Below are 51404 nucleotides of genomic sequence, written 5' to 3' on the forward strand. Positions count from 1 at the left end.
AAATCCTCCGCCAATCATTCTTGTGGAGGGAAACTAAGAGCAATTCAGAGACTGGGGATTGATGAGAGGAGTAAGCTAACGCATTGTTATTGATACCAATCTAATTGGAGCATCCGAAGCAGTTTGTCAGGAGAATAGATGACTGCATTTCAGTGGCATGACTTCATTCTTTTAGTTAGAGCATCCTTAATAACACATTTAAAAGACACGGCGAGGAAAGTGCTGCGATTCGTAGATGGTTAGCACCTCATTTACAATTATGAGAGATCTCTTAGGACGTAAGGGGCGATTGGAGCTTTTCTATTTGGATGCATGTATGAGTATGACCTTGTGGAGCCTTCAAAGACATTACTATGGGTAAGGCACTTAGGCACAGGCATAGCTTGGCCCGGGTTCTTGGTATTCAGGTTCACTTCTACTAGAATGATTTGGCAAGTCTTAATCAACCAATCCTTGAATTTGGTACCAATTTCCCCATGCCATGCGGCATGAAAAAGCTTCCTTTCATAGCATTACTCATCATCTTTTGAAGATGTGGTATCTTTCTAAAAGCTATAGCTGGATATTTGTTGGAATAATCATCTCAAACGAACTTAAATAATCCACAAGTAATTTAATTTAACTGAAACAACCGGTTCCAATGCATAGCTCTTCGACGTCATTTTCTTTCGATCCACAATAAAATAAATAGTACCTATAGGTCGGTCGAAGATGTGTTGTCACTGTTTTTAAAAGAGTTCGCCTTCTTACGTGCACCGAATTTTGGCGATCTCTTTTCAAGATACAATGGACTGTTAAATTTGTAGACGTGCATGGTATTACAAATTTTCTTAAACTCGCCAGGGTTTTTTTTTCGTATACTCGTACACGATAGTCTAGCGAGCGATGAAGAGATGATAGAAAAAGAAAGAAAGCAAGGCTTGAAAGGCTCTTTCTTCGCGTGAAACCGTGAAGAAACAAAGAAGATCTGAAGAATAATAAATGAGAAATAAGAGGAACCTGTTTTCTCTCCTTCTCAATATGACTTTCTATAGGCCTCACCTAGTTGGTCTCTAACATTTTCCTATTCAAGACGGTTTTAAATGAGGCGTCCGTTGAGTTCTTCAACAGACAAATTTTCAAAGGAATTAGCTTAAATGAAAGACAGTTTTATAACCGTTCTTTTCAAATTTCATAACCTCATAGATATTTATGAATATAGGTATAGTCCAACTTGTAATTCTATGATTTTGCTAATTATATTAGCCCAACCCACGAATCGGGCCGGCTCACTCCAAAGCAATTCATAGATATTTATGAATATAGGCCTCAGCTTATTCTGTAACCCAATAATTTTAATAGCCCAACCACTGATTCCATAGGTTTTTATGGGTGCAATCATGGTGCAATCATCCAAACAAGCTTGTAAAGAAAAGATTTTCATCATAGGCTCTCTAAAATTCATGAGAGATCAACCACATCCAAGCCTTATGTAAATAGATACTTAAATTTTAATAAAATTCCGCTTAATTATATAATGGAATTTTGAAAAGAGTGCTGCTACCAAGTAACAAATCAGATTGCCCCTCTCATTGGCTCATGTGGCTGTTAAGGATTGATACAATTCAAGGGCGAATAGCATCCAGACCGATCGATTTCTTGGAGCAATCACCGATTTTTCGCATCGAACCGGTGTATCGAGCGATGTCCTGGACCGGATTTAGCGTTTGCCTTTAGAAAAAGGAAACGGGCACGTGATAAGGGGTATAATTGTGAATATACCTTGAAATCCCCACATCCCGCCCGCCCCCGCACAATCTACCTTGAAATCCTCCAACGCCGCCGTTTCTCTCCGTACTCTCTCCCTTCTCCTTCTATACGAAGAAATTTATGGAAGGAAACAAAAAAAGCTAAAGAGGCAAGGAAGAATTCGTTCGATCGATTCGAGCAAATCGGCAACGTTTTCGCGATCATTGGGAAGCTTTTTTTTTTTTCTTGAATTCTTAAAAGCTTGGAATTCAAAAAAAGCGAGGGATTCGGAGAATGAGCTAACGGTAACTTTCTTGCTCTGAGTGGTTAATGAGAGAATAAATGGGATTCCGAATCCGTTTGCCTTTTATTGATTCCCAAAAAACTCCTCGGTTTTAAGTTTGTTTTCGTTTCCGGGGGGCTTTGGTTTGAGTCCATGGGCGGTAAGCCGAAGAGAGAAAGCTTCGAGGTCCTTTTCTTTTCTTGATTTCTGAGTCGTTTCTGGAGTTTATTCAAGTTCTAATTCGTATTCTTTTGAATTTTCTTGGGGGTTTTGTATATTGGATGTTTTTTCTTCACACGTTTTGTTTGGTTTTTTTCCCGAGATGTTAGATTAAGGAATTCGTGGATTTTATTTCGATGATATTTTAATCGAATGATTTCGGTTGGAGTATCGTACCGTAGCTCGTTCTTGATTTTATTTTTTTGGTAATTCTGAATATTAGTTTTTTATGGTTCACGAGAGCATAGTGAAAGGGAGTTTTTTTAAAAAATAATTGGGAGAACAAGATTTGATTTATTTGTAATCTGATTATGTGAAGAACATGTTATGTGGATTAACCAAAGTTTCTTTTAAAAAAATATTTTAGAAGCTCTATTTTTCTTCTTTTTCTTTCTTAGTATTTCTTCTGTGCCCTTGAATTAAAAAAAAAAAAGGTTGTTGAACTCTATATTAGGACCATTGTTTGAAACTTTTTTTACTTTTGTATCACTCTTTTATAATATTATTCCCTTTGGATGTTCCAAAGGGTGGGGATGTTCGTCTTTGTCTCATCTGGGTTTGTCCTGTTTCTATCATTGCTGCATCTAGTAAATTCTTATTAAGTCTTTGCTTAAGATTCTTCTTAAGTTTTATACATGTATTTAGTTTCTGCTTCTGGTTTTGAACATATTTTACATCACAAACTATGTTTTTATAGATTTTACTGACTCGGGTTTCTTCATATCCTCAGATGGGATTCTTTCACATCTTGACTGCTTCTTTTGTCTCTCTTGCTGATTTTTCTCCTGATTGCTTACAAAAGGACTTTTGTTTGACATCTGACAATTCTAGCAATCTTCTATGTCCTTATATCTCATCCAGGATAAGTGATTCTTACACGGCCTCCATCTTTTTACTTGAGCTTGGTGGGGTTTAAAAGAGGTTCTTCAACTCTTGTAAGACCTGTATTTCAACATTTATATATGGGTTCTAAGCTAATTTTTTGGTTTTTTGGGTTTCACATGGTTTTTCTACTCTTATTTTGCATATATTTCTTGATCAAGGATTCCACTAGTCTCCTGATCGAAACTGTTGAAAGATACTTCCTGTGCCTCACATGGAGCATAAATATACAGGGTTTCAGAAATGAGGAAGTTCTTTTCCTTTAGATCTTCATCATCCAGCAATGCAAACAGAAACCCAACACCTACAGCTCCTGTATCTTCCAGAAAGGTCAACAGCTATCAGGAGACACCATGTCAGAATGGTGCAAAAATTCCAGTGGTTGAAAAGATTCAGGATGGCTCTCAAATGCTCAAGTACTCTGCTTTTAAGCCAGTGAATCAACACCAGGAAAGTGATATTTCATCTTGTTCGCTTCATAGAAGGAGCCTTTCGTTTTCCTCTGCAATTCAAAGTGGCACAGGAGAAGGAAATATGTGTTATTTAAGCAATTTAAGCAGATCACCATCTAGCTGTGGAAGTTCACCCTGTCATGTCACCGAATGCCATGCACGGTAAGTGTATTATACCTATTAGTTACTGAATCATATGTTTTCTGTTCCTAGAGGTTTTCTCTTCATTCTGTTTGATCATTTTTTTCACGCTGAATTGTGATTATTAGGATGTTTTCTTAGTTTCAGATGAGGCCAACTTATAGACTGCAATTTGTATGCATGCATGAAACAGCACTTGCATCTTGTAGGCACTCTTAGATTTCTAGTTTTAATTAACTAAACAGGTAATTTGATTATTTATTTTTATGGTTAAGGGTTCTTATATCTAGATCAGCTCCCACAAAGATACTTTTATGTGTTTATTTTAGTGTCGCATCATTTGTTGAATAAGATATGTACTGCATAACTACATTATCGAGCTTTACATGCTTTCTCTCTCCCCAGTGAATTGACTAGGGACCACTGATACATTTACATCACTATGATGATGTTCTTGGGTAGAAGTGCTTTTAAGGCATTTCTGTCCGTTTGCTCCACCTACATTCATTAGGAGAAAAATGGACTTATAAGTTGTGATTGTCAAGCAGCTAGGATATCATGATCTATAAATTTATCAAGCCAACTCCCCAAACATGAAGTCTGGTGATGCCAATGCATCTGCACTTGTGATCATGCTTAGACTGGCATAACCCCATATTAAGCTTAATTTACTTTAGATTGCTGCTTAGTCACTTGCATGGTACTCTAATTGTTTTGATAATCAAGGATAACTCATAACGAATAAATAGTTTTAATTGATATATGTGTATATGCTATATGGTTGTTATATTTTTGCTTGCTATGCCTTTTTTATTAAATCCTTATGTTTTCTAATTCTTCTACGTCCTCTTCTGCAAGAATAAAGAACATTTCCTTTCTTTGTTGCTCTAAGTTTTCGGATGCATGTGCCTCTACAGAACTTCATAGTTCATAGTATGTTGAAATTGGAAAGAATTGGCTTTCACTGCAGTTGCATGCTGTCACTTCCTACTCGTAATTTTTTCCCTTAATTTTAACCTAAGATGTGGAAGTAGCGATTTTATTGGATATTTTATTTATTTTCACCTTCCTTGTCATAATAGCTGATGCATGTTGCTTCATCAACAGGTTAAAAGTTATAAAATATAATGCTTTGATTTGCTGAAAATGGCATTTGTATCACCTTTAGTTCTTTGATTGCCTTCATACTTTCCCTTATATAAGAATCAGATAAAATTGAAACATATAAAATTCAATTAGTAACATATGTTGCATGATAATGATGACCCAACAATACAGGGCAGCTTGGTTGCCTTTTATATTTCTGAAAAGAAATTATGATAACATTTTCTTTTTGCTGTAAAATGGAAGATGGGTGGATGAGAATTCTGATTTTTGCAGAAGTCATTTTTCAGATTTATTAACTTTTTATTGCTTTTAATAAAACAGTTTTTAGGAAAAATGACATACTTATTTCTAAAATCACCTTGTCTCTGATGTAAAACAGACGTTATGTGGACAGGCATTAGCCTCTTATTATAGAACTTGGGGAACCAGCATTTTAGAATTTTTAAAATATGTTCCTCAGCAAGATTTGTGATGTTGCAGATTGTGCTGTCTTGACTTTCATCATTCTTAGATATTATGCTGGGGAAGCTCAAGTAAACTTTAATTTAAAATTACTTAAACTGTCATGTTTACCTTGTTAGCAATTTTTTGGATATGGGCTTCTCATTGATAGCAAATTTTTCGAAAAAAGTACATTCCTGCTGTAATTCACTATTATGTGGGATCCCTATTATCCAACTCAAAAAAGATTAACTCTATAAGAGTTACACCATTTGTAAATTGAACCTGAACCTGTATATATACACATATATAAATATATACATATATACATATATATCTATATCTATCTATATATATATATATATATATATATATATATTATATATATATATATATATATATATATATAATATATATATATATATATATATATATATGTACACACATATATATATATATATGTATGTATGTATGTATGTATGTGTGTGTGTGTGTGTGTGTGTGTGTGTGTGTGTATATATATCTACACACACACACACACATACATACATATATATATGTGTACATATATGTATCTGTATGAATATATGTAAATAAATATGTATATATATGTAAATATATATATACATATACATATATATGAATATATATATGTATATGTATATATGATGTGTGTATGTATGTATTTATATATGCATATAAATACTATCTCCTTCTCAGACATGTACATGTGCTTGTGCACTAGGACTCACAAATGTGATCGTCTTTAGACATGAAGTACACTTGCTTATGATGGATTCTACTTTGCCCTCCCAAATTAAAAATGTTTCTTAGTCATATAACTAAACATCTGGAGATGCTCCTTATTTGGTGTCTCCAATGTTAAATTTCTTATCTTGTTTCAAACTGTTTGATCTGACTGTATCCCCTTTTTACCTTAGCTGCAATCCTCAGAATGCAGAAGGTTGTACAACACCTAAAAGAGGTGGTCGATCTGCAGTTCGTCATTTACATGCTGTTGAGAAACTAGATTCTCCTTGTTCATCCAAAGGTTGTCAGTGTTTATCAGGAAATTCACCTTACAAGTCTCCAATTCCACTAAGATGCAGGGCTGCTTGCCTAACTCAGGTTTTAGATAAAAACAAAATTCTAGACCACTATGTTGATGGAGAGCATCAGGATGTCAAATCCCAGAAGGATTCTCAGAACCATTTTCCTGATACTGAAAATGATTGTTGTCCAGCAAAGAATAAAGCATTTCCCTGCTCAGGAAGACCACCACGCGCTCAATGTACGGCGCCATCTTCACCATCATATAGCAAAGAGAACCTTAGAACCTACTCATTTAGAGAAGTAAAAGATATCCGACGCCACCTTTCTGCAAGAGATTGGAAAAGAGATGATCTCGTGCCAGCATCCCCACAGAGGCATACAAAAAAGACTCCAGAGAATCCATTGCATGCATGGCATGAGAGATCTATGATGAAATCACAAGATTATGACTCTGAAACTATTACAACAATTGAAGATATATATGAGGATTCATCAGAACATTCAAATGACATTGACCACCATTGTTCTACTGATTGCTCTCGGCCTTATGAGAATTTTAACGACTATTGTAATGAGGAGTCATTGGGTTTTCAAAGTCCAAATTGTTTTCTCAAAAATGTTTCAATGGACAATAAAAATGATAAATTCACAAGTCCTGTGCTATTGGAATGGGATATAGGCCAAGAGTTACTTAAAAAGGTGAAGGAGGTAGAACAAATTGTCATGCTTCTATCTGAGGAAGATTTGGAGCTGGAAGAACTTCAGAACTGCAGTTTAAATGCACCAGCATTGCTGCAGACAATTAGGAATATTAGTGAAAACAGGAAAAGCTTGGCAGTTGAGCTCTTATCACAGATAAAGTTCCGACTTGCAGAGAGGTCCGATGCAAAAGAGGGATTGAAACAGGCTAAGTTAGAACAAGACATTCGAACTAGGAGGCTAGAAAAGGAGAAGATTGAACTGCAATCAAGCTTAGAAAAGGAATTGGACAGAAGGTCCAGTGACTGGTCCTTGAAGCTTGAAAAGTTTCTATCTGATGAGCAGAGGCTTCGGGAACGGGTAAGGGAACTGGCAGAGCAAAATGTATCTCTTCAGAGGGAAATATCTTCACTTAAAGGGTTTGAGGTGGATACAAGAAATCAGATTTTGAATTCTGAAATGCAAGTAAATGATCTGACAGCTAGTTTGGAGCAAGCAAGGACAGAGAACCACGACCTCCATCAAGCCTTATCACAGTTGCAGGAACGCTTAAATGGTGCAGAAGAGGATCAGGAGTTTATCAGAAGAAGCTACAAGGAGAAAGAGAGGGAGAACAAGGAATTGCAGAAAGTGGTTGTACAGTTGCAAAGGGTGTGCACTGAACAAGATAAGACAATTAATGGTTTGAGACAGGGCTTTACTGATGAAATTGCAAAGCAATCAATAGAGAGAGGCGATCATGAAAGAATGTTGCAGATGGAGATATTAAGATTGACAGGTGTGGAACAAAACCTAAGGAAGGAGGTAGAGACTTTGAGGCATGAACTGGAATCCCTGAGGCATGAGAACATGGGCCTCTTGAATCGCCTGCATGCTACTGGAAATGGCTATGGGTTCTCCGCAGTTAAGCTTGACCAGGAGCTTTGTGCCCAAGTAGATTTCTTGCAGCATAAGGGCTTGTCCTTGCTCCATGATTTTGATCAACTTACTGGTGAGTTATTGAGCTTTATAAATTGCCAGAAGAAGTGTGAACATGACCAAGAAGCTAACAATGATTTTGATGGATATCCATTTGCTGACTACACTATGAAATATCAGAGTTTAAGGAGAGGACGTGAAAATTTTAGAAGAAGTATGCAAACAATAGCAGCAATTTTAGTCGATAAGTCCAGTTCACGAGCATTGGATTGTCAGTTAGAAACTACAGAACATGTCGGGTCACAGCATTCAAAGGTATAATCCACTTTTTATGTTTTTATACTTTTACAGCCAAAATCGAAATTTTGATATTCTAAATCCATCCCCAGTTTTAATATTACATCAGGAACTGTATAAGTATCTTTGTAATCTGGACAGTTGATATTTGAAATGCCTGTCCAGTGTAGCCTTGTGATTACTGCATGAAATACTAGACAGATTATTCTAGTACATATTGGTGGCATATGTGTGGACATGTGATCCATTGTCTGCTTCTTTCTTCATGCCATCACTGGGGCGGAAGCTATGATATGAGGAGAAAGTATACAGATGGATGGCACCTGCCCACGTATGTGTCTAGGAAGAACTTAAATTTTCAGTGTTGGAGCTGGAATATAATATAAATAGTGATAGTAACAAAAGTTCTACTAATTTGTGGATTAAAATCAGTGTGCAGTTTCGTGATAATAGGCCTCTGTGAAGATCCTTCCCTACTGATGGTATCTAGGATTTTTCTCTTGAAATCCTTTTTTGCCTGATGTTTTCATTCTCCTTGTATAGGATCAACTAGAACATGAATTGATGGCAGAAACTATGCTAACGAGAGTACTGCGAGAGAAGCTATGCTCTAAAGAACTGGAAATTGATCAACTAAAGGCAGACTTGGCTTCTTCAATAATGGTTCATGATGTCTTGCAAACTGAGATTCAGAGGCTGCAGGACGAACTATCCGGTCTCACCCACAAGATGAAGGATACAGAGCTTCAGGTGTGGCATCATCTGCTAAACATATCTTCCATTAGTATTATCTTGTTAACGATATGGATGTGTTGTATATTTGTACATTATAATAACCATATGCTGACAGTTTCCTAAACATATCAAGAATTAAAGGTATAAGTAAGGGACGTCTACATATTAATGGCATCGCAAAAAGCTATACAGCTTGAATTGTGTTTCTAGAATTGACAGCCGTATTCTTCCATGTTCACAATATATTTGATGTGTATGTCTATTAATGGCATCGCAAAAAGCTGTACAGCTTGAATTGTGTTTCTAGAATTGACATTCATAGTCTTCCATGTTCGCAATATGTTTGATTTGTATGTGCCTTTATTTTATGATATGTATGTCGGTGTGTCTAATTCTGCTGCTCGCAATCTCGGTCAAGCATTTTATAAATTATTATTTTTAAAGCTGATTGGATGTGGCAACCTGATTTTACATGTTGAATAATTAACCAGTAGCTGGCATAATAATAAAGCATATGGATGTACATATGTTTCATACACAACTATACATAAATGTACTTGTAACTTTTTTCAATTTCTTTTTAAATTTTTCATCTGTTGTAAAATTACATCTTTTGCTTTCTCACGGACTTCTTTTTATAGACCAAGAAAATGTTTTCCCATCTTTTGTCTTTTTGAGTGTCTTGATCTAAAAATTACATCATACAAACTTACCAGCAAAGCATTTATAAATTATATCAATAGACCAGCAGATGCATCCTATTTGCTTTGAAGATGATAGCATTGTTCAGTGTCAGTCTATGTCTTAATGAAAAAATCTACATGGTCCATTGTTAGCAGCAAAAATTATTTAAGTACATGGGCAGATGCCTGTCACCATTCTGCGCTTGGCTTTTTGTCTTCTATTTAAAACAGAATTGAGCAAGGTTATAGTGGTATGTGTTAGCTACTAATTAGCCATTTAAACTATGGTATTTTCTCTGATTTATTTGTTTTATCTCGAATAATTGTAAGTGATAATAATAAACAGATGCTGAAGAAAGATGAAAGCATCAAGCAGCTCCAGCATGATCTACAAGAGTGCACAAAGGAACTGACTGCAACTCACAATATACTTAGAAAAGTTTCTGAGGAGAGGGACCATATGTGGGAGGAGGTGAAGCGTTCGAGAGAGGCAGTTATGCTTCTGAATCATGAGGTCCTTTCTCTTAAAAAGAAAATTGAAAAACTTGAAGAAGATGTTCTCACCAAAGAGGGCCAGATTGCTATCTTGAAAGACAGCCTTGGTGACAGGCCATTTGATATCATCTGTAGTCCTAGATCGGTGAAAGAATTTTCACTGGAATGAGTACAAATTAGATGAAGGCTGATGAATGTAAGTTCGTTCTTAATTTTTTTGGTGTTGGTTTCCTTTTCCTTCTATTTTAACATGCCTTTCTTGTTTCTTTATTGGGTAAGGTGAGAGTGCCTATTGCTGTTAAAGTTTTTCTTGTCATAAACTACATGTTCTTTCATAGTATTTTTTGGAAGGGCTTATTGCTTAGATTTAAAAGAAGCAACTGTTCAAGGAGAGCTTGTTTCTCTCTGCTCTTAATTTACAATATTTTTATTTTTCTATGGACCATATATTTCCTAATTGTGTATGTACTCGTTTCTTTGTACAAGGCAGTTGTATAAATAAAAAACTTGGGAATGTACATGATGTTTAGATGCATCTGATGGGCTAGGCCAATTATATGAACATTCTAAGAAGTTGATCATGAACCTCAAATGGTTGTTAGTTATGTGTTTTGGTAATGGTGTTGACTATAACCTAGGCTGTTGATGATTGTTTGGTTTGCAGGCATGCTGTTTTGGTTTAGGTCCAGGAAAGCAAGAAGATGGTGAAGGTTATACAGTTAGGGTAAATGCTTTCTTAGGGTTTTTTTTTTGTCTTTATTAGATTGCACTAGACCTATGGATGCTTTTATGGATCTGTTGATCTAAATTAAGGTCGGTTAGTGATGGGTGTGGATGCTGAATACGATTTTCAGTGGTCATATTATGGTGAAGAGAGGGAACTTGCTTAGAACTGTGTACATTGCAGGACTTAAGAGACAAGTTTTGAATAATGTCAATGAGTATACTAACGGAGTTATCATCTTTGGCTTTCTAAGAATTTGCCCCGTACAGGTAGAATAGGGCCTCATAGCTTCTACAGTTTTATTGCCGCATGTATAATTTATAAAAGAGTTGTATTCATCAAATAAAACTAAAGCTATGATAAGAATTTTGGCTTGCCCCTTATACTATTAACAAAAAAAAGGTATGCGTTGCTATACTTGAAACCTTTGAATTCACTTCTCCAGTCCAAAAAGGAATCCTAATCCTCTCAATCTATGGACCTATTTTCCAAAAGACTAAATGACTAATTAAATGGAAAGCTTACTTGGAGCTGATAATTAAATAAAATAATGAGAAATGTGCATAGTTGTTCTATGTATTGCTTTTGTGCACATTCCTTAGAGACTCTACCGACAATTTTATAAATTAACAATGAGACCCTAAATGTTGTATGAGTTAGAAGGTTGAGCAAAAAAAATGTTCTAAGTAAAGAAGTTGAATGCGATGGAAATAAGAACATTGATATGAATGTGGTAATGCTATGAAGGATAGAGTTAGGTTATGCTAAACTAGGATGTTATAAGCAATGCTTTGGAAATCAGAGGAGGTCTCAGTGAAAGAGAGGTACTTAAAATGTTTTGAAGGATCTAGAAAGTGGGCTGAAAGGCCTAAGCTGGCATGAGTGGAAGTTGTGAGAAGGACTGTGGAAAACTTTTTGCTAATAATAAAGATAACAATTAAGACAAGTTACTGGAAGAAACGATTCATAAAGCTAACCTCAAAATGACGGTTTTGGATATAGATTTGAACATATTGACCTTTTTGCTTTGAGTGTATAGATATCTTGCCTGATATAAAGTTGTAGACTTGTATGTGCATATTCTATGTGAGTACCTGCACTTATCTTTTGTAAATTTAAAAGTGGGTATGTGTCGTGCATTTACTCCAATACATGCTTCTCGAGCTTTCCACACACATCTATGAAACTTGTGTAAATAACCAGCATGAATACCGAAAAATTGGTAGTGATACATAGGAGACCCAATTTCTCACCAGGACAAAAAAAAGACCTTAGCACCAGCAGCAACGTGCACATCTGTCATACAATAATACATTATTCAACAGCAATTCTGTACTAATCACTATGTGAGAAATACCTGATTGGCTTTTTAATTTAAATTGCAAATCTTGCATTTGATCATCCTATATAGAGTAAGTTTTAGCAATTTAACACATCAAAACGATATTGATGTTCGCAATCAACTGATTCTGCTTTGAGCATAATTCAGGCTTTGATTTTACAGGTTCCTTTTATTGGGATGTTGTTCTAGGCTTCTCGAGCTTATATCAAATTTATCAGAAGAAATCTTTCAATGTTTGACAGTGTCTGGGTAAACAACCGCTGTTGATAGAAACAAATTGTACTTTTCATATATTTTGTTTGTCATTCTTGTGTTTTTCATTGATTGAACACTTACAGGTAAGTTTGTTGGTGTCGTTTTTTTTCTTTAGTTTCTTTTATAGCTATCCAAATGTTTAACGGAGAAAGATTACTGATACAGAAAAATGGGGGTTGTTTGATATTTTTTGTGTACATAAATGAGTCCGATGGCAAACTTTATGCAATAAATATTGTGTTACTGGATTTCTAATTTTTTTTAAAAAATATATTATTGTTCCTCTCTTGGGGGATTGGCTACTTAGGCCTGAAAATACTGTTATTTAAAATGACCAAGAAGCAAATGGCCGTCCTAATGATAGGCCTCTTTTGTATCAATGTTTCCCTCTTCTCGTTTTGGTATACAAGATCACTTATACCGTAAATTGTGAAGCCAAGATCAACATTGGTCATATGGAATGTCACAAGAATTTTTGTTGAGAAGTATAACAGCCTATCATGGCAGATATATTACCATTCGTTTGTTCGTTCATGGCACAATTTATATGTAGTTAACCTTCATATGTACTTCAAAATAATTATGGATTATACTTTTGTGAATTGCCAATAAAATATCATATGATCAATAATGCTGCATTCTTGTAAGATCCTATTCATGCAGGACGAGGCAGTCTTTAATATAATGTGCTGTGAACAAAGGAAGAATATAGACAGATGTGGAAAATGTTCAGTTCATAAAATTGTCCCGATTTTCTCTTTTGATGCTTTTTAGAGACAAAAACTCTTATGTTTTTCAAATCTCTCCTGAAGACTGGAGAAATACAGAGATGTTGTTGTGTTTGTACTCCTTTTGATTGCCCTCCTATCATGTATTCAAGGAATACTATAATATCTGAAAGTAGGTTAAAAATACAAGCATCCTTATAATAGTAAAAATCAGCAGAGATAACCTCACTAGTGATGCAATGATAGAAAGGAAGATGCTGCATAACAGAAAGAAAGCTACTATTTTGAGGAAGTATCATTACATATTTGTCCTTTGGGATGGATGCTGGTTTTAGGCATGTGAGTTCTACTAAGAAGCTTGAAAATTTCTGAAACCATGTTCCATATGCTATCCACCTCTGTGGATCTTGAGAGAAAAACAAAGAAGAAATCCTTGGGGAAATATCGAAGTTGAGGCCTAAATGATTGAGTCCAGCAGAGAGGGTATGGTTAGAACTTGGCAGTCAAACTTAGCGTAGGCGAAATGACCTAATTTTTAAGTCTGACACTCTCTTCCATTTTGCATGTGAAAGTCTATATACTGGTTTCTTCCCTCCAGTGCCATGGCATTTTCATTTGGAATCTACAGGCCAAGGGAATCCAGAACATGGTACTTCTATGTCTTAACCTGATTGGTGTTCTGATATGTACCCTGGAAAGCTGGCTAACCCAGCTAACCTAAGCTAAGCCAGCTCATCTAAATCTAGAGCTGCTTGCAATATAAATATCAGGGGCTACTGTTTGATATCAGTGGCATGGTCACATGACTCCTATAAACTATTGTGATGAGGATTGTGAGGGGATCAGAGATATGAATAGTCAATTGAGCATCACATGATCAGCCACTTCCAAGTCCCAAGCTATATTAGAAAACAAAGAATGGATTATTGTTTATGATCACTGCAGAGGGAAATTTATTTGTAGATTCATATTAACCTGTAATAACCTCTATGTGTTGCTCAGTTGAAAAGTCTAATAATGCAGCACCGAATTCAGAGGTTTGGTGGAAATGATAGGAACGGATTAACAATACAGCTGAATCTTGTTTTTTTGTTGTTGTTACTATCCATAATCATGAAGGGGATTTCACTGAATTGATATACCTTAGTTTAAAATAATGAGGAGTGCCTTGGTTATGCTTATGACTATTGTTTCAAAAAGATGAGCGTAAGTGAGGCTTGTTTGTTATGGTAGTCACGTACCGTGTGATGTAGAATGGACTGAAATGGCATGCTTCAATATTGGGAGTTATTTTAAATTTTCCCTGCTTCAATGCTAACATCCATGTGATGCCTAAATTTCACATGACACAAAGCAGGCTATGATCCAAATTAAATTGGGTAGCTCACAATTGAAGGATAAATACAATTTTGTTAACCATGCTTTTGTGTAATCCTCTTGTCACATGGTATCTCCTGCCTCTCAAATACTCCGCTCTTTGTTCAGTGAGCTGAAGTGTAATTTTTCTTTTATCTATTGCCTTTATTAAACTTGTCTTTGTAAGGTGTAATAGTGGGCTCAGAGATCTTATATAAATGGACTCCACCATCATCTTTTAACCATCCCAACCAACCATGAAAGCCATCTTCAGAGCTTGCTATGTCCTTTCTGTTTTAATCCTCCTGCATTTCTATCTTAGCTTTCCATCACCTTCCTCCTTCCAGAGCAAATCTCTAGGAGAAAAGGTCCACTTCAGGAGGCTGTTAGACCCTGTGGCTGCCAACTCTGTTAGTCTGAAAGGCTTCCATGCAGCGGTAGACAAGCAACCTGAGATAGAGGTCAGTGCAAGCTTGAGGAGGCTGCCACCAAGCAAGTCAAATCCAACGCAGAATTAGAAGAAAGATTAACAGGAAAGAGAAACATTCTCTTCCAATATTTTTGCACTGAGCTTTAATTCCTTCTTTGTATTTTATGACTTTGTAGGGGAGTTTGCTCCTTGATCTTCTGCTTTAGCTTTGATGACTTTAAAGAGTTTTCTTTGTAGGCCATGCTAGGGTAGATGACATTGGAGGTAAACTTGTAATGTTTATGCAAGAGATCGAAATATTGATTCTCTTATCGGATGACAAGACCATCAGCAATCTACTACACAGTTACTAGGAAAGTAAATAGAAAATGACATTTTACTAAATAGAAAATGCAACTTGCAAGATTAGTTCATATCTAAATTTTGTGTTCGAAAGTAATGACATTTTACTCATTTGAACGGCAATCTTGTTCATTCCCCATTAAAATATACCAACTTTTTTTCTTGTAAGACCCTTCTAGGGAAAAGATAGTAAATGGTGCCACTAACTTTTTAAGTGATTATGATTTTTTAATTCATTTTTCAAAGGTATTCTACTGAATAAATGTAAAACTTAGGCTAGTTGAAAGGATAAAAGATACATATATGATTATTTTTTTTCTTGTATAGGAAATGGTATCATGATACAATTATGATTTTTACCAATAAAATGATAGAATTGATATTATTTGGTGATATAATCAAATACCATAAGAGACACCCCTTCTATTACACAAAAATTAAAGAATAAAAGACTCAAATTTCGTATGGAAGAACCACAGAATGAGGACCATGGTGGCAACCACAGAATGAGGACCATGGTGGCCGTCCTCATCTGCAGAAATTATCATTTTAGATAATTCTATAGATATCCCTGGTTTCACCAATTATTCACCACCTAATAACATAGTAACTGCTCAGGTAAACTAATTCGGGAAACAAGAGCAATATGGAAGTGAAAATGGAAAACAATTGTTAAGAAAAGATCCTGGTATAGGAAATAGAAAATGTAATTAGTAAATAGATAACTAAATTGCTGGAAGGATTCAAACTCATGACCTCCAGCCAATTTAAGCTTCGATATCGTGTTAACTAACTAATTGAACCCAAAAACTTGATCTCATAGGAAAGGATCAACAATGTATGTCAGGATTAACGCTTGTCCCATCCCTTTTTCAGTGATACATTGTAAGCATTTTTTCCTAGAAATTTCTTTTCCATGTTCAGATTTTGGAGCAAGTTTCTCAAAAGAATCATTTTAATTTCCCTGAAAAATCCAATGTAGGTATGAAACTGTATTCTTGGTAAGTCTAGTACCAGAAAGGATATTATAGTAAAAAAAAAAAAACTCAGCGATTTTCTTCCCTGATTTGAGAACAAGGCCATGAGATGAAGCTTGGTAAGCTTCGGAAACCACCCGGTCTTACTAGTTATTCTTCAGACAAAATTACTTAACTTCCTTTCAATCGCCAATTTATTGTAAATCTTGGTTGGTAAAAATTAAAAGCATAATTTTTCTTGTTGTTTCACATTTTTTGTTGTGTTTCTCGCGAGGGCATCTCTTTCTAAGATCTAATATTCCGAATGAAGGAGGTGAGTTTTTTAATTCATATCCCACGAACTCACTCCGGGACGCACTGGATGAACTGGAAAAGTATAAGGGAACAACAAATCCAGTCTATAAAGGCGGATAAAAGGCATCTCTTTCTAAGATCTAATATTAAGGCAACATGCCCGCCTCCCTATTTTTTTCGTACAAGTGATGCACATGTCATCTGTCTTTCTTGCTGGAAGCTTGTGGCTTGAGCTCCCAGTCCGTAACCACCACGCGTTTCCCAAATTAGCTACTTGCGACCAAAAAGATTTATTAAAAAGGTATTATTTGAATTTTGTAGTCCTGTGGTAGGCTAGTTTTGTATAAACACCAAAGTTCTTCTCTTAATGCAACTAAAGCACATGACTCCTCTCTCTCTCTCTCTCTCTCTCTCTCACACACACACACACACACACACACACACACACACACACACACACACACATATATATACACACACACACACACACACACACACACACACACACACACACACACACATATATATATATATATATATATATATATATATATATATATATATATATATATATATATATATATATATATATAAGTTACGGAGTTCAAATCCAATTATAAATATTACAAGAATCTAACTACATGCGCATGTGTAGTCCCAATCCCTTATGTGCTATAAAAATTTCAAATAGGCCAAGAAATCCTAACAATATTTTCTGGCTCAGTTATTTTCAGTAAAATTGTACTATTACAAATGGCATCAATGCAGATTTGGACTATAGCTCACACATGACTAAGATATGCTACAAACTTAGAGAGCATGTCTACATAGATATGTATGTAATCCTATGTCGGTTATACGTTGAAAAGATCTTTGGGACCAAAAAATTTTAATAATATTTTTTAGTTATTTTTTTTAGATAAAATTTTTGGTCACGCATCCTCAAGCATTAGAATCTAAGTACTGTAGTGTATAGGTGGGTCGCCTTTCCCTTCCCGTGAAAAAGAACAAAAAAGCAAAGGAAGCTTTAGGCTTTTAACATGGCGAGAAGTACTCGCCAGTCACTTCAATGTCTTTTCTTAAGCAACGTTAAACTGAGGGGGAACTTATCCAATACGGTTGAAAGAAATTGAAGCCAAGACTCCGGTGCATTATTTGCTAAATGCGTTGAAATTTCTTGGCGCGATTTGAATCAAATAGATGGTCTCTTTCTTAGTTAGGGGTGGCAATAGGTCCAGTTGGGCTGGGTTCAAATCAGGTCGAGCCAGGTTCGGGTTCTCTCAAAATACAGCTTTTTTGTAACCATGTTGAAAAATTGTAAACCTGCCCAATCCATTTGTTTCATATAAATCCATATCCATCTACCTCAGTTACATTTTTGTTTCCCAGTTATCTTCCAAAGTTTTTCATTTTTATTTGTATCCGAATTTTGGGGATAAATTTGTGTGCTAGAGAAGTCGAGACCTTATAATTGTGAACCCAAACAAAAGAGACACCATCATCGTCTTGTCCTGCTGGTACCTTGTGGATAGATCAACCAGCAACACGACTCCACTTATTTTCGTTCCAGCTTCTGGATCTTTTATTAATTCCTCGCCTTGAGCGCCAAACAAAGCATTTCTTGGTGCAAGCTGTTCTGGTATCAAAGCGACAGCAAATAAACCATAATTATGACATCCAGGCCCAGACATCCTTTGGACATTAACAACCGTGTCAGGGACAAACCAAGAGCCATTCAAAACCACAACCATGTCAAGGGTTCACAAGCATCTAAGCAGATTTTCTTTAAACCTCTATGATGGTCTAGTCCATGACAACTAATCTTGAAGGCTATGCTTGCATTGGTTCAAAAAACAACATTATCAGTGAGAAGTGAGAAGACGAGGGTTGTAGCAATAAGTACACCTCTTCTCTTAATTCCATCAACAGAAAGTGGGTCATCCTCCAGTGAGAACCAAAAAAAAAAAACCTAGACTGTTGAGCTTACAAAGAATGGAGACATGCATGTCCCCACAGACTTCTCAGGAGATCTCAGATTGTCATCTGTGACCACTTTAACAGATAATAAACCCATACTTCTGTCAACAGACATTTCCATCAGTGCCGATCCTACTCTGCCTTGACTATATCTACCTATTCCACTAAATATGTCACCCAAAAAAGGGCTACTAATATACATATTAAGACAGATTGGGTCATGTGGAAGAACCGAAGCCATTATACACTTTTCATTGCCGTTGGACAGGCGGAGTTGTCTGCACTTGCCCATACAAACCAATTCCCGAAGACTGGTAAAACCCTGCTGTAGCTGATTGCAGCTGCTGCTGCTGCTGCTGCTGTAGCGGTGGCGGAGGTGGAGCACCAGGTCTTGTCAACCCCATTGATACATGGGTTGGCAGAGGTGGCGGCGGGGGAAGAGGGTTACCCACATAACCAAAAGGTACCATACCTACCATCATTCCACTAGTCTGTGCATACTGCTGCTGCATGGGTGGTGGTGGCACTGGTGGCAAAGGTGGCGGAGGTGGTGAAAATGGTTGAGTTGCATGGGACATTGGCTGCATACTTGTGGCCGAGCCTTGGGGCAGTGCAAGAGGAACAGATGTCATTTGCTGCGGTGACTGATGCTGAACCTGTCCGAAATAGGAGCCATTACTCATATCAGAGACAGTCATGGGCTTCTCGAGTCTGGGTCTTTTATCCACTGAGAAAATGGGTGGGCTGCTCGTAAAGACTCCAGTACTTAGACCACTATTTTTGGAAGCGGCTTCTTCAGCAGCCAAAGATGATAAAATAGAGGTCAGCACCTGTGCTGAGGAAGATGAAGCAGTGAGCTTTGCTGCGACAGCTGCTGCTGCTTTCTTTTGCTCCTCTTCTGCACTGCTTAAGGTACTTGCAAAAGTTGTCACAGGTTGTGGTGGTTGAACTTGCAGGGTGATGGGTTTTGTGGCGGATGGGTTGGGTTCTGTTGCAGTTGTTGTTTCTGGTGGAAGAGTTATGATTGGCTGGGTCATGTTCGGAGGGGTGAGGCTAGGGCCGGGACCATTGCTGGTGGTGGCTGAACCAAGTCTCTGCCTCATGTTGCTGGCATGTTCGATCTCAGCTTGAGCAACCTGTAAATGAAGTAGGAACATTCAGACAGGTGTGAATGCAAGCAACAGTGGTTTCACAAAAGATATAGGTCCAAGTCTCAGCATGCAGAATGTGGATGATACTTAAAACTAGATTTAGTCCGCTCCCCTTTGCTAAGAAAGATGGAAAGGAGCAAAAGCCAACGACTAATCATGATAGGGGATGAAAAAAAGTCCTAATATTCCCCCCCCAAAAAAACATGGGCATGGATCAACTCATCCATTCTAATAGTGTGAGCAAACATGATCATCCAATCATCATGGTTTATTTGCTAAGTGTGAAAAGAAATAATTCAAAACTGAGTTGAGAAGTTTCAGCCAATATTAAAGCAGCCAATATGATTTCATTCTAAGAACCGATACAACTGTTGCAAATCTCACAAACTGATATACATACATGATCCTTCAAAATCCCTATATATGATCGTTTCAAACTGCACATAAGGACTAACCCCAGTAAACAGCCTTCACCCAAGGGTGGGGCCTTACCTTTATATGCTGCTCTTGGTTTCCGGAGCTTTCATTTTTTGATGGCCAAGGGCTCTACAGTCCATCATTTTCCCCTCGATAAATCCATCATCAACGTCTCTGAAAAGCCATGGTTCCCACCAATGAGAAGCAAACACCATCCATGGAGCGTGAGTGTAAACCTCAGTGAGAGCTAGAGTCCCAAGTTCCTCTTGTCCTTGGAATCATCTTCGTCTCCTTCCCATCGTAAGAGGTAGTAGCACCAGCCCGAACCTGACAATACGGGGCATACCATACCATACTGATTTGGTACCGGTATAGGATATGGAAGGCGTACCGATACTCAGTACGCCGAAAAAAATCCATACCATACTATACCAACACAGTGCTAATGTGGTACTGGTAAGAGGTCCCAGTCCTAGTACTGAGTCAGGGAACCTTGGGTAGTAGCTTTTAGTTCTTTCAAAAACTCAGCAGTGCTACTGACCTTCTCACACACTAATGCCTTATAACCCCTTCATGTGGGCAAAAGTTAGCATGGAAGGCTAGACCTCTAAATTTTGTGCCCCTTAACAAGGCCGGACAAGGCCACAAGTCAAGCAACTCTTCTTGTATCAATTATATATGAACAATACATTTGTTTGATGTAATTTGCTAAAAAAACATGTACACCAACCTCCGATTTTCTGATTCTTTGGAAGAAAGATCACGTTAATTAATAAATAGCTGTTGTACATATAATTTGAAGATGACATCATTGATGACAACCTTAGGGGGAATGCCAAACAAAATGTTTTCCTAGACTGGTGATACCACATTGGAAGATTCTTTCAACAGATCTGGCATCTTTGGTGAGAGACGAGTCCACAGCCAAAATGAATTCAGATCATTGGTGATGATTTCACAGGGAATGTTGAAGCACATGCTTTTCTAGATTTGATCACAGTATTAAAGAATTATTTCAACTGATATGTCATGTCCAATGAGCGATCAGCCCGCATAGCTAATATGAATTTTAAAAGGCCAAGCTTACAGAGTGAAGCAAGATCAACTGGCTCACTAAAAGCACTTGTTTTAGTTCACGTGATGAAATAGCTCTTCAGCAAGAAATTTTACCACTAAATTCTAAGGAAAAGCCACTTGCCAACATACCTTTCTCAGAGTGGTGAATCATCAGTGAACTACCCTATTTCTACTGCTCTCACATATGCAGAGAAGGAAATTATGATTGACTTTGAAAGTTGAATCAATTTTAAAGGAAAACTTGCAAAAAAGAAAGAAATTCATAAAACCAGAATCTGGTTATATTTCTGGCTCAGACCTCCTGCAGGCACTTGTCTATATGAAACGTCCTATGATAGGTTAAAATGAATTTTGTATCTGACAGGGTGATCAACAAGTTGAACTTGCTGGTTGAGATGTACCCACATACCTACACCATAGAATTGGATAATTGCATGATCATCCTTATCAAAAAGTTATGTCAAGCTTCCTTTATGCTTGAAAAGAATTGAAGACTCTATAATGTGATGCAATATTTATGCAGGTCATGCACTGTCATCTTGACTGTTAATCTGTGACTAAGAGATGCAACAAGATAAGAATACAAACACCTTCACCTTCATGTCGAAGAGTCGTAATATGTGCAATCCAACAGGGTGGAAGGAGTTGCCCAGACAAAATTGAGTAAGAATAGTAGCTAGAGCCTCGAAAGAACTTATGTGAAGATAGGACGGGAAGAACAACAAGAAGGCATTGCATAGAAACAGAGAGCAAGAAACCAAAGTGATCTAATTGAAGAAAATGAGGCCACCAATATCAAATATCGCGCAACTGTGCCATATGAAGAATAAGAGACATCTATCTCTCTTCCATCATATGATATGATCTCTAACTAGGTTAACATGCATGACAAGGTTCCTTTAAAAACCAATATGAGCATCAAGGCATCAAGAATAACAGAGTACTATCATATAGATTGAAATAGAGATGAAGGCCATAAAATGAAAGCCACATGAAGATCAACTATGTTACCAATTCGCATCCGAACTCAAGATCAAAACTTCCTCCAAAAGAAATATAAGGAGCAGTATATTGCCCCATGATCACATCCAACATTGAACATAATGCTATGCAGCAAAATCCTATCTCTTGTCTAATCGGCTTTCATTTTGAGGATCATGAAAGATGAAAAAACATACTTTATTAACCTTCTTAAGGACATTAGAATTCAATTTTTGAAAGATAAAGGCATTATCATCTATGGAAATCCATGGGAATCTGAAATTTGCAGGTTCTCTCATTCTTTCTAGCTATTTTCTGTTTGCATGTAAGAGTCTCTTAGCAAAGGGATTACATAACCTTCTTTTAAGTCACAACATGAGCCCTTGATTCTCTTTCTAGCAGAAGAGGTGATTTCCTAATTATATTTTGCATTTCTTGAACAAAAATGAACCCATGACAACTTACATAAAAGCTACCATCCCGACCCATAAATATAAAAGCTTCATTTTATTCAATAAAATAAATGGTTTCTCTTCTTTCATAATGTGACATCATGACCAGAAGGCATGCCCCTTTTGACTCGAGGTGCAAAATCTAGTTTATTTAGAGGTGTCACTCGACCTATCTCTCCATTCTATCTTTTCTTTTTTATTTTCTTTTAAGCCGCACCCTTTCTACACAAATCACTGAAAAACAAAGAATCCATCCGCTTGCCCTCTTCTTCATTTCCAAGGATGCTACTTTAACTTAAACAGGGCCACTAAACTTAAGTTCTACCAAAACTTGAAAAGGTTTAAATCTCTAATAAAACCTCTCATATCCCTAGGTTGCCTCCAGATTATTTTCCTTATGTCAAACTTATTACATTAATTTCTCTCAAAGGTTGGGACTTCTATGGTTCAACTTAAGCAATCTCATTAGTCTAAGATAGAACCTAAAAACTTTAGTTTTAGTTTTGAATCTCTATTTATCTTCTATTATCAAAACTCATAAGTTCCTCCAATCAGCTCATTTCTAATTTTAAGCCTCCTAGTTTTGTACCACAGATCCACATGATCATTCTTATAATTACACACTCTCACGCCCTATCTACTGCCTCCTAGATATATATTGTACAGTTTGGTTCATGACTGTCAAAGATTTAATGGTACTTAATGATTCAAGCTCTCTAGAGAAAGGTATGTCCTACCAATACCATACTATGCTGGTACATTGTTGATAAGGTGCAATATGCAATGCTCGATATGGTATGGTACAACTCCCTATCGATATAGGGTTGGGGGACCCTTTTCTAATACCCAGCCATGTTACAACCCAAAATCCAGTAGTACAGGTTGGTACAATACAAAACTGTGCGGAACCAGTCGGCTCCACTCAATGCAGGCCGATTCGGCTCCTGCACTATATCAAATCCTGATACCATACTAGTATGGTATGCTTGATAAGCAAAATAGGTCGATACGGAGAATCATGCTTTGGAGTGTGTATCAGTACATCTCTACTTAGTCCACCCTATTTTGCTTTTTTTAATATATCACATTCTATTTAACCATCCTATTGTCATTTCTTTTGGAGATATCATATTCTATTTAACCCCCTTATTATTGGAAGTAGGGTATGCCCTAAAAGCCATTTAGCATATTAACTTTGAAATATCATGGCTATCTCTTCTCCACATGGTCATAAATAATTAGAGAGTTGGATAACACATGGGCCTTTGCGCTAGAAAAAAGTTTGCAAGTTTCACTATTTATGTATTCTATGGGAAGAGTTAGGTCATTCTGGATACTCGAAAATTATTCATAGTTATGGGTGAGGTCAAATATCGCACTAATATGGCTGCCATTTATACAATGACCAATAAAAGATTGGAATGACTATTTTGTCGTAGTCATCAGAGTAGTGAAAATTAAAAATAGTGATGAAGATGAAGTAAAAATTAAGAATCACGAAATTTCTAAGAGCGATCATGTTAGGTATTGAGGATCAATTACTCATAAGAAAGGAGATATTGAAGAGGATGATATCCATAGAACTAAAGCAGAGTGGATAAAATGGAGAGGTGCAACTAGGATATTATGTGATCACAACATACATGTCAAGTTGAGGCGAAAATTTTATAGGGCCGCTATACTACCAACTATGTTTTATGCTACAGAATTTGGACAGTTAGAAAATAACATGTGTGCAAGATGAGTGTAGCCAAAATAAGAATGTTAAGATGAATGTATGGTAGTAAAAAAAAAAAGATAGAATAAGAAATAGTCATTTGTGAGGTAGCACATCTAAGGATAAATTGAGAGAATGACAACTTCGATGGTTTGGACATGTACAACATAGGCTGAGGGATGTACCAGTATGAAGAAGTGATTTGATCCAAATAAAAGGAAGGAGGAATAGAGGTAGACCAAAAATCATGTGGATGAAATAGTGAGGAAAGACTTTACATCACTACATCTTTCAGTAAGAGTGGCGCTAAACGGAGTGGAATGGAGGAAAATGATCGATATAGCCAACCCCAACTAGTTTGGGATTAAGGCTTAGTTGAATTGAGTTGAGATGTAACGAACAACCTCAATAGTCCTATCTGATGACCCTCTTAAAGGCCTAGCTAGGAAGGAGCCTAAAGATCAAACTACTTAATATTTTTTACGGATATAAACATTAAGAATTTAGCTTTCCATAAGCACTCCATAGTTTTCTCACAATAAAACAAAAAATTTCTACAATTCAAATCTATGGGAATGAAAAAACAAATCTGTAATATCTTTTAAAAAAATAGATTAACTCGTGACAAGGTGTTCATAACATTCCAATAATCCATCAAACATTCTAACTCGAAAATGGTTATCTGATTGATTGTAGATATGCATGATTGATTCAAGGGTGAGGGATTATGTACGTGTCATTATCATAACTAGTAAAGTATTCACATTCTTCATTCATGTACGTGTCATGCTTATCTATCTAAAATATTACTTGGAGAGTCTTTTCCAAGTAACAAAGGGTGTATTTACTAAAGAAGAGAATATCTTTACATAATTGACAAATATTCTCTCAAGTTCTATTTTTAACTCCTCTTCCATTCATACCAATTTGACTAGTTAATTAACCTACTAGGAATAATGAACTTTGCCCACTAGACAAGACCTACTTGGACATATTATACTTGTTTTGGGAAATACATGGCAACATAGATGAGCAAGCGATGGTCATGTTTTGTCTATTATGCAATGACCAGCATCACATGACCCATAGTTGTGCACTTTATTTTCTGAACTTAAGTGATATGCTGGTATACTATATTTCTATTATAATTACTGTACATCTTGGTATTACAGCCAACAATCAAATATCCCTTCCCCTGTTGGTTTCACAAAGCAAAGGCGCTTCATTGTTTTTGCTATAAAAGATCCAACTCAAGCAACACAAATATCTATGCTCTAGCTTGAGAGGTATGGTGTTGATACAATTACAATGTCATCGCAGTCCTCACATGGCCAATTATATGCACTTCTTTGACAGCAGGGTCAATGGAACCATCCCGAGCTGGGCAGTTTCGAGCCGTCCTAGCAGCTGATCGGCACGGTTCCGGCAACGGAAACAAAATCCATTGTTGGAGGGGGGAAGGAGAAGGAAAGAGAAAAAAAGAGAGGAGGCAGGGGAGGGAGGGAGAGGGAAAGAAAGAGAGAGGGAGGTGTAGGCCGATCGACGAAGGGCCGACAGAGGCCGGCAAGCTGCACGGAGGATGCTCCTCCAGGCTCCGCAGCCAGAAAACAGGGCAAGTCCCCTGTTTCGTTTGAAACAAGGGTCTGACCCTATTTTTATTTTGCGATTTTTAAGTAAAGTAGGCAAGCGATTTGCCGACTTCACTTAAAATCGCAAAATAAAAAAAGGGTTGGACCTTTGTTTCGAACGAAAAGGGAACCCGCCCTGTTTTTCGACCGCAAAGGTTTCCTCCGCCTCCTACCTGGGTCGCCGGCCTTCAACGGCCCTTCGCCGGCCTCCGCCGACCTCCCTCTCCCCCTTCTCTCTCTTTTCCTCTCCCCCACCTCCTCTTTATGTCGGTACGGGCCCGCCACAGCACAGCGCGAGTCCGTACTGACTCATCCTGCCGAGCAACCGATACGATGCCCAGTACCACTTCTGCCGACATTGTTTGACAGCTTTATTTATGATGCGAGTTTGATCACTAAACCTATTCTTGATGAATATAGGTGAAAAGTAAATTGTATAGTGATGTAGTACAACCTAGGGAAAATCAACTAGGGGTTTAGAATGATATGACAAGGTGAAGGCTTATTTAATGGTTTATTGGTTTTTCTTTATTGGAAAAAAAACAAAGAGAGTAGTCTCTCACCACTATGAATCTAGGTCTCACAATAGGGTTGTAGATCTCGCATGTTTGAAGGCATCAAAAAATTGAAAAAAAAAGACAGTTATCACAACCAAACCGGATATTCACCCCATTAAAGACTAAATCAAAAATAACATGACATAGTTATACAATAAAATTGTGTAAGCAACAAATGCAAAAATTATGGTACATTTATTTTTCTTTGAATACTAAATCTGAAATGATTTCTCGCATTAAAATACTTGAAAATAGGGCAGAATAATGATTGATGTCAGTTCTTACTGACTAAAAAATCAACTAAAATACTATGAATGTTACAGATTAATTCGACAAACAACCAATAAAATGAATTGAACTAAGGCTTTACTAAGTTATTCTTTCAAAAGAAAAAATTAAAAAAGATACTAAATGACCATATAGAACCATTGCTTTGAGATTTCTTTTTGCCAATAGGACCATGGAGGCTTGAAGCCATAGAGAAAAATAGGTAACCTCAAGCTGGGGAAGGGGATGGTCAATGGCACCAGAGAGCGGGTAGGAGTGCCATCAATCAGGGTCTTGGTACCACACAACATGGGTATATTAGGAGGTTTGGTTCTAAATGTTGTCTTGGTACCACTCGACACGGGTATATTCGGAGGTTTGGTTCTAAATGTTGACCCAGACCTTACACATCCATCAATCATGTCAGGTTTTAGTTGATGTAAAATTATAAGACCCATTGGGTTTATGGGTTGAGCATGGATAGAATATGGATAGAGTCCAGGTCCAGTTGGGTCCATAGGTAAAGGGAATAATGGATAAAAAAAAGTCAGAGATGCTAATAGACTGATAACTGAAGGTGGGATGATACTACTGATGGACCCTTAAGGTGGGAGATGACATTTTGGGGGGGGGGGGGGGGGGGGGTGCGGGGGCGGGGTGGTGTGGGGGGTGCAATATGTCATGGTAAGACAAACTTAAAGTTTATTGATATATTTATATAAAAAAATAAGAGAAATTATCTATTACGTAATATGTATCAGGTCCCTGAAGGTCAAAAGTTGACATAGCAACTCATTTCTTATGCTTCTTTTCCTTTTTTTTCAAAAATTTTCATATGTTTCGAATTCTATAAGTTATTTTATTGATCTCTTTGTCTTATACACATTACTTGTATGCCAACTGTATCCAGTCTAATAACGGATTCATATTCATACCCATTTATACGGATATATAACTAATATTCAACTTGTATATGTATCTATTTTTGATAAAAATGAAATTGACTAATATCTTATTCATACCAGCATCTATTTTTTTTAAAAAAAATGAATACAAACACTTTAATATCCATTAAATATCAGGGTATTTGTATACGTATTTATTGAACAAAAATAAGCATGGATATGGAATGCTAAGACCAATCCACATCTAATTGGTTCTCAGCCTATTACCCCTAAACCTAATCTATATTAGAACATCAAAAGTCTAATTGCGTTAAAAAATACAATGTCACACTGCAACAAAATGCTCAAAAATGATCCAGAAAGATATGCTTCTTACATGATATCATTTTCGGAAAAAAAACATAAAAAGAAGTGATTTTTAACTGGTAGTATGATTTAGATATCCCCCATTGGAGTGGGATTCCATGGAAACAGTACAGCCTCAAAATAGCTCTCGTGGGAGAACACTAATACTTACTTGTATTTGAGTGCGGACAAGCTCCAGCTTTGATTCCTGAAATAAGTCCAATAAGAATGTATAAAAATCACAAAATCTCAGTGTTCAAATATAGATACTGCTTGTTTAACAGTTAACACGGAATCAAGACCTGTTCTTTAAGTGCTTCCTTTAGCAGAGCAATCAAGGATGATCTAGCCAATTTGACACTTTCAAGTTGCTCAGTGCATTGCTTTAGAATGGTTTCCTGCTCCTGAAGGTCATTTATCAATGGTGATCCTTGTTGATTACCTGAACAAGAAAAGCACTTAAATAAGGAAAAACCAGAATCAAGAGGATGAAAAATGGAAACAATTCCTTACGATGTTAAAAGCGGATGTATAAATGGAGAACCAGTAAAACAATTGGACATAGTCAAATGTCAGTATGTATTTTCGACCATGGGTTCATATCTCACCATCCCAGCAATGTGTATACAAAGTTTATTTTGACAGAAGAAAAAAATTCGTCCTCTCAACTTTAGGAAAACTTAGAAATTAAAACTTAATAAATTAAAAAAAATACTAGAACATCTTGATGAGGTAGAATACAACAACCTATTAAGAAACTTTTAGAAAATTTTTCAAATGTAATTCTTCAACAATAATATATCTTATCATAAACTAAATAAACAATTATTTGATCGACACTATAAAATGGGGGAAAAGGCTTTCACAAAAAGTTTACAATAAACCAAGTATCTTTAATAATTTAAAGATCTTTACAACTAGGCTTGGATGAGTACTCAACAAAATCCAACAAAGATATTTAAATGCACATCCCAATAGAATTCAACAAATAGTGCTGTACCGATGATATTCCACATCCCAAAAAGTCTTTCTGTAAAGGACATCACTTCATGACAAAGTTATAGGTTTCATTCAACAATAGCATTCAAAAGAAAATTGCTTAAAACTCATCAAGGAATAGGACTATGCTATACATACATGCATGCATACACACATACATGCATACATGCATGCACATAAATAAAATATACATACATATAAATAAAATATATATACACATATATAAATACGCACATATGTATTTGTATTTGTATATGTATATAAACCATGGATTCAAGCAAGGTCCGCCGTACCGGTACCGGTCGGTGTACCGGTGGCCGGCCGGACCAGTACGGTACCAGTCCAGTCCGGTACGTACCGGCCGGTACCGGTACTGTACCGGCCGGTACGCGGTGGTTTCAAAAACCACAGCGCGCGGCGCTGTAGTTCAAAAAAAAAAAAAATCGTACCGGTGCGAACCGGCCGACCCGTACCGGCCGGTTCGAATAAAAAACCGGAAAATACCGTTTTTTTGTCGTTCCGGTACCGGTCTAGGACCGGACCGGTACGTACCGACCGGTACGGGACGGTACGACATTCCATGGATTCAAGTATCCTGCCATGCTGATCTATGTTGTCAAATGTACCGTGCTGACCAAGATGGGCATAATGCATGGGATATGTACCTGTGTATTCTGCATGTTGGCTTGTGCTGGTCCATATTGGTTAGGTTCATGAGTAGGGGAGACGGAAGCAGATCCTAATTAGCTCGAAGAGGGAGCAGGTTCCAGTATGGGAGAGAAAGTAATAGGTTTCAAAAAACTTGGCAATGATGTTTTGCACCATAAAGCTTCATAGTAAATTTGACTAGAAGATTTTCCAGCATAAGTACTAAAAGAGAGATAAGTTCCTTATGCTCGACAAGAAATAAATCAGAAAAGCATAATATTTCACTATGTTCTCTTTTAACTTGCATATTAAGTCATGTAATTCGAAAGAAAAGCATGGTTCTAAACTGTCTGTAAGATAGAAAATGAATGGAAGTGGGGTTTTCACTGGCTAGAGTTGCATAGAAAATTTTCTCAATCATTACCAGCAGCAGAGGTTGACTGGTTCCAACCTTCCAGGAAAAGGCAAAAGAACCGAAGAATGTATTAAATCTTAGTAGATAGGTGCTTCCTTTTGTGTATGTGTGCAAGTGTACATGAACATACATATAATATATCTTACTGATATACATATAAGTTTGTTTATGAAATGACGGCATAAGAGGCCATTAGATAATTAAGCATATGATGATCGTAATTCGATGAAAAAACTCAAAAGGATCAATGTCAATGTATCATATACAGTGCACAGTGCTAACGTCCATGTTTTCACCAGATTCACAACATTTATAAGATTTTGAAAGTGATTCTAAAGAATTGTTTATACCTTGAGCACAGGCATCATTAACATCCTTCTCCATCGTCTCAACAAGATAAGCAGCAGCTTTGCATTTATTTAAGGCAGTATCTTCATTGAAATGTTCATCGAGTATAGCTTGATATGCAGTTACTACCTTCTCAGGCATTCCTCCAACAGCCAATTTCTAAATGTTGAGCAAGCATCCATGATAAATTATGCATTTAAAACCTTATTTGAATGGAAGTCCATGAAAAGGAACAGAAAAAGGACCCATGTAGAAGGAAAATTTTAATAACTCACAATTCTTATTGAACTTGTATCTTTCTTTACTACTTTTATGGGATTCGAACTCTTTCCATTGTTATCCAACAAAGGAGAAGTGTTACCAAGAACATCATCTTTAAGGATTCGTCCACGAGAACCAAAGACTTTCCTTTCATCCCATATTTCTACCTGAATATCAAGGAAAGAAAAGATGATGATCAAAGTTTCAACATATAATTTCGTTAATAATTAGCAGAAAGATCGGGCTGCCTAGGAGGGATGATGGTCTCTTTCCTCATTCTTCTACAAAGAAGCAACATTGTTTATTGAAATCCATAAAAGAAAAACAAATAAAACACCATTACTTTGCAGATATTAAATGATGAGGTAGCAGTCAATACACTAGGGGAAACCCTCAATTAGTCAAGAATGGCTTTTAGCTGCAACAAGGATTATACGTGAGAATTCAGATAGGAAATGTTCTGGCATAAAGATCAATTAAACTAAAATTTGTGAATATTTTGAAATTTAAAGAACTGAAAAAAAAATCCAGGGACTGCTTTCTTTTGTCACAATCATTCCAGTGGTTCGGCATAAAACCTTCAGTCAATCCATTCCCTTAAAAGGTTTTGTCTATAAAGATCTTGGAGTAAATTGTGCATAGAAACAACGTATCCATATCTATTACGAAAGAGTTTATTATGCAAGATAGTACAGCATATCAGAATTATACACAAGGGAGCAAAAAGAAAATTAAATCTAACCAAATAAACGGCTATCTTATTCATAAACTACATCAAGTGTGCTATTATATCAAGATAACTACTTCATATTACATACATATTACAAAATAAGAACTATAACTGTCTGATAAACCTAAAATGTCATGGCAATTACAGAAGATTGCAGATTATTCTCTAAAGATAAGTGCCCAGCTTAAGGCAGAAGCTGTTATATATCATGTACCTAAATCAACATCTGAGTGTTCAGGGGAAAAAAAGGCATGAGTTCAAGGATAAGTGAGCAATTTCATGCAAAATTTCTAACTTTATTATATCTCAGCTATCTTTACACCAAATTGCCAACATTGTCAAGGAAATCAAATATTTGTGTAGTCCAATCTTCAGAAAAAGAACACTTGAAGTTTAAGGGAAGTAACCTTTATAGGCAAGAAAAGTGAAGATGTCAACCAAAAAATATTTGCTAAACATCATTAAAGAAAGAAAAATGGCATAAAATAAAACAACGTAAAACTGGAAAAAGGAAAAAGCAAATTTGCATAGGAAAGGCTGCAAGCAAAATGATTGCTTTAACAAAAGAAAAATACAATCTACAGCTATATATGCAATCAATAGAGAACATCATGCCAAGGTCTTAAAGGAAAAGAAAGTAGAGAACTTACTAATCTCATGACCACTTTCTTTCCATTGTCTTCTCCATTCTCATATACAGTTTTCAAACATCCAGGTAGGACCTTCCAAAACTCACTTACGAACTCACTCCCCTTGCGCCTGCTGTTCTGCAGAATATCATTTGCCAGATACAGAAAAGAGACTTTTTGTTCTTTCGGTGAGCTATTAAACAGTTTCTCCCATGTCTCAACAACTTCTTTGGCTTTCTTCCGGTGAAAAATACACCAATGTGACAATGCTGTTCCAGAGTTAAGAAACACTCACAAACACAAGCAGAACTAACCAAAACAATTTTGCTGCATTGACAAAAGAGAAATGGCTGAAAGGTACAAGAAAACTATTAAGCCCAGCCAAACAAGGACCATAGTTGTTATTGCATGATAAGTAAATCTTGAAACTTAAATCAATGTTTGAAACCGCTAATCCGTCCTGACCCAATGTCATGGAAGAGTCATAGTTGACCAGTCCAAACATGGGTCAACTGGAGTTGGACGGCCAACCACTCTCACCCAAATCCCATCAATCAAGGAAGTGGATCAACATTTTCCCTAATCTGTTGAGGCGTTCCTATTACCCTTTCAGGATTTCCTCATAAGGCCTTCTTTCTGAAGCCTCGACCAACTTATCTTCCTCCTAGATCTCTCTCCCCTTCAATCCATCCACCCTACCTTACCTTCCTAAAATCTTAATTAATCAAACGAGATCCATCCCCCTTCATGGTCGCTCACATGATACATCCATAAGAGAAAGAATCCAAGAAGAGCTCACATCCTCTCTCATGGTGATGGTCTCCCTCCTTCAATGGCATCTTTCTCTCCCACCACCGCGGCTTCTCAACCATGGCAACGGCTTCCTCTTCAAATAAGTAATGGTGCTCCCCTTGGGACCAATTAGGGGTGCAAATGAGCCAAGCAGCTCACAACCTACCCAAGCTTGACTCGGCTCGACTATGACCGAGCTCGAGTAGCTCGAATAGCTTTTCGAGTCGAGCTCAAGTAGCAAAATACTAGGCTCGAAGGCTCACGAGCCTCGTCGAGTATATATATTTTTAAATATCATATTTTATTTATTATATATTATTAATTTAATATTTTAGAATATAATATTTTGTTATATTTTGTTTTAAACATATTTTTTTAATTATGACCAAGGCTCGAATTCAAGCTCGTATGGCTCGCTTGATATTCGAGTCGAGACGAGTCAATCTCAAATATTGCTTTTTTTCTATCAGTCAGGTTTAAGCTTGGATATTAAGGTTTGATCAATCTCAAGTCGAGTTTCGAGCCTGAGTATTTTAAATCAAGTCGAGCTCAAGCCTCTAGCTACTCGACTCGACTCAGCTCGATTGCACCCTAGGACCAATGGTTGTGTTCAAGTCCGGCCAAGAGAGAGTAAAGGAAGGAACAAAAAAGCATATGCAATGTAGGGACAGCATTTTCTTTTTAATCTTAATTAATGAGTCAGCAAGTCAAGCAGAACGTCCAACCTAGAGGGTGGTTTGAAAAGTCGAACCATTAGGGTCAGAGGTTTAATAATTGTTTAGACATTTTTTGAATAAATGTGGTTTTCAGGTGACCCAACCCAAAATAGCTTTCGGGTGACAGATTCATGTTTACAGAAGGAGCATGCATTAAAAGTTATTAATATTTGTATGAAGCATCCAAACAAGAGATTGCTGGAACTCTGGGCAATCTAAGTCGCTTCTAGAATATGACATGCACCACCTCATGAATGTTGAGTTATCTAAAATGTAAAACAACAATTCGTAGCTTTACAAGAGATATACAAAATATGAAAAAATTATGACAGCTGATATACACAACACATCTTAGCAAAAAACAATACAACTTTGGGCAGCATATACTAATATTCGTATAGTACTAACATTCATAATGTGATATATACAATTTTACAGGATGAAAAGATCATAGATCGTAGTTATTTCAGATGCATATGCTAGGTTTCACAAGCAATAACCCCCACAATGGCATTTTCCTAATTTCAACATGGTCATAGAAACAAGTATCTTGTTAGCTTCATACAACAGTAACACAATAAGTCATGAATATCAGTTGAAACGAGCTTGGCTTTATTTCAAAAATTAGCAAGGATAATTGCAAAGGCACTTAGGTGAAATATGTGCAGATGCAAAAGAAACAAATGTAATCATTTTTAATCTAAAATATCAATAAACATAAGCAATCATTTTTAATATAATTGTGCAGGCTTATTAATACAAAAGTATGTATGTATTCTCCTCATCTCTCAGAAGAGCAGCTACCAATATGTTTAATCAACAGTTAATATAGCCATCAAAATTAAAAGATAGTCATAACATGTACATTTATCTCAGTTGGACAACAACCATCAAGGCCAAAGCAGATCAAAGACTAACAGGTTGCCCAGGAGAAAGTGAAATTACTGTTATGTGTGGGACTGTGTCTGTCTTGTTCCAATCCGAGACTCTGTTTCTCTAGTGCCAGTCCAAGAAGACAGGGTTAATGCCAAAAAAAAGAAACAAAAAAACAAAAACTTCGCTTCAATTAGGTGCTAAGCTGCAGGTCAAAGGGTATTGTCTTGAACGGCTTTGTGATGTTTTCTTGAAGACTCTGAACCAGAGGATATTGATTCCACTAACTCTTTGGATTAGGCACGTAAAAATCGATGTCTCAGAGTTTCAGGTATCTACCCTGTTTGCACGACTTTCTTGGTTAACTGCTGGCAACTTGATCGGTGTAGCTGGTATTCTTCTTCTCTTTGCTCTGACCACCATAGAACATCAATGAAACCTATTTTAATGAAGGAAACTGAATTTTGCATTCTTGCTTCCCTAAACCCTACTTTCTGTCTACGTTTATGTTTTATCCACAATTCCACATGCATGGTGCTTCACATATAGATTCCAACCCCATATTGGGTTTTATACTTATACTTAAAATTTCTGATTATACATGGCATGATACACCACAATAAGCTTGATCTCGATTTGACAAATAGAAGCATGACATCTAGTCTGCATATTGCATGAAAGGTATGATATTATTTTGGTAACATCTGTTAAGCACAATAAATCATTATAGCATTTTCTTTTTGGCAATTTTCAGTTAGGTGCAGCAAACTCTAAATTGTGCATACACATGAAAATAATTCAAGCAAAGGATACTTTCAATGCTTTGTTGTGAATTGTTCAGCTTAGATAGCTTTTCAGCTAAAACTTGGTTGTTGAAAGTGTTGTTCATTTTGCCTTTCTTACTAGGAAGTCCACATGAAATTTCCAGATTCCTGTCCCACGAGCTGCAAATGTAAGTTAGCATGTAGCAAGTCGAAAATCAACATTTCAGTAAAAGACAGAAAGAAATGCCATCAACTTGCTAAATAAAAACCTTTGTTTAAGAAAGAAATCTGAAAGCAACTAAGCATACAGGTTATGGCCATTAATATTATAGCATTTGGTTTTTTTTCCCTTTATGTTTAGGGGGGCGGAGGGGGGGATCCCAATAACTAAATCATAATGACAATTACTCACCTAATGCAAGAAGATCACACTGAAATAGGGGGAGAGCATGATTGCCATTTTGCAGTATTGAGAAGAACAAGACAACTAATGAAATAAAAACATAGGCTACAAAAGAGACATATACTAAAAAAACTCCATCAAGAAGAAGGTCCCAAGAACTAAATCATAATGACAATTACTCACCTAATGCAAGAAGATCACACTGAAAGAGGGGGAGAGCATGATTGCTGTTTTTCAGTATTGAGAAGAAACAAGACAACTAATGAAATAAAAACAAAGGCTACAAAAGAGACATATACTAAAAAAACTCCATCAAGAAAGAAGATATAGGCCTGACTTTAAAAGTACAGATATTATTAGATTTTATCTAGTTCCTTGAAAGCCATCTGAAACATTTTCAGCATTTTTTTGAAACATACAGTGATATTTCATCGTTAACACAACCACACAAGTAGTGTTTGCCATAGGTGATATTTTTCCCTTCAAGTATCCAAGTAGTTGGGTTGCATTTATAAAAGGGAGAACTGGAATTGCTAAACACTTCTTTTATGTTCAAAGCTATAGGTGAGGTTTGGTATTACTCTAACATGGTTGCAGCATGTATCATGAGATTATGAATTATTTTGCATCAAACAAGAAAGGTGAAGAGTTGCACTACAGGTTGTTGTATTTGACATCTAACAGGTTAACAATGTGAATTCATTTCATGAAATCACTGTCGAAGATTGAGATGTAGATTCCAAGTGCACAACTTACAAGAGTTCCCCTAATTTAAAGGCATGATCAAACTACACTCACTTTTCTTCTATTATGAAAGAATAACAAAAGAGAAGGCTAGTGATTTGTTAGAGGTGGATCTTCCTCCTATTACCTCCATTCAGGATAGGAGTTTTGGGGGTGACTTTGATGGATCAACATCTATTCAGCATGCAACAATATACACTCTTAAGGATACTCACCTATTAGATATTTTGGATGACCACCCAACCATGAGTCCATTATTTCCACACTAGAACTCAAACAACTAAATTTGACTCTTTCAGGCACTACTCAGAACTTAACTGAGACCTACTACACAGTAGCAGTAACATTCACAGAACACAATACTCATAATATGTTACATGACACGTGATATCCATTAGCATCTTCATTCCTTAGTTTCACCTTGTTCTTAAGGTGAAGATGCCCAATAATGTTTGACCTCTCTCTTTTCTATCAGCTCATCACCATCATTATAGTAGGACCTATTGGCATCAAAAAGACTATTTTTACAATGGCGACCTGGCAGAAATTTTGCACCACAATAATTAAGCACCCAATTCCATGCCATTGTCGAGCTTCCATCAATGAAATATGCTTAGCCAATGGAGGTGCCGTAGTGGTAGTAAAGTTGTCAGTAGAGGCCTTCGTGGTGCCATCCACATGTTATTTCCTGTGATGAAGATTAAGCTTCTCTTGCAAGAAAGCTTTAGCATGGTTGCACGCCAAGATGTAGGATGGAGCATTTGGACATCAATTCGAATTACATCGATTAGCCCACAAGCAAAGTAGCCAATTAGGAAACTCTCAAAAAGATGATCAGCAAGATAGGCCACGAGCTCAAAGTTGGATTGATAATCTTGCAAAGTTGAAGTTTGTCAAAACTTGGATAAAGCATCAGCATACGTCGGATCCGCCTCCATGATCTTAATCTCTGCCCTCTTTATCATGTGATACAAGAAGCTCATCTGAGAGTATCTCTCGCTATCCACGGCCCGAAACACCTCATACAATGGTCTAATAGCCTTCATTATTGTAGTGGCCTGCTGTCAGAATGCCTGCCTCGTCACCAACTCCTCGACAATGCTTCCTTTAGTGTCGGCCCTCACATATCTATTTTCTACCACCGAGGCTGACAAACATCTAACGTAGGTTGCTTTCTTCTCAAGAAGGCTATCAAATGCAATGTAGTTGGTATCAAACCGTGTAACTTCTGACTTCAAGATCTCTCCTCGTGCATACCTCCTCATCAGTGAAAAGACCCATGTATGGTTATAAATATATCTGGTGAAGTGGTGATTGTTTGGGTTGTCTCCACTGTCTATTGCACCCTACGAATCTTTGTAATGTCCATCAACATGAAGTCGATACAAGGTGCAGCACGTGAAGTCCAAAAAATATGTGGTCGCCGCTCCATCAAGATCTCTCCGGTGGCCTTATATTGTGGCCCATTATCAGTGATGACCTGCACAACATTCTCTTCTCCTACCTGATCAACCACCTCCTTCATCAGTTTGAGGATATACATGGCGTCGTGCACCTGATTAGAAGCATCAACAGACTTATGAAAGAAAATCTTCGTATCACAATACATCAGAAAGTTGACAATGCTCTGCCTAGTAGGACCGGTCCAACCATCACGCATCACCATCAGTCCATATATGGGTCACTTGCTCTTGTATAAGGCAATTCATTTCTCTAACTTCTTATTACTGTCCAGAAGCTCACCATAAATGTTCTTCAGATCTGGAGGATCTATACCGAGACCGGCAGCCTGTATATCGAAAATAGCAAACCTATAGTACATATTGCCTGTCATATTTGCTAGAATGTAGTTGAAGTGGAACCAGAATTCAATAGCTCGCCACATATTCTTCTTCTTAGTCTTCTTCAGTATTAAGTCAACCCTCTGCGGATTCGAATTTTTGCTGAAAAAGGCATTGATCTAAATTACAGATTACTATTCCAGGTGAAATCTCTCTGGATGACTTCTTTTTGCTACCAAAAGTTTTCAGCATAGTTACAATACGACCACCGCCTCTGCTGACGGCCTCTCTGACTGAGGAGATCCTTTTGAACTCGAAATTTGCCCTGCTGCTAAAAAAACAGAGCTCGACTCCTAGTATGAAGGCTCAAATCGAGCCTTATGCCTAGCCACCTCATCCTGTTATCACTGGTCATCCAGGCTCGCCTGCATGGCAGCCTGGATCTGTGTCTCCTCGTCATCTAGAGCGGACGTCTCCTCTGACTCCATAGAGTGATAAGAAGATGGCTTTACCACTCGGCGTTCCACATTTGCCTTCTTGAAAATTCTCTCCTTCGCTGCTCTGAAATCGGTGAAGTGCTTTTTTATTAGTTGCCAAACCTTCTATTGGTATTTTCGGCACATAGATACATTGGAATAACCACCAGCTAAGTGTTGCTTCAACCTGGTTATCACTTCTTTCTTGAACTCTATGTTGCACCACTTGCACTTTCAATGGTGCCGACCCGATAGCATTTTCCCATGATTCCAACCAATGTCATGCTTTGGCTTCTTTTTTCTTATTAATATATATTTTTAATAATTTTTAAATTTAAAAATATGTTTAAATATCATAAACTCAAAAAAAATATGTTTACTTTAGAAATTATTTTTTCTGAATTATATAATACATACTACTAATTTTTCATAATTTTTGGTATTATTTATATTTTTAAAAATTTAGAAATAATTATTAAATATTAATATTTTAAAAAATTAATTTCAGCTCAGATTCATGTAGAACCCAATAATGAATGCTACATATATTTTTCTATGCCCTTGGATATGTATCAAAAGCTACTTATTTTTTATTTTTTTAAATTTAGGCCTAGGCCATTGTGCTCATGATTGCAACAAAACTTGAATGAATGAACACCAAATTTTGCTGAAAAGTAGCTAGCGTGCCCCTAAATATGCTTCTGATTTTACAATTATTTTTATTATTTTATTTTTTCTATTTTTTAATCCAAATATATATTTTTAATTTTTAAAAATTATATATAATCCAAAAATTAAAAAAAATTGTGTCATCATTTAGATCGTCTATAGATCTACAACATGTAATAAAATCAAGCTGAAATCAAAAAATTTGGCATGATCTTTTCTTATTTTGTAATTTTAGAGCTATTTTTTCAAGCCTCCAAAAAAATGAGTGAATGAGATAAAGAAAGATCCAAGCCTAAATAAGGTGCACTTCCTCTCTCTTATCTCATTTTCTTATTTTTTTAGGAGGGCTTGAAAAAATAGCTCAAAAATTGCAAAATAAAAAAGATCATGCCAAAATTTTCGATTTTGGCTTGATTTTATTACATGTAGATCTATGGACGATTTACACAATGATACGATTTTTTAATTTTTGAATTACATATAATTTTTAAAATTAAAAATATATTTTCAGATAAAAATTTAAAAAAAATAAAAATTAAAAAACTATAAAATTAGAAACATATTTAAGGATAAAATTTGGTGTCTATTTATTTAAGTTTTGATGCGATCATGCGCACAGTGGCCTAAGCTTAAATTTAAAAAATTGAGAAGTAGCTTTTGATGCATGCCCAAGAGCTTAGAAAAATATATGTAGCATCCATTATTGGGTTCTTCGTAGATCTGAGCTGAAATTTATTTTTTAAAATATTAATATTTAATAATTATTTTTAAATTCAAAAAATAATTAAAAACATATAAATAATACCAAAAATTATGAAAAATTAGTAGTATGTATTACATAATTTAGAAGTAATTTCTGAAGTAGAAAACATATTTTTATGAATTTACGATATTTAAACATATTTTTAAATTTAAAAAATATTAAAAATATATATAAATAAAATATAAAAAATAAGTATGATATATTAGATGAATCAGATGTATTTTCTGACATAAAAAATATTATCTTCATCATAAGTTAATTTTGCTATTTTTACAGAATTGATAAACTGACGTAGTTGATAAATCCGTAGGAATAGAGCCATCAAGAAAAAAAGAAGCAAGAGCATGATATTAGTTGGGATCGTGGACAAATACTCTCGAATCGGCACAATTAGAAGTATAAGTGGTGCAACACAAAGTTAAAGGAAGAAGGGATAACCAGGTTAAAGATTAAAGCAGCACTTAGCTTGTGGTTATCCGAATGTATCTATATATCAGAAATGCCAATAGTAGGTTTGGCAGCTAATGAAGAAGCACTTCGCCAATTTCAGAGAAGCGAAGGAAAGGGTTTCCAAGAAAAAAGCGAAGCTAGAAAGCCAAGAGGCAGAGCCACTTTCCTATCACTAGGGAGATCCAGACTGCCATACAGACGAGCTTGGATGATCAGTGGCAGCAGAATGAGGTGGCCAGGCATAGGGCTCGATTTGGGCCCTCGTACTAGGAGTCGGGCTCCAGTTCTTCGAGCGGCAGGGCAAATCCAGAGTTCAAAAGAACCTCCTCAGTCAAGGAGGCCATCAACAGAGGTGGTGGTCGTATTGTATCTATGCTGGAGACTTTTGGTAGCAAAAAAATCATCCAGAGAGATTCCACCATGAGTAGCAATCTATGATTTAGATCCACATATCTTTTTCAGTAAAGATTCGAAGCAGCAAAGGATTGACTCAATGCTAAAAAAGGATAAGAAGAAAGATATGTGGCGAGCTATTGGATCCCGGTTCCACTTCAACCACATCCCAGTGAATGTGTAGACAATACGTACTATAGGTCTGCTATTTCTGATATACAGATTGTCGATTTCAGTGTAGATCCTTCAGGCTCGAAGAGCATCAACGGTGAGCTTCTTGATAGTAATAAGGAGTTAGAGAAATGAATTGCCTCATGCAAAGCAAGTGGCCCACATATGGACTTACGATGATGTATGATGGTTGGACCGGTCCTACCAGATGGAGCATTATCAACTTTCTGACATATTGTGATACGAAGACTTTTTTTACAAGTCGATTGATGCTTCTAATCAGGTGCATAACGCCACGTACATCCTCAAACTGATGGAGGACGTGATTGATCAAATAGGAGAGAAGAATGACGTGCAGATCATCACTGATAATGGGCCACAATATAAAGCTGTCGAGGAGATCTTGATGGAACGGCGGCCACATATTTTCTGCACCCTATGTGCTGCACATTTTATCAACCTCATGTTGATGGACATTGTGAAGATCGTCGGGTGCAGCAAACAGTGGAGACAGCACAAACCTATATCTATAACCACATGAGGGTCCTTTTACTGATGAGGTATGCAAGAGGAGAAATCTTAAGGCCAGGAGTTACATAGTTTGCTACCAACTACATTGCACTTGATAGCCTTCTTGAAAAAAAAAGCAACCCTACGTCAGATGTTTGTCAGTCCCCAGTGGCAGAAAAATAGATATGCGAGGGTCAGCACTGAAAGAAGCATTGTCGAGGACTTGGTGACGAGGCAGACATTCTAACAACAGGCCGTTGTAATAGTGAAGGCTATCAAACCATTGTATAAAGTATTTCGAGATGTGGACAGCGAAAGATACTCCCAAATAGGCTTCTTGTATCACATGATAGAGAGGGCAAAAATTCAGATCATGGAGGCGGATTTGACATATGCCTATGAGTATATCGACATCCTTGAGCGGCGGTAAGACTACCAGATGTGCAAGGACTTTTATCCAGCAGATAAGCAAGAACATTAAAAATTAGACTGCTCCGGTACTTGTACAATTTTACTAAGACAATAACGAACTCTATCTGCAGCATACTACCAGAACCCTTAATTTCAATACATCGTAGACGAACTTGTGGCCACTCTACATAATATGATTTAAAAGATAGAGCCAGATTTAGAAATCACAGCCCTATGTCTAGAAGAGCATGATCCAGAAGAATGGGATCATAGATCAAAAAAGGGATCATAGATCAAAAAAAATCAAAATGCGTCAAAAAAATATCAAATTTGAAAAAGTTTAAAAAGAGTGATTACCAATTAAATCAACTTGAAATACTCCACCAAAAAAAAATTGGGCGCCCTACCGATTAGGCGGACCTTGACTCGAGGGATTGTTTCCATTGAAGTGTGGAACTTGACCTAATACCTCAAGTTTGAATAGCTCCTTCAGTTCTTGCAACCCACCCATCTTCAGCGTCAATTGGGGGCTAATGACTAATGGGATGCCTTGTTGACATCCCATCTTACTCCTTAACTAGGTTTAATCGCTTTGTGTAAAAACCTATGTTGACCATGGTACCATTTGTTGAGAGCTAATTCCATCATCCAATCTGATTACTAGTAGGAATTCCTTTGTTCAACAAAGAATCCAAGGTACATAGCTTTTAGGACAGACAATGACCAAACAAATGTTTCTTGCATCTAGGCATGGATCATCTTATGTAGTGTTGTTTTTGACAAATAGCAATATTTAGTGAATATCTAATTTATCAAACTTTTCACATTAAATAATTTTGGGTATTGCTAGTGTCTAGTGTTACCTTAGGTCTTCATAGTGAAGATTGAAAAAAATTACAAGCATGAAAGTGTCTTACTTTTGTAAGATAGTTCAAAATAAAGTAAGATAGCAGGACTGGATTGCAGAAAATAGTTGTGCAAGAAGGGAGGGCCATCTAGGTACAACTTGTTCAAACAATGGTATAACATAAAACAGCATTAAGTTTCAATTTAGTGTAGGCCCATGATAGCTAAATTGTAACTTTAGTTGGCTTATATAGGGATGAGTTTTGATAAGCATTAACAGAGATAACTTGGTTTGAGTTTCTTCTTCCTTTTCTTTCGTTCTCACTTGAGTTCAAGCTAGCTCCAAAGTCCTCTTACTTGCCTCCTTAAGGGGGGCTGCCGCCTTGCAAAGGCCAGCCCCACGTAGCATATCTCTATATATACTTAATGAGAGAGGCTTTTGGAGTTGGAATCCCTTCTCTCTAACTAGACTTTATGTATAGGTGGATTCCTTCTTATCCAGCCCATCCATCTAATGTTCTCTTATCTGAAAAAATCGCATGCATTGTACGTGCATGAATCTAGTGTTAATGTGTGCACACGTTTGTAAAATATCTAACACCCCTAGCAAGAAGGCACAAAAGAAAAGAATGGGAGGAGAATAGAAGAAAGGGAAGTACAGTGATTGGGTATGCTTAGCAATGATTTTTGGTAGAATTTTGCGATTTCCTATGCTTAGTGTGGATCTCAAGAGATTATTTCAACCAAGATTTTCTGTACCGACCAATATCACCTAGTAATAGGCATATGATACCAACTCAGCAGGGTACCAATACAATTCAAGGGATCGATACAGTGCCGCGCAGATACATAGTACAGCTGCTATCTCACATCCAATAAGATACCATGTCTTGGTGGCAGAGAGGCATACCGTACCAACCCAGCTTGTGCCAATAAGCTGCCGATTCCAATATTGAAATTGAAAACCTTGATTTCAACTCTAACTTCCATCATAACTTTAAAATGCAAGCATATGATTCTTTTTCCTCTTATACTCTTCTCGTGGTTGTGTTCTTCCAATGATTCTTCAAAAAGAAAAGGTCCTTCCATTGTGCTTGCTCCTAGTTCTCCATTTGATCTATTAACCATTGCCCTCTTCAAACTAGTCATTACAAGATAAACATGTTCTACAATATCATACCTGTAGTCCTAAGGAACTAGCTAGACTAGTTATAGCAAATCACTACCCTCCAAATCTCTGAGACATAAAGCATTCACATGAGATATGAGTTTAAATCAATATCACCACAGAAGACCCTAAGGCTCATAGAAAGTGGGAAAGCCTTGTTTTATAATTCCATATTTCCATTGCTCTACAGATTGGTAGTTTTTGTAAAAGCCTTGAGGCCCCTTAATCATATGTTTCTCAAAATTAACTTTCCTCTTCATAAAGGTAGCCAAAGAGACATAAACAAGCCATGCATCACTTAACAAATTCTAATGTAGGTTTCCAATATGCCTTGAACTTCATCTATAATCTATTTTGTTTTTTTCTTTTCAATCAATGCATGTACTTTGCTCTTCTCATTACTATCATTTAAATCTTAAGATCTCAATCCCTGGGCATCTGGATAAATGCACTAAAGGCCTCATATATCTTGAGATGAAAAAATAATTCTTTCTAAACATCTTGAAATAAAAGATAATTCATTCCACTCCATCATGACATGTGCATCGGGTATATCCTAGGTCTTATAAAAAGCTTAATAGTATCAAGATTTGAAGTGATATCTCTACCAAAAGAGATGACCGCCGATTCAATTTTGAAGAACAAAGCCTCCAACGGCCAACAATTCAGTTTGCAACATAAAGCTTCAGCTGCAGCCTATATTAGTGAAAGAAACATCAATTGAACAAGTTCCGACATTGGCAGTCTCTTCAATGAAAAGGTATCCATGCTTTCTGAAAAGATGACAAATGTAACCTCTAGAACTTTACCAGCAAGCAATTATTCCCATTTCATGAATGATGAATTAATTCACCTGACTTCTAGACATTGGACTTTATGAAGGGACCATTTTCTGCAGGCATTAACTCAATCTAGACCATTTCTTCTAGATGTTCCTCTTTGACTAGGACCGGTAACTCCTCTAAATCAATTGCTCTCATCATATTCTGAAAGGACAAGTTAACTTTTTGTTGTTTGAAAGCGACAGAGAGTATCTAATTATCTATGACTTTACAACCAATTCAAGGCACCAAAGAAACCTATAGACTACTAACGGCCATCCCACGAAAGACCCTAAAGACGGACTCATAGAAAGAAATAGGTTCCTCAGATTTGACCATTGAAGATCCTCAAGTCATCTAGAATCTCTAGCATTTGTTAAATCAACTCTCGCTATTCAATTTTACTCTAACCCATGGATCAATTTGGACCATAGTGAGTTGAAGAGGAATTTTTTCCATTCCTTCTCCTCTTTAATTTCTTTTTTTGCACTCTGTTTTCACCCAACTTCATTTTCAATGAATAGAACTATTGATATCTCATATAAATGACAACTAAGTGAGCTGCCTTGGTAAACCAAGACAATGAAAAGCCTTTTGAAACAATCCCAAGCCAATGTACTTGACCAGATACTACTCATTTACAGGATTGTAGGAAGACAAATCACTATGCCCTTAAACTAGTCTTTAGATGCAAATGTTGAAGAGTCGATAGTAATTCCAGCTTGCCACCAAAAGAAGGATAAACCTAGAGTCGGCGGAACCGGGCAGTTCTGGTCATACCAAGCCGTCCCTGCAGCAGACCGAGACGGTTCTGACAACAGAAACGAAACTCGTTGCCGGAGAGGGAGAATGAGAAAGAAAGAGAGGAAAGGAGAGAGTGAGCAGAAGAGGGAGGGAGAGAAAGAGGGAGGGAGAGAGGAGGGTGGCGGAGACTGGCGGAGGGCTGTCGGAGGCCAGCGCTCGAGCAAGAGGTGGAGGCAGAGGTCGCGGCCGAGTCTCTTGTTTTGTTCGGAGTAAGGTCCGACCGCTTTTTAATTTCGCAATTTTTAAGTGAAGTCGGCATCCTTCAAAATCGCAAAATTAAAAAGCGGTCGGACTCCTATTTCGAACGAAACAAAGGACCCGGTCGTGGCCTCCGCCTCCTGCCCGGGCGTCGGCCTCCTTCTCTCTCCCTCCCTCTCCCCCTTCTCTCTCTCTCTCTGTCTTTTCCTCACTCCCGTTCCCCCTCTCCCCCGCTTCCTTTACTGTGTTGGTACAAGCTTGGCACGGTGCGGCCCCATACCAACCCGTGCCGCCGAGCAATCGGTCTGATGCCCAATACCGGCACAACAAACCATGGATAAACCAAGCACCTAGATGCCTCGAAAACCCTCCCCTTTATGATAATAGTTTCTTCTTCAAGAAGAGAGAACACCCAGTAAAATCATCTCTCATCCATCTCTTCTAAGCATTTTATTTACATAGAAGAGTAGCATTTTCAATTTATGGTCAAGGTTCTTGACTTTTCAGAAATTTCTCCTTCGATAAAGGTATGGATATTTAAACCTATGTAGCTAAATACCATAAAGATCTTCAAGCTTCAAAAAAAACACAATGGGACCTCCAAAATGAACTTTTCACTTCAAGGGTAGTTGTGAAGAATGAAGATGATAATTTTACGGTCAAGAATATAGTAAAACCCAATATAGTCAACTTAATGCCAAGAAGCAATTAGAAGAAAGATGACCTCCGAAAAACCAAAAGCAACAAAAGAAAAGAAAGCTAAAAATCCAATTCAAGCTCAAAATTGTGCCAAAGAAAGACAAAATTAAGGCCATCAATTAGCACCCAACATGGCCACCAAGTAACTCTATCCACAATCTAACTCTAAACCTTCTAGGACCATTAGTCCCTGATAAAACATCCCACAAAATGTTAAAGTAGATAAGATCCTACTTCCCCTTCTTTGTATATAGTAATTCCGTTCTAATCAAAATAGTGCACTTACAGATGTTGAATAGGCGAATATGTCTCACTTAAGTTTCCAAAGTTGTTATGAAAACTAGTATGAGACATCATAACCTTCCTCTTGTAGCAATACTCATGTAGTCCAAGTTTGACCCACTTCGATAATTATCACATGCAATGACATGCCTAATGATCACAAGCAAGAAAGATAGACTGTTCAGAATACCAAAAGTTTCCAAATCATACACTAAAGAAGTGGAATGCCATCACTCTTTGAAAAAAAAAAAAAAATTATTCTCTAATGTCCAACAACTTCAATCACTGAATTCATGACAGGTAAGCCCAAAAAGTAACCAAGAAGTGGAGACAATTCTAGGTTGTAACTAAAATTTCACTACAGGCAGGGAAGCCATACCATTGTCTACCTTGCAATCCTATATGTCTTAAACCAAAGCTATACTCAGAAAGTGTAACAAAAGAATGACATAAGAAATTACTTTCCAAATCTAATAATAATTCATCTTCTGATCTTACAACTAATATCACATATAAGGTCCCTAGATTGATAAATACCCTTCCACATGCATAAGGAACTTGCTGATCTACCTCCAATGAGAGCTCACCATGACTACGTTAAAGCCCTTAAAAATTTGGATTCGAAGTTCAAATGCCATCCCATGCCAATTCGTGACAGACAGCATGTACCATGCCAAGCCAATATTGGCACCCAGTACGAGTCAACAAAACACATTTTAATTATATCTAAAATTGTTAAGTAAAAAGAATACTCAGCCTAGTTTAAAATTTTCCCTTCAACATGGCATGACACATGCCAGCATGGCAAGAAACACATCATTATATATATATATATATATATATATATATATATATATATATATATATATATATTAATTTTTTAAGAAACAAGCATACCTAGTTTAAAATTTTCATTCAACATGGCATAACACATGCCAGCATGGCAAGGAACACACAATGGCAGCTAATAGATGACATGATCATTGGCACTAGAGCTTGAAATATTTTTTTCTATTTGTAGTAATTTTCCTTCCATCAAGTCACCAAATAAAATAATCGAAATGTATCAAAAGCTAATGTACAGCTCCTATAACATTAAGCAATCCATCTCACAGGCTTTTCTTGATGTACAAAGTGGCATCAGGAGCATACCTAAGAGACAATAATGGAAAGACACTGAATGATGGGAAAGCAAGACTTGTAAAGACACCCAATAGATAGTAATTTGCAAATGTCATGCAAACAACATACTACCATACAACCCATTTAAAACAAGCAAATGACTTAATTTCAAGCCTAATGACATGCAAAAGGTTGCCATCAATCATTTTAATTCAATTAGTAAAATCCAACTTCCTTATCGAGGTAATAAATCCCATGAATTTAATGCAACCGCCTTTGTCTTAAATCAAACTCTTAAAACAATGCAAAATGTTCCAACTTCAAGATTATGAATGAATCGATATGGATTACAATAATATATACATGCTGATATTACATGTAAGGATCTTCCTCAAGATCACAAATCAAGTATATGCCTACATTTTTAATGAAACAGATGGGCTAAATATTACTTGTGGGGGAAAAAGATTTATATTCCACTAGCAAAACGTAGAAGGATTTTTCATATGCAGACACTAAAGAAGATCAAGAAATGAAACAAATCTATGCCAACAATCCTTCTCTATTTTCTTCATACAAAAGAAGTATCATGCCACTTCAATCCCCTCTCAGTACAAAGCACTCTTGCACCAAAGACTATCTTTGAAGCAATAACAAAAGAACAAGACAGACAACTTCAGATTGCAAAAACGAAACATTGTGTAACTTTTCAAAAAGACAATTGTTATGAGAAAGTTGTGATAGTTCTAATAGGTAGATAATTCAGACCCTCCATATGTAAAACAATCTAAATCTAATTACCCCTCTTCATGTGCCCACCTTCCCTTGGTATTTAGGTACCAAACCACCATGAACATTTTACTACTAATGTCAGGTTCACCACTCAAAGTTCATTGATGAATGGACCCATTTCTCTTTTAAACTCGATGTTTGCTTACAAGATGAGGCCCACCATGACTATCAACTCTACTAGCTTTCAATATGAATGTTCTTTATGTTTTATCAACTCTGTTAGTCACACTCAAAAAAAAAATGCCAACATCCAACCAAAGTTTTTCATCTGGGACTGATAACAAAATCATGCTCTCTCACTCCCCAAAATTCTCAGTGAGAGGGTGAGATATCTTTTATGATTCACCTGCATACTTCATCCTAGATAATCTGCTTCTTACTTATCCAAAAACAACTAGTTCATTGAGTTCCCTGATACAATTGTCTGGTGTCTAGGCAATACTTAAAAAGCATTTCCCCATCCATAACACCCTAAAAGAATCCCTATGCAAACTATAAATTGTCCCACCATAACACCTAAGTAGCATTAGTAATAGTCAACCACAAACATCGTTACGCCTCCAAACTCCTCTAGTGGGTTTAGCAAACAAGGTCATTGCATCAAAATCATTGGTTTACTCCAAAATAAAAGTGCAAAACAAACAAAGGCCCTCAAGATGTGAATGTGACATTAACCCAGTTAAAAATCAAAGATGTTCATCTTAGGTCCCTCTTCATGTTACAATAAATTCAGGACAATAGGGAACTGGCCTACAGGCATAACATACTCATATGAGTCATAACCTATATTCCATTTACCCATATCAAACAAAGAGCCCCATCACGTTGAACAATAGATATTAGGGCTTTGACCATAAGATCATGAGATACAATTGGCTTATAACCCAATAAGAAGTAGAACCACTACACATTGGGGTTTGCATGGAAAATCCCTTTTCATCTAGTGAAGGCACTACAAGTTAAAGGTCGCTAATTTACTCTTGAGACATAAACAATTCTTGGAGGTTTCTGTGGCCATAAAAATCATGCAGCAACAGCAAAATATATCATCTGAGAACATTAGCATTTAATAACTAAAAAAAAAACAGCCAACGTACACCGCCTGTAAACCAGTAGCCAGAAGAGGTTATCATCATACCCTCCAATGTCCATCACAAAGCGCATCAAGAAACCCATACCAATGATTTACTTCTCAATCAGGGCATCGAGATTCGATCCATACCAAGTAACAAATTCCATATCGCGTCCAGGATCCTAGATAAGGCTACAAACATCCCCCTAGTCTTCTTGAAAACATTGACCACAGAGAAAAAACGGGCCCTTTTTACTTTCTTCTTCTCCCAATCAAAACAAACGGGTAAAATATAAAACAAAAGTTTCGAGAATTCCGGATAACGAGGGGTCCCCCAATCTACAACAAGAAACGGCTAGAAAATCCTAAGAAAGTAATGCATACCTATCCTCTTGCAAAAGGAATATAGGGCAGAACAACAAGAACAGATGCAATCCAAAGCTTGCCGCCGCTCCAAGGCGCTTTCAACATAAAGGCACGTCCTACGGATCCGATCTACGACCACAGATGCGAACGCGTCCAAGAATCTCTTCGGGGCAGATACAAGAAGAGAGAATAGGGTTCCCTTCTGTTTCCCTCTCGCTCGCTCACCCGCCCGCCCCCGCTTGCTTAAAAGGAGAGAGAAGGGACGAAGGCGACGAAGGGATGGGTTTTTACAAGGCCATCCAATACGAGACGCCCTTTCGGCCAGAGCTCCGCTGCGGCCTGGGGTTATTCGCAACGTCCAATAAAATCTGGCTTGCGGTGCAGAGAGCCGGTTCAAGATGGCCGGGTCAAGCAGACCAAATAGACCCGGTCCAGGAGGGGAAAAGAGCCCGGGTCAGAACAATTGCCTATGTGCAGCGGTCTAGCTTTTTCTTTCCTTCTTTCTTTTTTTTTTTCTTTTTTTTTGCTTTAACGAGTTAGTTGTATGCCTGTACAAAGACACACAATAAAATCAAAAAAGACAACCTCATGGAGAGCTCGAGGCAACTCCTCCTCCCCAAACCACAGGGTACTTCCTAAATAGTTAGCCACATAAGCGGCCACTCAATCGGTAGCCTCGTTGGCCTCTCTAAATACATGCTTGGCCTAAAAGGCCTCTACACCCCTCGTCATCATTCAGATGTCCTATAGCAAGGGCTGGTCCAAGCTTACACCTCTCGGACCACCCTGAATCCACCTAATTACTGTGGTCAAGTCACCCTCCAAGATAATTGAACTGGCATGTAGTCCTCGTCTCGCATGTCGAAAGCTCGCCCAGGCAATCCTCAACTTCGCTTCGGAAACCAAAATGTCAAATAATTGGCAGCCGCCCACTGCCACCATCCTGGAGTGCGGATCGCGAATGACAAATTCCGCATCTCCTCTCGTGCCACCATCCACAATTGACCCATCAAAGTTGACCTTGAGGAAACTCAGAGGTGGAGGCTCCCAAGTAAAGAACACCATTTGAGAGGCTGCCTGAGCAGAGAGGGAGCCCCAGATGTTCCGAGCTAATAATGGTCTAGCTTTGGTTACCTGGTTGCTTGGGGATTTTATAGGACTGTAGACCACTGCATGTACTTGTGTTTTACTGGCATATATGTTTGTTTTTTTTATGCCAAGCGACCACATGTG

The 51404-nt window shown here is 37.1% G+C and overlaps 2 protein-coding genes across 2 annotated transcripts; one reads left to right on the forward strand and one right to left on the reverse strand.

Moving 5' to 3' along the window:
• The first annotated feature begins 1944 nt into the window (after positions 1-1944).
• Positions 1945-12756, forward strand: LOC103705097 (MAR-binding filament-like protein 1). Its single transcript, XM_017842257.3, has 7 exons — positions 1945-2033; positions 3092-3165; positions 3346-3726; positions 6195-8238; positions 8764-8970; positions 9985-10329; positions 12362-12756. Exons 3-6 carry the CDS (start codon positions 3356-3358, stop codon positions 10300-10302), a joined length of 2940 nt encoding a protein of 979 aa, XP_017697746.2. The 5' UTR covers positions 1945-2033; positions 3092-3165; positions 3346-3355; the 3' UTR covers positions 10303-10329; positions 12362-12756.
• Positions 12757-18392: 5636 nt separating this feature from the next.
• Positions 18393-50204, reverse strand: LOC120109341 (regulation of nuclear pre-mRNA domain-containing protein 1A-like). Its single transcript, XM_039123092.1, has 8 exons — positions 50190-50204; positions 35280-35410; positions 32107-32354; positions 30741-30893; positions 30468-30624; positions 28358-28497; positions 28228-28263; positions 18393-19694 (listed from the first exon to the last, which is right to left on the reverse strand). Exons 2-8 carry the CDS (start codon positions 35353-35355, stop codon positions 18810-18812), a joined length of 1695 nt encoding a protein of 564 aa, XP_038979020.1. The 5' UTR covers positions 35356-35410; positions 50190-50204; the 3' UTR covers positions 18393-18809.
• Positions 50205-51404: the final 1200 nt, after the last annotated feature.

The sequence above is a fragment of the Phoenix dactylifera genome, unplaced genomic scaffold (assembly GCF_009389715.1).
Source record: "Phoenix dactylifera cultivar Barhee BC4 unplaced genomic scaffold, palm_55x_up_171113_PBpolish2nd_filt_p 002059F, whole genome shotgun sequence".
Lineage (NCBI taxonomy): Eukaryota > Viridiplantae > Streptophyta > Magnoliopsida > Arecales > Arecaceae > Phoenix > Phoenix dactylifera.

What these genes read in the sequence shown, in the direction of transcription:
- LOC103705097 (XM_017842257.3), top strand. Translation starts at nt 3,356, where the DNA reads ATGAGGAAGTTCTTTTCCTTTAGATCTTCATCATCCAGCAATGCAAAC. An exon ending in GTCACCGAATGCCATGCACG is followed by an intron (nt 3,727 to 6,194) that starts GTAAGTGTATTA and finishes TTTTTACCTTAG; the next exon opens with CTGCAATCCTCAGAATGCAG. An exon ending in TGAAGGATACAGAGCTTCAG is followed by an intron (nt 8,971 to 9,984) that starts GTGTGGCATCAT and finishes AATAATAAACAG; the next exon opens with ATGCTGAAGAAAGATGAAAG.
- LOC120109341 (XM_039123092.1), bottom strand. Translation starts at nt 35,355, where the DNA reads ATGAACAACACTTTCAACAACCAAGTTTTAGCTGAAAAGCTATCTAAG. An exon ending in ATACAAGTTCAATAAGAATT is followed by an intron (nt 30,625 to 30,740) that starts GTGAGTTATTAA and finishes CTCAACATTTAG; the next exon opens with AAATTGGCTGTTGGAGGAAT. An exon ending in TTGTCCGCACTCAAATACAA is followed by an intron (nt 19,695 to 28,227) that starts GTAAGTATTAGT and finishes CTTCATTTACAG; the next exon opens with GTTGCTCAAGCTGAGATCGA.